The sequence below is a fragment of the Oncorhynchus clarkii genome, chromosome 16 (genome assembly GCF_045791955.1).
Source record: "Oncorhynchus clarkii lewisi isolate Uvic-CL-2024 chromosome 16, UVic_Ocla_1.0, whole genome shotgun sequence".
Classification (NCBI taxonomy): Eukaryota; Metazoa; Chordata; class Actinopteri; order Salmoniformes; family Salmonidae; genus Oncorhynchus; species Oncorhynchus clarkii.
In genome coordinates this window covers 41,173,483-41,245,571 of record NC_092162.1, presented here as the reverse complement: position 1 = coordinate 41,245,571, position 72,089 = coordinate 41,173,483, and the positions used below count along the sequence as shown (strand labels likewise).

General features: G+C 41.1%; 2 protein-coding genes across 2 annotated transcripts; both read left to right on the top strand.

Moving 5' to 3' along the window:
* The first annotated feature begins 17,417 nt into the window (after window positions 1-17,417).
* On the top strand, window positions 17,418-26,390 carry LOC139367612 (sal-like protein 4). Its single transcript, XM_071105877.1, has 4 exons — window positions 17,418-17,580; window positions 22,148-24,667; window positions 24,807-25,117; window positions 25,933-26,390. Exons 1-4 carry the CDS (start codon window positions 17,418-17,420, stop codon window positions 26,365-26,367), a joined length of 3,429 nt encoding a protein of 1,142 aa, XP_070961978.1. The 3' UTR covers window positions 26,368-26,390.
* Window positions 26,391-29,078: 2,688 nt separating this feature from the next.
* LOC139368483 (probable phospholipid-transporting ATPase IIA) lies at window positions 29,079-69,433 on the top strand. Its single transcript, XM_071107419.1, has 28 exons — window positions 29,079-29,210; window positions 32,746-32,890; window positions 35,629-35,742; window positions 35,856-35,964; window positions 37,352-37,410; window positions 38,324-38,375; window positions 39,522-39,616; window positions 39,789-39,869; window positions 40,036-40,111; window positions 40,570-40,646; window positions 40,924-41,084; window positions 41,395-41,537; window positions 44,622-44,734; window positions 48,341-48,550; window positions 51,255-51,416; window positions 52,079-52,171; window positions 52,377-52,460; window positions 54,052-54,222; window positions 54,424-54,522; window positions 55,829-55,918; window positions 56,260-56,404; window positions 56,720-56,784; window positions 57,377-57,532; window positions 58,268-58,332; window positions 58,713-58,821; window positions 59,031-59,088; window positions 63,230-63,433; window positions 66,526-69,433. The coding sequence occupies exons 1-28, from the start codon at window positions 29,143-29,145 to the stop codon at window positions 66,660-66,662; spliced, it is 3,141 nt and encodes a 1,046-aa protein (XP_070963520.1). The 5' UTR covers window positions 29,079-29,142; the 3' UTR covers window positions 66,663-69,433.
* The last annotated feature ends 2,656 nt before the right edge of the window (window positions 69,434-72,089 follow it).

Sequence of the window (72,089 nt, the reverse complement as noted above, 5' to 3'; positions counted from 1 at the left end):
ATGGCATTATGTTAACTGTTCTTCTCTTTCTTAGAGATTCATGGTCATTTCATACAACCCTGCGTGTTGATTTACAGGCTAATAGCCACAGGTGGATCACTTGTTTTCTACCTTGTTGTTCAACAGGGAAACAATTCAAACGGATTTAAACATATCCGGATGTATTTTAGCACGTGACAGGTTTTGAGTGAATTCCAGGTCACTTGAATGCCCGTAAAACATGATATGATACAACATCCTTACCCAGTTACAGGGACTTTACAGTTGTCGACCTCTGAGGTAAAACCTCTAGAATATAATGAGAAGTGAACCCTTCACACTCTGCAGGCCTATTCTCTGAATGGAAGCGACCAGCTAACCAGGGGGTGGCTGCTAACACAATTGCTTAGCGCCATAAATGTTTTACACGGAGTCATTTGGAGTGAGGATCATTTCGGCCAAGGTGACATTAGCCATAATCTACTGCTACATGTCTCATGGTTGCTAAGCTCTGGTGTCATCTATACACCTTATATGGTAAGGGATGATCTAGGTTGGGGAACCTTGTCTAGGGAATAACACCACCAAATATCAACACTATGTAATTTGCCATGTATAATTTTCATTTTTGAGCAAAAATGATCAAAAATCTAACTGCTAACCTATTTGCACTTCTTCACACAGATGGTGACAGAATTCCTAATTTCATTCAAATTTCTTCAGCCTGTCAATTTTCAAAGGGGAAGCAGGATAGAAAAGAATCAGCAGAACATCCCATATCTTTGAATGGAGAGCAGCAGATGTGGCTGTGAATAACAAGAAAAGGACTATTAGACCTCCCCACGTCTGACCATTGTTCACCTCCGCCAAGGAGGCCATTTATAGGGTTGCTATGACAACAATAAGACACTTTTATCCGTTTTCCCCATGCAGTGCGCATGCAAATTTCAGATCAGAACATAGCTGGTATTGTTGACAGAGGATGGAAACCAAACACAAACAATGCCAAAGTAAGCCTAGTAAAGACGTTTGCATATATCCTACTATGCAATGGCAGAATGGCTAGATATTTACACATATTAACAATTTATCATAACTATTCTAACATTTCAGAGAATGTAGCCTTTGGATAAAGATTCCATGAAATATTAAACCTCAAAGAAATATCAAATAATAAAATGGTTTACTAGTTTCGAAGGTGTGCTTTTATAAAATAACTCCATGATAAAACAAAGGTTAAATGAATATGCCACACAATACAAATGAAATGTATTGTGTGGCAGTTGCCCACATTTGATTTCTATTGAATCCTTTCACGAAGTTGAAGCCCTGGTTCGAATCCAGGCTGTATCACATCCGACTGTGATTGGGAGTCCCATAGAGCGGCGCACTACTGGCCCAGCGTCGTCCAGGTTTGATCGGGATAGGCGTTATTGTAAATAAGAATTTGATCTTAACGTACTTGCCTAGTTAAATAAAGGTTAAATAAAAAAAAGTTTAATAAAAAGGTTGAGGGGTGTCTGTCTGCTTCTAGGAATGTTGTAAATACTCAGTGAAGAGCCCAGAAAAACCCACCGCTCTACCAGTTCCTCCCACTTGAGCCCATCCACCAGGGATAGTTCCCCACCAGCTGTCCTGTCCAGACCACCCCACCTTTGCCAGCGCACCAGCCCATCCCATCCTCTCTCCTGCTAGCCCATCCAGGCCTCTCCGTCGCCAATTCACTACCACCACTAGTGTCTGAGGCTTTGAACACAAGGATAATGGACACACATTGTCAAGTGCCTTATGTTGTGTTTTTGATTCAATTCACTTAAACTGCGAAGGTCACCTAGGAGTTTGTAGTCTTACGTCTTTGTGATTAGGCTAATTTAAGTGTATTGGAATAAGTAACCGTTAGTTATGACTGAAATTTCATATTTTGTTTGTGTTTATATATGTGTTGATCTTCCATGAATTGTAATTTGTGTTATTCTGGTTTGGCCAGTAACCGAAAGGTTGCTGGTTCAAATACCGGAGCCGACAAGGTGGCAAAATGTTGCTGTCGCTTACCTCAAATTGCTCCAGGGGTGCTGGACAATGGCGACCCTGGCCGTGAGACCGCTCCCTGCGGGTGTCTCAGGGGGAGTTGGGATATGCACCAAAAAAATATATATATAATAAGTTTAACAGGACAAATATAAGCACCCTCCAAATTATTATTAGAAGTGAGAGGATGGAAACGTCACTAAATACAACTACGATGCCCTCCACTAATATTGGCACCCTTGGTAAATATGTAAATATGAGCAAAACGGGCTGTGGGGAAAAAAAGTCTTTGCTGTTTATCCTCTTGGTCTTTCATTCAAAAGATTCACAAAAATCTAGCCTTTAATTTAAGTAAAATGATTGTGAAATGTAAACTCAGCAAAAAAATATATCTTCTCTCACTGTCAACTGCGTTTATTTTCAGCAAACTTAATGTGTAAATATTTGTATGAACATAAGTTTCAACAACTGAGACAAACTGAACAAGTCCTCACAGACATGTGACTAACAGAAATGTAATAATGTGTCCCTGAACAAAGGGGGGGTCAAAATCAAAAGTAACAGTCAGTATCTGGTGTGTCCACCAGCTGCATTAAGTACTGCAGTGCATCTCCTCCTCATGGACTGCACCAGATTTGCCAGTTCTTGCTGTGAGATGTTACCCCACTCTTCCACCAAGGCACCTGCAAGTTCCTGGACATTTCTGGGGGGCATGGTCCTAGCCCTCACCCTCTGATCCAACAGGTCCCAGACGTGCTCAATGGGATTGAGATCAGGTCTCTTCGCTGGCCATGGCAGAACACTGACATTCCTGTCTTGCAGGAAATCACGCACAGAGCAAGCAGTATGGCTGGTGGCATTGTCATGCTGGAGGGTCATGTCGGGATGAGCCTGCAGGAACGGTACCACATGAGGGAGGAGGATGTCTTCCCTGTAACACACAGTGTTGAGATTGCCAGCAATGACAACAAGCTCAGTCTGATGATGCTGTGACGCACCGCACCAGACCATGACGGACCCTCCACCTCCAAATCGATCCCACTCCAGAGTACAGGCCTCGGTGTAACGCTCCTTCCTTCACCGATAAACGCGAATCAGACCATCACCCCTGGTGAGACAAAACCGCGACTCATCAGTGAAGAGCAGCAACGGTGGGTTTGTGCCCATAGGCGACGTTGTTGCCGGTGATGTCTGGTGAGGACCTGCCTTACAACAGGCTTACAAGCCCTCAGTCCAGCCTCTCTCAGCCTATTGCGGACAGTCTGAGCACTGATGGAGGGATTGTGCCTTCCTGCTGTAACTCGGGCAGCTGTTGTTGCCATCCTGTACCTGTCCCGCAGGTGTGATGTTTGGATGTACCGAGCCTGTGCAGGTGTTGTTACACATGGTCTGCCACTGCGAGGACGATCAGCTGTCCGTCCTGTCTCCCTGTAGGGCTGTCTTAGGCATCTCACAGTGTAGACATTGCAATTTATTGCCCTTACCATATCTGCAGTCCTCATTCCTCCTTCACGTTCCCGCAGATGAGCAGGGATCTTGGGCATCTTTCTTTTGGTGTTTTTCAGTCAGTAGAAAGGCCTCTTTAGTGTCCTAAGTTTTCATAACTGTTGCCTTAATTGCCCAACGTCTGTAAGCTGTTAGTGTCTTAACGACCGTCCCACAGGTGCATGTTCATTAATTGTTTATGGTTCATTGAACAAGCATGGGAAACAGGGTTTAAACCCTTTACAATGAAGATCAGTGAAGTTATTTTGATTTTCACAAGTTATCTTTGAAAGACAGGGTCCTGAAAAAGGAACGTTTGTGAAATAAATATTTTTCTCAGAAATGTGTGCCACAATTATTGGCACCCCTAGAAATTATGAGTAAATTCTAACTGAAGTATATGAAGTAACTGAAGTTTACGTTAAGTTCACCTGAGTGATTAAGTGGTAAGCCATGACTTCTTGTTTGACTGGGGTATAAATAAGAGGTTACATACAGGCCAAGTTCCCATCATCATCCATCATCCAAGGTTGTTGAGATGCACAAATAAGGACATGTCTGTAAGGAAATAGCTCAATAGTTGAAAATGCCCATTTCCACTATCAGGGCGATAATTAAGAAGTTTAAAGCAACTGGAGATGTTAACAATCGGCCTAGAACGGGACGTGTGTCTATATTGACCCTACGCACAGTGAGGAGGATGGTTTGTGTGGCCCAAAAAATCTCAAAGTTTTACAGCTGAAGAATTACAGACGATAGTTGGATCTTGGGGTCAGAAAGTTCCCAGCTCTGACCAGACGCCACATACATAACCACAAGTTGCTTAGGGGGGTTGCATTAAAAAAGCCTTCGCTGTCATCAAACAACAAACTCAAGCGCCTACAGTTTGCCAAACATTAATGGAACGGGTTCTATGGTCAGATGAGACCAAAATAGAGCTTTTTGGAAACAAACACCAGAAGTGGGTTTGGCGTAGACAGAACGATAGCCACGCAGAAAAGTACCTCATCCCCACTGTGAAGTATGGTGGTGAATCTTTGATGTTGTGGGGCTGTTTTTCTTCCAAAGGCCCTGGACAACTTGTTAAGGGACATGGTATCATGAACTCCATCAAGTACCAGCAGATATTAAATCAGAACCTGATTGCCTTTGCTAGGAAGCTTAAATTGGGCCGTGGTTGGATCATCCAGAAAGACAATGATCCAAAGCACACCTCAAAATCAACACAAAAATGGTTCACTAACCACAGTATCAAGGTTTTGCCATGGCCATCCCAGTCCCGACCTAAACCCTTTAGAAAACCTGTGGGATGAGCTGAAGAGCTGAAGGATCTGGAGATATTCTGTATGGAAGAATGGTCTCAGCTCCCTTGCTGTGTGTTCTCCAACCTCAGTGCACATTATAGGAGAAGACTCCAAGCTGTTATCTTGGCAAGGGGAGGTTACACAATGTATTGAATGAAGGGGTGCCAATAATTGTTTTATGGTCAGAATTTGTTTTTACTTTCAATTATTTTACTTTATTTAAAAGGTTAGATTTTTGTGAATATTTTGAATGAAAGACCAAGAGGATAAACAATAAAGCATTTCTTTTCACAGCCGTTTTGCTCATATTTACCAAGGGTGTCAATATTAGTGGAGGGCATTATACATTCAGATGTGAAACGTTTTTGTTATTAGATGTGTACATTTGTCTCATACTTCTTTGTTACAACCAGGCGTTGGAACCGGAATTATTTTCCTATCGCTTCTTGCTGAACAGAACCATCATTTTTTTTGTTTCCGTTAACTGTTCCAACCAGCAAAATAAGGTTCTGAACCGGTTCAAACCCCCTCAAAAATAACAGTTTAAATCGTTCCTTCCTGTTCCTTTTTAAACCTCTGAAATCATTACATTTAGTTCGATATTAAATTACTTCACCAATCAGTGCGGATAGAGCAGCTTGCTATGGAGCAGGCAAGCTATAGTCGTTTACAAGCATTGGACAGACAAGTGTAGGGCACGAAGCGCTGGACATCTTGTTATTGCATGTATTATCTGAATTAGGCCCACAGAATTATACCTACAGAGGAGGGGCTTCTATGAAGGAACTTTGAATGACTTTGAACTTCCGAGACTTGGCTTAGCATTTCACTAGCGCTAGCTAGCTAATGTTAGCTAGATAGCAAGTTTGTGTGTGAAGAGTGGCAACAGAATTAAAATAAAAACACGTCTTACCTTTTTGCAGTTAATACATCCAATGTGAAACGTGATAACTATAGTATCCTTAACTAGCTTGAAAAAGTTACTCTAATTTTAAAAAATCTCTCTCCCTAATTTCTGAATCACGCTTGTAATGTCAGTAGGCTGCAGGAGCATATGCTTCGGAGGGGCAGGTTCAGGTAGCCTACACATGTACAGACATTGGCAAATATTTTTTGCTGGAAGGCAGACACTGGAATAAGTTTCTGTGTGAAAGAGTGAGGGCTTTGCATGGGCGCTTTGTTTTTTTTGTTTTTGTGGGACTGAAAAAAAAATGCCTGGAATGTAAAATAGCGCTATTAACCAGTTCCCATGCTTTTAAAATAACGACTCTGTTCCAGAACATTATAAGATCACTTTTGATCCAGGTTTTGATTCTGTTCCTCGAAAATGTTTGTTATTTTCTGGTTTACAAAAGCACAAAATCTGGTGTAGCAGGTATGAAATAGGGCATGTACCTAAAAGTGCTTTGTAGCTAAAAACGATTCTGTAAAGAGTCATACAGAAAGAAAACACTGACACAATTGTAACTATAGATACTATAGGTTCTATGAGAGAAGCACAGGTGGATTTGGGGTTAGTCCAAATCAATTTGGGCAATGGACCATTCCTTTTCACAATAGAATTTGGTGCCTTATGGTGCTGTAACATAATGCTGTTAGAATGATTGGTTAGGAATTATAAAGGCCTATCAGTCTGACTCTGAAATTTGCTGGGATACAGTGCTTTCGGGAAAAGTATTCAGACCCCTTGAATTTTTCAACATTTTGTTACGTTGCAGAATAATTCTAAAATTGATTAAAAAAATGTTTTACTCCGCAATCTACACACAATGTCCCATAATGACAAAGCGAAAACAGGTTTAGAAATTTGCTAATTTATTAAAAAAACAAACAGATACCTTATTTACATAAGTATTCAGACCCTTTGCTATGAGACTCGAAATTGAGCTCCGGTGCAGCCTGTTTCCATTGATCATCCTTGAGATGTTTCTACAACTTGATTGGAGTTCACCGGTGGTAAATTCAATTGATTGGACATGATTTGGAAAGGCACACACCTGTCTATATAAGGTCCCACAGTTGATAGTGCATGTCAGAGCAAAAACCAACCATGAGCTCAAAGGAATTGTCCGCAGAGCCCTTGAGACAGGCACAGATCTTGGAACGGGTACCAAAATAATTCTACAGCATTAAAGATTCCCAATAACCCAGTGGCCTCCATCATTCTTAAATGTAAAAAGTTTGGAACCAACAAGACTCTTCCTAGAGCTGGCCGTCCAGCCAAACAGAGCAAATCAGGGGAGAAGGGCCATGGTCAGGGAGGTGACCAAAAACCTGATGGTCACTGTGACAGAAACATTATGAGGTATTGTGAGTTGATTGAGGGATAAAATTACATTTAATACATTTTGGATTAAGGCTGTCAAGGGGTCTGAATACCTTCCAAAGGCACTATGTCTACTAACCTACTAAAATGGTAATTTCAAGCCAAACAAGCATGATATTTCCCCTCTATCGGTAACCTTGCAACTGAAAGACACAAACAGAGTCACCGCATGTTGCGTGCTCAAAAGTGAAGTAAAATAAATGGAGGCATAATTGAATAACCCTATTTATTTACATAACTCTATTTTTAAAATGAGACATTTACTGCATGGCTAGAAAACAGATGAAAGAGACGATAGTTTTGTAATTTGTAGCCTGTTTACCTCATAATAAATTTTAGCCACTAAAAAGGAATATTCCCAATTTGTTTGGAGGGACTACTGAACAATGTTGACAGGTTGATTGTATTTCTTGGGGGATTGTGCATGTAAATCATTGAATCCTGCTATGAATGTGGTCCACAAGTAATCTAGTTCTTGTATGAACAGCTGACATTTAAATAACACTTTAAAAGTCCTATTTTTTATTTGCCTGATGTAAGAAAACCACCAAAGTTGACAGACACCATGTAAATAAGTATGTAAATTTCAGGGGTTGGTTCTGTAGCAACAGATGAAGGAGAGGTTTGCCTGTGCTGTAAACAATATCTGTGGTACCAAACAGTGCATCCATATTTCATCACCACACTTTCCAAAACATTGTGTTGGCGTGCCTGTGTTCAATGTTTAGTCAGCATAACACTTTACCAGAAACTAGTCACTTTACCATCTGGCTGCAATTTCTACATATTAGCTAATCAATCAATGTGAGTGCATATACCATGTGGGAGCACTTGTGCTCATATGATTCACCTCTTATGCACCAACCAGGAAAGGCACACAAATCCATCCTCGCTAAGAACTAACTAGGAGATGCTTGATATGCTACTTTACTGATGGTCATGATAGTCTATCAGACCTGGGTTCAAGTAGTATTTGTTTTCTCTCAAATGCATTGAGCGTTAGATTGAGCCTACCTGGGAGTTACATATGGATGAGGTTTGCTTTGCACGTTTGGGACTATTCCATTGTGCCAGGCAATCTCAATCTAGCACAGCTCAAGTATTTGAAAGAAAACCAATACTATTTGAACACCATAGGTTAACTAAAGAAGGGACTCATCTCCTGCAGCCCCTCTTCCTATCCAGCAGCACCTCCCACCCAGTAAACGTTTATAGCTCTCCGGCCCCAGATTGCATCTCAGATTTGAAGGATTGGCCCCCTGTTGACTCACAGCTTGATGGTGACTGCCTGGCCCTGTGTGTTTGCCGTGTCTCAATTTCTCTAGCACTTTTTTTTCTCTCAGTATCCGACACCACATCAACCAATGCCATGATAGCTACTTAGTGACACAGCAAAGGACACTGGCTGCATTTCAGTGATCACTATATCAGTGATACATTTCCAAGAGCAATTAACATGTACTCTATTCTGTTTTCAAGACGAATTAAATCAGTATGCCGTTTTCAATTTCTGAATGGAAAAATGGAAAATGGATCCCATGCAGCCAGTCCATTCATGTTTTACTATTGGCTTGTAAATATAGACTCATAAATAATCTCTGGTCAATGATCGACTGGTGGTGAGAAGTGGGCACAGCAGGGTCCCTCCATACATACAGTGACTCCTTGTTCCCTCAACACTTTATTGTTTGTTGATAGAAGCAGTTGTCATAGTCGTGCAATAACAAAAGCCTGACTATTAGTGTGCACAGGAACCCGGTGGGCAATTCTCCATTAAATTACAGCCATGTGTGGGATCCTGAGCTGATCAACCACTAAGAGAATGAATATGTATTGGGTCGTTCCACTAAAAGAGTGCCTTTTGCCCTTTCACATTTTAAAAGCCTGTTTTATTAAATGAATTGCCTTTTAATATAGACCACACGGAGAATGAAATAAATCTGTTTTCTTTTATGTAAATAAAGACATATAAATAAATAAATAAAATAATGTTCCTCCGTGCATTCCTGGTGGCTTCAAGGAAGATTTTACCCCATTTAACCCAAAATTAAGTTAAGTTTTCACCATCATTGTAAAGCCCTAGTTATTTTGTTGCTTTGACAAAAGTCATTTCTGAATATTAGTGTTTATTTCATGTGATTAGTGAAACATTTTACGTCTGTCCCTCATTTTAAGGTCAAGTCTGTTACGTGAACTGAACTTTCGTTTTAATATGGTGAAACGAATTCCTTAAAAAAAAAGAACAAATCTAAAAGAAACATTGAACATCTATTAGTGAAAACAGTGTAAAAGCAGGTGAGCCGGTTCTACTCTTTGGCCACTTCCTGGTGTTGTGTGGTGGAAAACTGAGCAGGTCAAGCCTAACACGTCAACCCTGTTACCCATAGATAGACAGGCTAGAAATATTTAAACAAAAGTTTTTGTGTAGCTGGCATTCAACTGCCACTCCCTATGGCACACAACAAGCTTCCATTCCCCATGTCACAAGGGGATTCATGGCTAATTTAAAATGAAATCGTCAACCCGGTTACGGTCAACCCTGTTACTTTATTTGGCACTTTATAGGTACTTACTATATTCGTCTTTTTATTTGACCTCTTGAGATGGGAAAACGTGTTTTTATGAAGTGGCAGGCCCTTTGACGTTGAACATGTGCTCTTTATGAAAGAATGTAAAAAAATAGGTGAAATCGAAGTTACACTTCACAAAAGGCACTGAATTGGTGGAGCGACCCTACAGTCAATTATGTCATAAAATGTGTAGTTTTGCACTGTCCACACCTACTTACAATACTCAGACAGACAACTAAAAAAGACAGAAGCCCAAGAGGTTACTGCTGAGTTGTTTCTGGAATTCCGTGGCACACAATTTCCTCCTGCAGCCCAACCCCCACCTCCCATTCAGTGGTGTGAGACAAATAAGAAGTAATCTTGTTATCTTTGAAGACTCACATCTCTATCTGAAGGCTTGTGTAAATTCCACTTCCTGTGTGGGACTCAGTTCACGTCATGTTTCACCCAGGTGTTACAACCATTTCTGCATCTATTAAGCACTTAGCTCTCTGAAACTATCCTTCCTGAGAGATGGAATGCACTTCGTGTAAATGTAGAACTTTAGTCTTCAATAGTTTGAAGAAAAATACTCTTCCACTGAGAAATAATGTGGTTCTATATAACAAATTCATACTTGATACAATTTGGAAATAATTGATGGTCACCATTGTGACAAAGCACTGGTTGTTCAAACAATACATCAACTCTGAGCTTCAACTTGTGAAACCCTCTCAAACGCCTTTACGCCTCAATGCTCTCAATCTCTATTCTAGCCTTGCCCAACAAAATATGTTAATACATGTGTTCATGAAAAGGGAAATGTTTCAAAGGGTGTTTTCCGATCGATATTGAAAACCACCTAACACTATAGATCGGTCGATGAAAGCCTTTGGATTGGCTGGTTGTCACTGCGTGTATAGATGGTTGCACAATCATAGAGAACAAAAGCAAATAACCAAACAGAAACTAAAGCTATGGTGCTTTAGAAAATAACAACGCTGATGTTATGGCCTCCACTACTCAAAGTTCCACACTTCCTGTCATGGTAAAACCTTCATCTGACCCCTGTATATAAAATAAAACATAATTTAGAAGACTATCATAAAAGAAGTGCCACCAAACTGTTTTCTTTTTCACTCTCATTCGTTCTTCAACATTGCTCATTTATTTTTATTTAACCTTTATTTAACTAGTCAGTTAAGAACAAGTCAGTTAAGAACAAATTCTTATTTAAAATGACGGCCTAGGAACAGTGGGTTAACTGCCTTGTTCGGGGGCAGAAATAACTATTTTTACCTTGTCAGCTCGGGGATTCGATCTAGCAACTTTTCGGTTACTGGCCCAACACTCTAACCACTAGGCTACCTCATCAGTTTTATTGGAAATCAATTATTGCATGTAAACTGTTGCTCTCTTTTGTGTGGACTTAATGGTGTTATTTATGGTTTCTAGTGAGGATGAAGCATTTCAGAGACAGCCAAAGAAAAGACAAAAAGAGAGGAGAAAATAATACAAATTAGATCTGGGGAAACACAGAAAATCTGAAGTCGGTGATTGAGTACCTGAGTAACCGTTAAAAGCTCCCAAGGAAGACTGCCTATGTAGTTTCCGGCTCAGCTCAAGGAAATAAATAATAACTCTTGTGAAATGGTCAGAGGACCCTGGTAACTATGGATGTCTTAGTATTTCATACAGGGTCAGTCCTCAAGAGGATGCCCTTTTCTTCATGTTTCTGCACAATAATACGTTGCCATTTGTCTGGTAACTTTCTGCAATCAATCACTCATCAAAGTATGTGATTGGAGTGCAGGAACTATGGACACAAAGAGACAACTCATTTAAAGCAACTCATAAAGAAGGCTCCTAGATGGACATTTTGATTATAAAATGGGATTTCTGAAATACCACAGATTCCACCACCATTGTGACTCTTGTTAGAATTCTATGTCGTTTAAAAAGTATTGGGCAGAAGTATTGTGCTTCAAGTAAACACGTTTCATTGTAAAACAAAATGAAGATAAATTCCAAGCCATGCGTTGTTTCGGACACATTATTTGCTTGGTTCACCTCTTAATGAAACAGTTTACAGTAACACAAATATAATGTGGTCTTAGAATGATCGGTAAAGTCATTTCAGTACATGTATTTATTTTTTACTCATTATTTTGTATATCCTAATCCAGTGTTTCCGAAATGGGGGAGACCCCTAAGGGCACGTTCTGGTTTAGCCCATTGCACTAAACAACTGATTCAAATAATGAACTCATCATCAAGATTTGATTATTTGAATCAGCTGTGTAGTGCTTGGGCAAAAAACAAAAAAAACACCCCATGGGGTCACCACGACCAAGTTTGGGAAATGCTCTCCTAATCAAATAAGTACATCAAATATTGAGCTAAAGAGATCATTACTTTTCTCTCGTGGTGTTGATTCTTCTGGGTCCTACAGTTGATTGCGAAACAATTCAAGACTATCATTAGAGAGAAATGTAAATGTCATTCCTCAGCGATGCATTGATATTGACAAGGTCATGCTGGCACTGATCAAATGTTAGATTTCTTTGTTCCCTGCAGCGTATGTATTCTTTCTGCTTGGCACATTAACCAGGGTTCAACAAAGTTTTTTACACCTACAGTATGATTACCACTAGGCTTTGAATTTTTTTTAGAAATCCACCATAACAAAAATATATAAATTAAAATGTAAAGTTATACATCCTGTCTTTCCTTACTTTTCCTATAGGTCAACCCACCTGGGAAGCTTGTATTCAATTGCTAACCATCTACCATCTGTTTTAACCCGAACTGCTTTCATCTGTTTTCGGTCTTTTCCTCTTTATGTCTCTTCATCAGTCTATATGAGAGTTTAAGGTTGCCTTCATTCAAATGAAAGCCTACCCGCCATCCTGGTTGTGGGGAGTATCATGCTGATGTGAAATATCTCAACCTTTCCAGACTGCTCCACCGCCTTTCTTGTTTTACTAAGAGTCCTAAAAAAAAAGTCATGTTCAATTTACAATTCCTTTCCAAGTGTTAGACCGTTATCGTTTGTCCACTATGAGCCAGTATAGCTGTTGCCATTGTCAATGGTTGCTTAGTTGCTGAATGCCTGGTTAAAAGTACAAGGATATTTTAGAAACCTCACAAATATCTCTCCATCACTCACATGTAAGAAGAGTAGCATTCAAAGCTTTTGACTAATGTATGATTTAAAAAACAACAACATTTAGACAATTTATTTTACTAGGCAAGTCAGTTAAGAACAAATTCTTATTTTCAATGATGATGAGGGGCAGAACAACAGATTTGTACCTTATCAGCTCGGGGATTTGAACTTGCAACCTTTTGGTTACTAGTCCAATGCTCTAACCACTAGGCTACCCTGCCACCCCAACAATGCTACCTGAAGTCACTGTTGTATGTTTTATATGACCCTTAACAACATGTTTAAATATGAAAATGATCAGGATTTAGAAATGTGATGGAATGGCTACTTTTGCCACTTCACAGATGTTATACAGTGCCAACTCTTGACACTGTCTTTCAGAGTTTCCCTATGTACAAACATGAACAATTGATAGATATTTGACCCGGTTAAGGCTTTCTATGCCACTGTCATCATGCTACCTTCTACACATTATTTTAAGAAATAACACTGCTGACATTGGCCAATTCAAATTTAGCAATAAAACAGCAAGCAACAATCTTCTTCTCGCAAAATGCAGGAAACGGCCAAGGGCTAATTTGTTCATGTAATGCTGACTTTTTAACACATGCCAAACCTAGATGTGCTTTCTTTTCATAAACATATTGTGTGATAGCTCTTCATGTGGGATCATTTTTGCATTCAGTTAAAAGCTTGTGCGAATAGGCGTATATTGTAATATTCTAACGTAATTATTATATTCAGTTTCCTACTGTTCGGTCGTGTGGTCAGGTGCCACAAAGAGGGACTTGGGAAAATAGCAGTTGGCTCAGAACAGGGCAGCATGGCTGGCCCTTAAAAGTACACAGGGAGCTAACGTCAATGACATGCATGTCAATCTCTCATGGCTCAAAGTGGAAGAGAGATTTACAAAAACAGGTAATGAGGAAGTCAGAGGTGTTGATAAGCTGAAGGTACCGAGCTGTTTTGTTTAAAATACTAGCACACAGCTCAGACACCCATGTATACCCCACAAGACATGCCACCAGGGGTCTCTTCACAGTCCCCAAGTCCAGAACTGACTAGTCCACATCAGGTAACTGATGCAAGCAGTAGAATCAGATTTAAAAAGCAGGTAAGAAAACACCTTATGGAACAGCGGGACTGTGAAGTAACACAAATGTAGACAAGTGCATACACACACACACACACGATAACATTCACACTATACACACGTACACATGGATTTTGCGTTGTAGATATGTGGCAGGGGAGTATGGGCCTGAGGGCACACAGTGTGTTTTGAATTCTGTAATTAACGTATTGTAATGCTTTTAAAAGGTATAAATGCCTTAATATTGCCAGACCCCAGGAAGAGTAGCCGCTGCCTTGGCAGCAGGTAATGGGGATCCATAATAAATACAACATTTAATGGTGGAAATTGATAATTACTCTTGAAACGTTTGCCCCAGTTTCATGTACTTTCTAGGGTGTACAGTAGACTATAAAGCGATTTCAATGCTACCATTTGAGTCACCTCATATAAGTCATGACATCTGTCCATTTTCCAAAAGAAGGGACATCCTTTTGGTTCCCACCATTTCAGATTTATGACACAACAGCCTGCAGTTCGAATTGTTAGTTTGAACACAGCAGAAACATTGTGTTCAATTATAGTTTCTTATTGGGGCTATAAAGCGTCTAGACAACCCTCCCCTCTTTTTCACCTTCAGTCAGTCTCTAAGTAAAAAGCATTTGCTTTTCTGGATATATGGACTTGTCTTTGTCTCACAGCTATCAACCTTTTTTTTTCAACTCCCCTTTATTCGACAGTTGCTGAAGCTTACCTTGGCTAAAATGTGTGTAGCCTTTTAGCTGCTTGATATGATTGTCATCTCTATACAGAATGGACTGAATTCCACATCCTCACTGCATGGAAAACTTGAACACCTTCCAGCACATGCACACAACAACAGAGAGGACAATGGGGTGGTCTGTAATCTGGAGTTAGCCATGTCCTTACTTAGTTTTCCATTTTTGCTTTGAATGCCTTCTTTTACAATCTGGATGTCCTCTCATTGTATAGCGGATCTGTATGTTACACATAAAGTATATACAGCTTAAAGACATCCCCCACAAATACAGTATATTATAGCATTTAAATGATTATTACAGTATGGTTCACCACAAAGTTTCTACAGTTTCGGGCCAGTAGGGCTCTTGATTGGAGTGATTGGAGTGATTGGAAGTCTGGGCCAAAGTTGTCTCTCTTGAGGAAGAGTCTTGTCTGTCTGTACTTCTCTTGCATGTGATTTAAACCAACCTTGAAATATACATGTGATATGTCTTTTTTTTTTTTTTACAATTTTAATAAGAATAATTATATTTTCAGTTAACAGAAACACCTTCACATAAGTTATTGGTAACTAAATCAATGACAAAACTGATAATGTACAGTGCCTTAAGAAAGTATGCATACCCCTTAACTTATTCCACATTTTGTTGTGTTACAGCTTGAATTCAAATGGATTAAGTAAAAAATAAATAAAATCTACACACAATACATGACAAAGTGGAAACATATCTAATTTACAAAAGTATTCACAACCGTAAGTCAATACATGTTAGAATCACCTTTGGTAGCGATTACAGCTGTGAGTCTGTAAGAGCTTTGCACACCTGGATTGTACAATATTTGCACATTATTATTTTAATTATTCATGCTCTGTCAAGTTGGTTGTTGATCCTTGCTAGATAGCTATTTTCAAGTTTTGCCATAGATGTTCAAGTCAATTTAAGTCAAAACTGTGACTAAGCAACATTCAATGTCGTCTTGGTAAGAAATTCCAGTGTATATTTGGCCTTGTGTTTTAGGTTATTGTCCTGCTGAAAGGTGAATTTGTCTCCCGTGTCTGTTTGAAAGGAGATTGAAACAGGTTTTCTTCTAGGATTTTGCCTGTGATTAGCTCCATTCATTTCTTTTTTATCCTGAAAAACTCCCCAGTCCTTAAGGATTACAAGCATAACCATAACATGATGCAGCCACCACTATGCTTGAAAAGCAGTATTACTGTACAGGCTTCCTTTTCTCTCTGTCAATATGTTAGTATTGTGAAGTAACTACAATGTTGTTGATCCATCCTCAGTTGTATCCTCATCACAGCCATTAAACTTACTGTTTTAAAGTTAGCATTGGTCTCATGGTGAAATCCCTGAGCGGTTTCCTTCCTCTCCGGCAACTTAGGAGTTAGGAAGGGCGCCTGTTTCTTTGTATTGACTGGGTGTATTGATGCAGCCTCCAAAGTGTAAATGATAATGTCACCATGCTCAAAGGGATATTCAACTTCTGCTTTTTACTCATATACCAATAGACAGGTTGGTTGTTTAGCAACTAAAACAGACAGGGTTGCATTAAATTGTTGACAACATGTTAACTATTTAGTCTCCAATGATTATAGAAAACATAAATACATTTGCACAATGAACTCGTCTCTCAAATACATTTTTTTGCCATATTAGCATTGGCATGAAATCAGTCAAAACACCTCAAAGCAAGACATGGTATCAAGAACAAGATTAAATTAGCTGAAGCGAGTCACATACGATTCCCCATATGGCAGTTTTTTGTCATTGTCGGTAGCTATCTGGCCATCCAGAATCACAACTTTTTTGTGACATTGTCATCTAACCCATCTATTGGTGCCCTTCTTTGCGAGGCATTGAAAATTCTCCCTGGTGTTTGTGGTTGAATCTGTGTTTGAAATGCACTGCTCGACTGAGGGATTTTACAGATAATTGTATGTGTGGGGTACAGAGACGGTAGTCATTCAAAAATCATGTTAAGCACTATTATTGCTCACAGGCTTGCCATAACAAAGGGGTTGAATACTTATTGACTCGAGACATTTCAGCTTTTAATTTTTAATTCATTTGTAAAAATGTCTAAAAACATACTTCCACGTGATGTGGTATTTTGTGTAGGTCAGTTACTCAATTTAATAAATTTTAAATTCAGCCTGTAACACAACAAAATGTGGAAAAAGTCAATGGGTGTGAATACTTTCTGAAGGCACTGTAAATAATTTTATGAATGATCTTAATTATTTTTTGTAACTTTTACAATTTCACAATACTTTTTCATTCAGCTCACCTAGATCACAATGCAAAGGATAGAGTGCAGGGTTTATGGATCATAAACAACATATTTGACTGGACATTGGAAGAAAATGACAGATTAATATGAACTAAAATCTCTGCAAGGGATTATTAATTTCTCAAAAAGGTTTTTCAAAATGTTCTACATGATGAAATACACTTTAATGTGTACCCTAAACAAACTAAATTGAATGAAATGATTATCGAAGTTACAATATTTCCATATATACAGTATAGCAGATTTTGTATTTCTGTAACTCCTTTACCTCCCTCCCCATCGTTGCCCATCCACTAGTATCGCATCTCCCGCCCCCTTGGCATTCTGCTATTCTCATCAATGGGCCCTATTTGAATAAAGTGTAAGCACTTGGAGTGGAGCCAATCAGCTGTCAGAGGACCATGATACATCGCAATGCATTATTGATAATAATAATTCCTTTGACATGCGCATTTCTACTTCAGGGGCTAATTTTACAACCCGAAGAATTTGTAAAGAAGGGACGAAAATTGCGTTACTATTTGCTCCCGATGGTTGCACCATGTCCAGGCGCAAGCAAGCTAAGCCACAGCAAATCAATTCCGATGAGCCCGGTTCGTCAGAAAATGGTGAGTTTTTGGACTGTTAAACTACTTTTGGAAAGAGTCGCGCAGGGTTACATTTATCCAATGTTGCAAGGTAGCAACCTTTTTATTTGGAAAGTTATTCATTGTTTCTCCTCGCACTTTGACCTGGCTGGATCATGACCCTTGGAACTGACCATGCATTTAAAAAAAAAAAATTATAAGCCTGCGAGTTTGAAGTTACCATTTTTGCCAATATACAGTTGACTTTTTGAAATTGTGTAAGCGGGTTTCTTGTTTGGAAACCTTTTGCGTTTATTCGTGAATATTCGTATGAATAAAATACGGTTTAATCTGTTTGAACATCAATTGATCAATCGATTGCGTTTTGTTGAATAGAGTCAAAGCCCACTGTAAACGACATGATGGCTTAACTTTGAGTTAAGTTTCTCGAAAATGTTACCAATGGAATACGAAACTGGAATAGCTGGGTGACTACTAACGTTATTGCTATAGGCTATTTAGAATGTTAATGTTTGGCTGTATTTTAGATGATTAAAAAGGTAATTGTAGAGAAATCCGTTGCACGTCTTTTGATATTTTTACATAGGCCTAATTGAAGAACTATCCATGTTCCGCATCAGAATTTGATTGCATGTGGTGTTTCTCCTACTTTGGACTGTAGAAGTTTTTATTTGTGCTCAAATACATGGCATAACGTTGCACTTTTGTCAGTGTTTGATGCAATGTATTTTGGGGGCAAGTTTATAAAAGGTTCCAAACAGTGTGGTATGAAATGTGACTCAGAAGTAAGCTGATTTAAAGGGGGAAAGGGGGGGGGCAGTGGTAGGTTTGTAGGCAAGCAAGGGTTGGCGGTGCGGCTTGTGTTGCCATGTAGGCATGCCATAGTAATTAACTTTATGAATGATTCTATTGATTCTACTTACATGTAGGGTACGCTGCTTGATTGGGAGTGTGCATATGTTCGATAACTTCTTGTTGGTGTTTCTTTGATCTGAGAATAGTTACGTTCCATTTAATACAGGTTATCAATGTACTCTCATTAAGTGGCATCCTTGTGTAGTTTCACCTCGTGCCATATTGCATTTTAGGTGATCTGATACAATTTATGCGCCACCAAGTGGTCATGTGATTTTTATTTTATTTTACTTGACACAAGTGGGAAAGTCAGTCTTGTTATTTAGAAATGGTTTATTTGTTTTCTACTTGCTTTCCCTTAATTTTGCGGGTTCTTGATTAGTTTCGTCTGAAAATCGCCCACTTTTTTGCATAGTAAATCTTAAAGGTAACGTTCTCCTCCCTCTGCCTACTGCGTTATGCACTGCAACAGCATTGCAAATTTGTTTGACAATGAACGGATTCGGAATACAATGCCATTTGCCATTTTTTTCCACCCGATTCCAGTTGCCTGGTGAGCGATTAACAAGGGCAGCAACAGTTTCGTTGGAAGGATGCAGACAGTCTACCCCACAGAGAGTACATTAGCTTTTGACAATGCGACTGGTTGTGAAATGGACTCAGTCGGCAGACATAAAAAATCATCACTTATTTATTCCAGTCACATTTTGCTAGAATTTACTTTTCATGTAAATGAGAAGTTGATGTGCGAGACGATTGCCCCGGATCATTTCTGGGTTTTAAAGGCAAATCGATGGATGTCTTTTTATATGAAGCCACTGTTCTGACTGATTATTGTGAGCATAGGTACACAGTCGTTTTGTTTTATATTGACATGGGTTTTAAGTTCAATTCTAGTACAGGTCGTATAGATCTTTGTTTATAGTTGAATAGTCGCAGACTTGAATTATTGTGGCAAATTCAGGCATATTACAGGCCCACACAATGAATATTGGTTTACATGTCCTTATAATAAAGTGTGCTTGTTATCGGGAGTCATTTACGTTTCTAAAATGAAATGAGTGTCAGGAAAGACAGGCTGGTCTTATTTTTTTTTAATCCAGGGGCGGCAGGTAGCCAAGTGATTAGCGCGTTGGGCTGGTAACAGAAGTTGTTAGATCGAATCCCCGCGCTGACAATGTAAAAATAGGTCGTTCTGCCCCTGAACAAGGCAGGTAACCCACTGTTCCCAGGGCGTCATTGTAAATAAGAATTTGTTCTTAACTGACTTGCCTTTTTAAGTAAAGGTTAAATAACTAAAATAAATAAATAGACATTGGTTGCTTGCCCCTGGTGTTTTTGTCAGATGTTGCCCTCTGCTGGCAGTAGTGCACTGAGCCCAAATTGCACGAAATCAATGCATTGACTGGAAATGTGATTGAGAGAGGTTTTTCATGAATGTAAATGACTGATTCAAGTTTTGCCCACCAAGCAATATTAATTTATAATATATATTAACCTCATTATTTATTGAAGTATTTGAATACCACCTTGAATGTGTGTATATAGTAGCAGTCAAAAGTTTGGACACACCACAACATATGGAATCATGTGCTAACAAAAAGTGTTATTTTAGATTCTTCAAAGAAGCCACACTTTGCCTTCTCTCAACCAGCTTCATGAGGTAGTCACCAGGAATGCATTTCAAAAGGTGTGCCTTGTTAAATGTTAATTTGTGGCATTTATTTCCTTAATGCATTTGAGCCAATCAGTTGTGTTATGACAAGGTAGCGGTGGTATTTTAACAAAATAGCCCTATTTGGTAAAAGAACAAGTCCATATTGTGGCAAGAACAGATCAAGTAAGCAAAGAGAAAGTACAGTCCATTATTACTTGAAGACATGAAGGTCAGTCAATCTGAAAAATTAAGAACTTTGAGAGGTTCTTCAAGTGCAGTTGCAAAAACCATCAAACACTAAGATGAAACTGTCTCATGAGGACCGCCGCAGGAAAGGAAGACCCAGAGTTACCTCTGCTGCAGAGGATAAGTTCATTAGTTTACCAGCCTCAGAAATTGCAGCCCAAATAAATGCTTCACAGAATTCAAGTAACACACATCTCAACATCAACTGTTCAGAGGAGACTGTGAATCAGGCATTCATGGTTGAATTGCTGTAAATAAACCACTTCTAAAGGACACCAATAAGAATACTTGCTTAGGCCAAGAACCACGAGCAATGGGCATTAGACTGGTGGAAATCTGTCCTTTGATCTGAGTCTAAATTTGAGATATTTGGTTCTAACTACCGTGTATTTGTGAGACGCAAAGTACGTGACTGGATGATCTCCGCATGTGTGGTTCCCACTGTGAAGCATGGAGTTGTGGGGGTGCTTTGCTGGTGACACTGTCAGTGATTTTATTTAGAATTCAAGGCACACTTAACCAGCATTCTGCAGTGATACGCCATCCCATCTGGTTTGCGCTTAGTCCCAATATCATTTGTTTTTCAACAGGACAATGACCCAACACGCATCCAGGCTGTGTAAGGGCTATTTGACCAAGAAGGAGAGTGACGGAGTGCTGCATCAGAAGACCTGGCCTTCACAATCACCTTACCGCAACCCAATATAGATGGTTTGGGATGAGTTGGACCGCAAAGTGAAGGAAAAGCAGCCAACAAGTACTCAGCATAAATGGGAACTGCTTCAAGACTGTTGGAGAAGCATTCCAGATGAAGCTGGTTGAGAGAATGCCAAGTGTGTGCAAAGGGTGGAGAATTTGGAGAATCTCAAATAAAAAATATATTTGGTTTTATTTAACTTCTACGGGATCGGTATCCCCCACGGGACGTTTAATGTAGGCTAATGTGATTAGCATGAGGTTGTAAGTAACAAGAGAATTTCCCAGGACATAGACATGTTTTATATGGGCAGAAAGCTTAAATTATTGTTAATCTAACTGCACTCTCCAATTTACAGTGAAAGAATACCATGCTATTATTTGAGTGTGCACAATTGTGAACTTGAAAGTTATTAAACCTATTAGGCACATTTGGGCAGTCTTAATACAACATTTTGAACAGATATGCAATGATACGCATTGGATCAGTCTAAAACTTTGCACATACACTGCTGCCATTTAGTGGACAAAATCTAAATTGTGCCTGGGCTGGAATAATACGTTATGGCATTTCTCTTATATTTCAAAGATGATGGTACAAAAAAACGCATGTTTTTTCCCTTTGAATTATCTTTTACGAGATCTATGTTCTCCTAAATTAATTTTACATTTCCACAAACTTCAGTGTTTCCTTTCAAATGGTATCAAGAATATGCATATCCTTGCTTCAGGTCCTGAGCTACAGGCAGTTAGATTTGGCTATGTCATTTTAGGTGAAAATTGGGGGGGGGGGGGTGAACAATCCTTTTAACACTTTTTTGGTTACTACATGATTCCATATGTGTTATTTCATAGTTTTGATGTCTTCACTATTATTCTACAATGTAGAAAATAGTAAAGTAAAGAAAAACCCTTGTAGATGTTTCCAAACTTTTGTGTGTGTAAAAAATATATACACACATACACTACCACTATCTTGTTTGACTGAAATTGAAAAATAACTCTAAATGATAGAATTGAAATTCAACATAGAGATGTACTTATACTGCCTATTTTAATTATATCCAGGCTGTAATTAATTTGCATTCGTTGGTTTATTGTTTTTAACCTGACATTTCCCTATTATCATTACAGGCGTTCTACAAGACGGTCAAACTGAAGAGAATGGGAATGAGGTGAAGAGGTTTAGAATGGACGAGATGAAGGTCTGCAACAAATGTTGTGCTGAATTCATCGATGAGGCTGAGTTTTTAAAACATCAGAATAATTGCACTAAAAGTCATGAGATGGTCATCATGAAAGATGGAGAGGGGAGAGAAGTACCAGATGACTTCTCACAGAGTGACTTTCAGAAAGACCACAGTGACTGCCAGTCCAGCAGTAAAACTCTGTCAAAGTCCAATGCAGTGTCTATGGAAAGGATGGAGGAAGAACCAAAATCAAACAGTGAGGAACAACCATCCAAACAAGACCAGGTGGAGATGTCTGACAGTCCCAGGCCTGAGATGAGTTGCCATCAGCACCAAGCCTCATCCAAACCCCAAGATTCAAATGTCACCTTGGAGTCCATGCCTGGCACCAAAGTGGCTGTCACTCAGCACTCATCGAACAGTGGTTTGAACAACTGCAAGTCTCCACAGGCCTCCCAGGAGGCCTTGCAAGCCATCCCTGTGATCCTGGAACAGCTAGTGGCCCTCCAGCAGCAGCAGCTCCAGCAGATCCAACTGACTGAGCAGATCCGTATCCAAGTGTCAATGATGGCTCCACAGAGCCTCCACTCGGCCCTAGGGGCAGCAGTCGACCCCCTCAAAGCCTTAGGAGTTCATCTCTCCCAGCAGCTCTCTGCTGCAGCAGCCCTGATCGGCAAGAGGACTGGCAACCAGAGCCTCTCGCTAGAGTCCCTCAAACAGGGTAAACTACCTCTGTCCAATGGCATTCCCACCTCACTGGCTCGAGGCATGGGGCCGATGCCCTTCAAAGCCGATATGTTGAAGGGGCTCCCAGACATGGCCAACCACCTACCAGCGATACTGCCTCATTCAACAGGCTCCGTGGTCTACCAAAGTCCCCTCACTAGCCTCTCATCAGGGATGGATCCCTCTAAGAAAGTAAAGAGCAAGATCCCAAATATGCCTGAGTCTAAAAATGGGTCTGGTGGCGACAGCATGTACAAGCACAAATGTAAATACTGTGGGAAAACGTTTGGGAATGACAGCGCACTCCAGATCCATTTGCGCTCGCACACTGGAGAAAGACCATTTAAATGTAACATATGTGGAAACCGTTTCACAACCAAAGGAAACCTCAAAGTGCATTTCCAAAGACACAAGGAAAAGTACCCTTACATCAGGATGAACCCACATCCTGTGCCGGAACACCTTGACAACATTCCCACCAGCAGCGGCATCCCCTACGGCATGTCAATGCCCATTGAAGAATCCAACATGGTGGACATGAAGCCAATGCTCAGCCTCCCATCTCCAGGTTTCCACCCATCAGCACTGCAGGGGTTCAAGCCTTCATTTGATTGTTTCAGGAGTGACCCGTTCTCCCAAAGAGCGTCATCGGGAGGTGACTGCGTGTCAATTTCCTCAAACATGTTCAATCACGAAATGGGCTCTGATCAGGACCACCAGGTATCTAAAGAGCTAATGGGAGCGCTGCATCACATGAATGGCAAAGGCCTTCCTGGCGACCACAACAGCTCTGAAACTGCCAAGCTACAGCAAATGGTGGATGGACTGGAAAAGAGGACCAATGACCCAAACGAGTGCTACATCTGCCACCGAGTGCTCAGCTGCCAGAGCTCCTTGAAGATGCATTACCGTACACATACGGGCGAGCGGCCCTACAAGTGTAAGATCTGTGGACGTGCCTTCTCCACCAATGGCAACCTCAAAGCTCATTACGGTGTTCATCGGGCCAACACGCCCCTCAAGATGCAGCACTCTTGCCCCATTTGCCAGAAGAAGTTCACCAATGCGGTGGTTCTTCAGCAGCACATCCGCATGCACATGGGAGGCCAGATCCCTAACACCCCCATGCCAGAGACCCAGCTCGATGCCTTGGAAGAAATTGACTCCTCTCTGCCTGACGAGAAGTCCATGGACACCAACGGCTTTGAGTGCATGGTAGACCAAGACGCAGAGCTTGACTCTCAAGAAAAGCCAAGCGACACCTCCGATTCTCTCGCACCATCTTTCTCTGAGGAACCACACCAACCTAATCAGGACCCTCAATCCTCTATGTTCTCCAGCATAGCTGCTCAGGAGAACCACATGAAGAACCTCACCTTGCCTCTCAACCTGCAACGCCAAAGCGGCACTGCCTCGGAGTGTGATGGAGTGCCCCCCAAAGAGTCCCCATCAGCCGCCGAGTGCATCCGGGAGCATGAGTACCGGAATGGCCGCAGCCCTGACATCTCAGACTCTGTCTCCTTCCACTCCTCATCACCAGTCAACGGACTGGCTGCTGCCTACATGGCTAAGTCCCCCGAGTCAGCCGTCCCTGAGGATTACACCCGGAATGAGCATAGAACGGACTCTGACAGCAGCTCTCAGGATGCCAATGGAGCTCTGGACCTAACGGCACCCAGCTTTACCCAAAAAAACATCAAAAAAGAGCCTGGCCTACCCTTCACTAATAGAGAGTATGGTAAGTGTATAAGCCCCTTTGATTAGAATGTGCTTTATTGTAAATCAATCACATTCCCTGTAGGGTTTTAAAAATAGGTTGACTGGGAGTAATCTTGATTATTGTTTATTAACTGGATTTATTTTTCTTCTCTTAACAGCTCCCAGCCATTTGCCTCCTTTTATGAGGGTGCCTCCCAGTCTGGTCAAACTGGAGAGGCAGATTCCCCCAGAGAGCTCCATGGGCATGGGCCCTCTATTTGTCTCCCAGATGCCTCAGGGAGTGGGAGGGCAGCCACGGGATGGCTCCAGTGCTCACCGTAGATCCAGCAAGCAGCATCTGTGTAACTCCTGTGGCAAAAACTTCTCCTCTGCCAGCGCCCTTCAGATCCATGAAAGGACCCACACTGGCGAGAAGCCCTTTGGCTGCACCATTTGTGGCAGGGCCTTCACCACTAAAGGCAACCTCAAGGTAAGGCTTTTTTTATAGAAATGAAATGCTATTAAAGCCTTTGTCTTTCATGGACTCTGTGGCCTGGTATGAAACAGCTAACTTCCTGCAATTCTAAACATTTTGCCATGGGGCAAAGAGTAAAATGTGCAGTTTTTTTTATATAGCTAATCTCATGCTATTTTGCCATGAGGCTGAGAATGTTTTGCTGTGTTGACTGTAATAAATGCACTGAATTATGAGCTTGAGGCCTGATGAGCTGTCTTTGCTAAATGAACAAATTAAGTAGGCGTTGGCATGGTGCATATAGCCATAGAAGCACAGTGACATATGCCTCAATGCAGTCATAGTCATGGATTATTGGGGGTGTGGCTTTTAGTTATTTTTGTCCACCATCCCATCAGAGTGAATGTCATTCCAGTGCACTGCTTGGTATGAATTCTATCTGATAGTGTTTGTATGTTTAGGTAAATATACAAATGTCCTATTTGGAACATGAGTAGAAAGCATCATTTTTGTTGTTGCTTTATCTGATTGGGTTGGCCTGGCTCGCCAGTGGCTGGGTCTGGGCCCACACGTGCCTACGTGGCTGGATTGTCCCAAGTGGATGTTAAGTAATTGTCAACATTTTGATTAACTAGCCCTAACCTTAACCCTTATCCTAACCCTAAACTTAACCCTTACCTCAATCCTGGCCCTAACCTAAAACATTACCCTAACCTTAGCAAGCATTTGCTTATCAACAGGTGGTTTAATAGTATGACCACCTAAATGGAACTATACAAATAAGTTTGACCTCATTTTCTGTAGTAATATCTATTCCATGCTTGTTTTAGGTGCACGTTGGAACTCACATGTGGAACAGCTCTGCGAGGCGCGGCCAGCGCCTCTCTCTGGACAACCCCATGGCCCTGATGGCGATAAGCTCAGAGTCTGGCAACATGATGCCAGAGATGATGCCATCTCCCAGGGAACTGGGTCCTCCTCCGCCGATGAACTTCGACCAGTCTCTGTGGAACCAGTACACTGCAGCTTTCACCAATGGCCTGTCCATGAAGACTAACGAGATCTCTGTGATCCAAAATGGCGGAATGCCTGGTAGCCTAGCCGGTGGTCCTACGGTCTGCTCTACTGGAGGCCTGATGGAAATGGATGGGTCCCACTCTGGCCTGCCTGCCACCATGGCAGAGATGGAAAGGAATGGCTCAGAGTGTGTGGCTAGATCTCAGTTCCAACATTTCATGGAGGAAGGGAAAATTGCAGTGAACTAGTTGTAAAATGGAAGAACAAAACAGTTTTATCTGTTTTTGTTTTGCTTATAGTTTCTTTGTCGATTGTGTACGGATTTTGAATATTCATAGTAGCAGTGTTAGCTAACATCGCCACTTGGTCCTTGACTGGTACAATCAACACGTGCTATTCCAACACTTTCAAGAGATAGTCCATAACCCTTGCTGAACATATTGCTGTTTTTTTGCAAAGCCTAGTTGGAACTCTCAGTAACTTAAATGATGCAGCTCTTCCCTTTTCATTTGAACAATTCACCCCTTAAGTGTTATTTTTAGTTGAAGTTGCTCAAACTACTGTAGGTGTATTTACGGTTATATTTTTCTCCATAATATATGCGGGTATTTCTGTGACACTTTTTAGTCTTGTATCCTGAAGTTGAATGTATGGCTTACTTGAAACCGCTTTGATTCAGAATGTCTCTCTCCTTGACGGAAGAACCTGTAGGATTTTGTCTAGCATTATGAAAGCTTCAGTGTATGACCGATTGTGGACACCATTGTTTTAGTGCAGATAAACAAGTGGTTGTCCTGATTCCTCTACAGTACATAACTACTTGGCTCTCGACCTATTGTGTGCCATACATTTTCTGAAATGTGTGTAGTTTCAAAATGGCCAACCGTCTTGCAACGATATTTCATAGGAAAGTGTTTGATATTTCAAGTTGTCTGCAGCAGCTCGGAGGTGGTCTGCTGAGAGTTATCCGTCAGGTGTCATATACTTTTGTTTGATCCAGACAGACTGATTTGCTCAGTCATCTGTTTTGGATGTTGATTATGTTTCCAGGTAGTTTACAGATGCTGAGACAATAGTTTCTTTGCCTTTCTCTCTAAAACTGAAAAACCTCATGCCAAGTGCCTAGCTTGAATTTGAATTGTTGCTATATTGTCTATTTTTTTCTTTTTTTAAAGCACCACAAGATTGTAATGACGGTTATATTTGTCTGTGTGTTTTGACTGGTACTATATTTTTCCATATTGCATTGTTCCCGGAAATGTTTTCTTTTCACTAATTTACAAGATGACCTTTTCCATATTTTTGCTCCCAATATTCCTTTTTGTAGAGCTTCTGCGTCTTTTGGTGGGTTGTGTTCTGAAGGCTATGGTTTGCGTCCCAAATGGTACCATATTCTCTACATACACAGGCCCTGGTCAAAAGTAGTGCAGCGTACAGGGAATAGGAATACCATTTGGGACACAACCCATAAAATGCTGAATGCTCTCAATCATGCCTGCACTTTATATTTCTTCAAACTTTTGGTAAAGCTTGTCATTTTAATGGTTACGTGTCAAAACCCTCATTTACATTTACCTTGATCTTCATATAGGAGTGCACATCAGCGATTGTCATCTTTTCTTAGTTTGAGGACTTGGAAACATTGACTTCAGAATTTTACTCTATTTAACTCAATTCCCAGTCCTATTAAGTTTGACATACTTCAATAATTCTCTCCATTGACTGGGACTCTACATTATTTTTATCCATTGTGGAATCTTAAACTTCTTGTTTTGTTATTTATATTGTGTACGATGCCAGAGCTTTGGGGGCTACACTCTACCTCATTTAGATATTAGTTTGTCCTCCACCTACCCTCAAAGTTAACACAATGGGTACATTCACTCTGATACATTTTGAGTAAGCAATGATATGCTTTCATTCTTCGCACAACCTACTGAGTTGTGTAAGTAATGAATGTATCACTGGACTCTTTGCACAACTCAGAATGCACAGATTAACTCTATAATCCTGCTGTACATCCCCCATTGAAATGCATTTACCAAATTGTGCCTTGTTTTAAAAGTAAAACCATGCATCAGAACTGCTTTGAGGTTGTCTATACAATTCAAGAAATTGAGCCTGTGTAGGCTTGTTTACAATGTAAATGTCCTTTTCCTTATCACGTAAAATGTTACTTTCTGGTCTTTCTGAAAATAGAAATCAGGGTGACCTTTCCAACTTTGGTTTGCATTCCTTTGTCAGTTCCCAGCATGCCATGAATTACTCTAAAAATCGTGTGTTTTATTTAATTGTTTGTATGAATTTGATTTATTTAGTTCAGTCTATGGAAGAGTTAGCGTTTCAGTTACAGGATTAACTTTGCTCTGTCTCCTCAGAGCATGGATTTTGGATGAATTACCTCATGGGTTTGTTCTTGCTACTTTTCTTTAATTTGCATTGTGCACATCCCTGATTTCCATCTTGTCTCCTTCAGATGACTTTCTTGGAGTTGTTGGTTTGGTTGTTGATCTCACATGTGTCCCAGAAATAAATGTTTGGTCCCAGATTTTGCATCAACTAAATTAATTTGCATCTCCAACTAGCCGTATGTTGTCTGTTCTCATTTTCTTCCCACAATCAAAGCTAACTATCTGTTTTGTGACCTCTGATCAAGGCCTAGAGTGGTCTTCAAATGGATAAGTAGCCTAATTAGTTTATCCAACCATAAAAATTAAAAAAAAAAAAAAAAGTTTTTAAAGATAAAAGCCCCATGGCCATCTGTAGGTGTAGACCTATTCCAATTTGAATCTCTTGACATGTGCAGGGTTAAGATACACTATCTTGAAATGGTCAAGACTCAAGCATTGGCTACTGGGTTCAAGTTATCTGATTCAGTGCAGTCTCTCAACAAGCCTAGGCCAATATTTGTGGACCTTGGAATGACAGTCACTTCCGTCCATAGCTGTACTCCATCTAGTCACAACCCGCAGAGACTGCTAAGGGGAGTTTGCCTGGCGTCACCGTCAACTGGGGCTGCAGGAATGACGGACAATATTCCTTTACAACCAGTAAGACACAAAAAAAGACACGACAATAAAAACAGGAATGGGTAAGAACAAAAAAATGTACACTAAGTAGAAATGAGAACATCGATATTAGGAGGATGTTAGGCTGTTATTTAGCTCGTTGGCTAATAACATAATGAATTGTTTACCAAACCGCGGACGAATATATTCGCTACATTGTAACCGTCCTAAACGTTCAAGATAAATGCTATTTTTCATTTTAAAAAATAACACAATGACGGGATTTGCCTTGGTTGAGGAAATGTGTAATCGAAATGAGTATTTCATTGTAGCGAAAGGGATGACACAACCTTGTTCCGGTTGCTGAATGCCCTGTCGGTGCTAGTGGGCCTACACTATTAATCGTCTATTGTTTGTTTATCTTGACTAGATAGGCCTATAGAACGGAAAAACAACACTATCATTATGCCTAAAACACAAGGTGGGGTAAAGTAGCGTGGCTGACTGGCATTCTTTGTGTCATTGCGTTGAACCAGCCCCAGACAGGGCAGGCCTTATGAGAATTGGGAGACAGCCAGTGATTGACTTGGGCAGGAGCTCACCGGAGTGGATTACCTGCACCTCAGAATATTAGTTAAGTATTGTGGAGCTCCACCTAAATATAAACAGTGTACCTGCACATATTTCAGTCAAAGTAAGGCACTGGGCACAGCAAACCACCATGATTGACTATGGACACAATACGGATGATGATGCGACTTCTATGAAGTTTATGATATTTCCTGATATATGCAATGATAATATTGCGTCATAGAGTTGCACCAATTGTAAAGTAAAGCCTAACGTCTCATGTCCACCAGTTGCATCAAACTCTTTGTGTTCCGGCGGAAGTTATTCATTGTCAATGGAGCAGTCTGCAATGCTACGTTGGGGGTGCCACACTAGGTTGTGGTGCGTTCTGTGTACCGCGTGCGTTCAATATTTTCAACTCGTGCGTTGTTTTACCGTGCGATGGTACAAACGGAAGTACACACAGAATCCAACTAGGTTGCTTCTAGCTACTTGAAAAGCGAAGCACATGTGATGCAAGTACTGAAAATGCGGTGTAGACACCCGGCAAAACAAAACACGTATTCATCTGGTGGACATCTGGCAAAATACAGGCCACACAAGACTAGCCTGCACACCTGTCCGGGCATCCCCTTTGCACCTCATGTCCCCATCATCCGATCAGACAGGAAAGGGCAATCTCAGAGATGGCGCTTGTCAGAGCATTTCAATTTTAGATTTGAAATAAATTACAAATTAGTAGGTTTAAGATGTACAATAAAATATATACAGTCAGGTCCCAAATTGTTGGCGCCCTTAAAGATGAGCAAAAAATACTGTATAAAATAATTCATATACTGAGCTATATTGTATGTTCCAAAAGATTGGACAATTATATTTCATACTAATTGAATTGCTAAGAGAAAGATATTTTGTTAAACATTTTTTTTTCAAGATAGGGGTCAAAATGATTGGCGCCCCTGTTTTCAAAACCTTTCAATACCTCACATTGCAAGGATAACAGCACTGAGCCTTTTTCTGAAATGTTTTATGAGATTGGAGAACACATTGGGAGGGATCTTAGACCGTTCCTCCGTACAAATGCTTGATATCCTTCGTCTGCGCTTATAGACTGGCCTCTTCAATTCAAACCAAAGTTTTTCAACTGGGTTCAAGTCCGGAGATTGAGATGGCCATTGCAAAATTAGATTTTGTGGTCAATTAACAATTTCTTTGTGGATTTTGATGTGTGCTTGGGGTTATTGTCTCGCTGGTAGAAGCATCAGCATCCTAGCAGAGGCATCCAGGTTTTTGGCGAAAATGTCTTTCTACTGGTAAAGTTCATGGTGCCGTTGACCTTAACAATGGCCCCAGGACCAGTGGAAGCAAAATAGCCCCATATCTTCAAAGCGCCATATTTTACAGTAGGTTTGGGGTTATTTTCTGCTCATGCATCCTTATACTGAAAAACCGGAATAATACAAATATATTCATATTTTATTTTTTTGCAAAACATTTGTAGTGCACTGGGCCTTTACTAGTCCTTTATTAGTGGACCGATATAGCCATCCGTAGCGCAGATAAATTAAAAAAAAATCAGCATTACCCAAAATACTTCCCGCAGCTATGTCCACAGTCAATGATTCATTAACCAGGTATTCAGTCCCTAGATATGTGTAGAATATGTGATCTGTAAAAATCATAGAACATTATGACACATGGCAGCCATAAGATTAGGTCACGTGCTGCCCTGCTTGCCTAGATGAAGTGGAATGCTTTGTTTGAGAAAGGTGTATGGAACTAAGACCTTGCTGCCTAACACATGAAGCCAATATTTACTGAGTTGGGGCCCACCTCTGTGGTCCTATTGACTGACTGAAGCCTTGCTCACCACCATAGGAAAGAAACATATTATTTGCATGTTTTTGTAGTGGCATTTCAGTGAGAGGGAAACACTAAAAGGGCCAGTTTCCCAGACACAGATTAGGCCTAGTTCTGGACTGAAAAAATACTTTTATGGCATTTCTTCATTGAGCATGCTTTTTAGTCCAGGGTCTGTGTTCAAAAGCGTCTATGAGTAGGATGTTGATTCAGGATCAGATCCCTCCCAAGTCCATATAATCATTATGATTTTAAATGCAAAACTGATCCTATATCAGCGCTGTTCTGAGACTTTTTGTGAATAGAGGTCCTGGAGCAAGCTTAAAGCTGATATAGGGGGCTGGAATAGGGTGCCATTAGACACACCAGCTATTTAAATTTTCATGTTGAAAGACAATATCCCAATTACGGCCCCAAAAAAGTGCATGTGCATTTAACTTTTTGGGCAACCTGACCAAATTCACATTGACATATCTATAACTGACATTTCTTTCTCATTGAAAGCCAGTCTAAGAAGCGGTAGATGTGTTCTATGTGCACTATTTCTATGCTTTCCATTCATACGTTTCGTTTTTGCATTTTTTACTTTCGGTTTTGTACACCATCTGAAAAGAAATATATATATATATATATATATATATATATATATATGGTTATGGAAAATATATTTCACAGCGGTTTAAATTGTACAATGATTCTCTACACTGTACTTGCTTGTTTTGTCAAATAAACAGAAATTAGGGGACTATTAGAATTTGAGCAACCAGGAAATGGTGGAGCGATTTCTGCAAAGTGTATCTTTAAAGGGAAACTTCGGGATTTTGACAATGAAGCCCTTTATCTGCTTCGCAGGAGTCAGATGAACTCATGGAAACAATTTGTATATCTCTGCATCCTGTATGAAGGAAGTTAGAGGTACTTTTGTGAGCCGATGCTAACTATCGGTAGTGCAATTAGTGGAAGTCTATGGTATCTACCAGCATGTTAGGAGTTACCAAAGACTTCCAATCATTGTGCTAACGCTAGTTAGCAATTGAGCTAACACTAGTTAACTTCTTTCTAACTGCCTGCAGACTCTCTGACTCTGGGGAAGTAGATAAAGGGTTTTATTGGCAAAATCCTGATGTATCCATTTAACCTGGGTCAAGGAAACCATCCCTAATGATGTACTACACTGGTGTTCCTCAGGTGCTGCCCGTGGTCGAGGTGCTGCGGCATGGGGGACTTCCGGCCGCGGACAGTGTGGCTGGGCCACCCAGAGAAGAGGGAGCAGAGGTACCCCCGGAATGTCATTAACAACCAGAAGTACAACTTCTTCACCTTCCTCCCAGGGGTGAGTGTCAGGGACTCGGGGTCAACCAAGCAACTGTAATTTGCTCCTCATTCACAACACAACAAGCCTGAAAGAGTTTAGTGGCAAAGTGGGGTAAGTATTTAGTGAGTAGTAGGGCTGACCCCGTAGATTCAGATATAACAAATATTTTAATCAAATGAGCAGTCTTGTTAGCCTGTGTTGTTTAGCCTATGTGCCTCTAGTTCACAGGGGGTTGGTGGTACCTTAATTGGGGAGGACGGGCTCGTGGTAATGGCTGGAGCGGAATAAATGTAATGGTATCGAGCACTTGGTTTCTATGTGTTTGATGCCTTTCCATTCACTTAGTTCCAGCCATTATTATGAGCCGTCCTCCCCTCAGCAGCCTCCACTGCTCTAGTTGCTTAGTCTCTTTATTGTTTTGTCATGACAAGTGAAGCGAAACCACGGCAAAAATACTAAGGAGTGTTTTTGTTTCCCTTTCAGATTTTTCAAGCCTAATTTTACTATGAATTAGGTTTTCAGACATTTGCTAGTCTTAAAACATAGCCTTTTTTTGGATATGAGGTCGGACATTAAAAGTAGTCCAGATTTGTTTGGAAAAACAAAAGCAAAGAGCAGTCCTTTTTTGCATTGCAAATTATGATGATTTTTATTTACTTTAGATAATGTCAAGGAATTATTTTCGGGTCAAAGTCTCAAACACATTATTGTTGTTGTATGCTGTCACAGTAGCAATGAGAGAACACAAGATTTCCCTTTGTACTAATCTTGCACATTGGTGGTAATAAAATTCAGCCAAAGTTTAGTGTGACTGTTAAATCTATACTTGACTGTGGGTGGCACTGGAATGTTGTTGAGACATACACTGTATATACAAAAGTACGTGGACACCCCTTCAAATTAGTGAATTCGGCTATTTCAGCCACACCCGTTGCTGACAGGTGTATAAAATCGAGCACACAGCCATGCAATCTCCATAGACAAACATTGGTAGTAGAATGGCCCGTACTGAAGAGCTCAGTGACTTTCAACGTGGCACCGTCATAGGCCACCTTTCCAACAAGTCATTTTGTCAAATTTCTGCCCTGCTAGAGCTTCCCCGGTCAACTGTAAGTGCTGTTATTGTGAAATGGAAACATCTAGGAGCAACAACGGCTCAGCCACGAAGTGGTAGGCCACACAAGCTCACAGAATGGGACCACCGAGTGCTGAAGCATGAAGCGCAGGAAAATTGTCTGTCCTCGGTTGCAACAGTCACTACTGAGTTCCAAACTGCCTCTGGAAGCAACGTCAGCACAGTAACTGTTTGTCGGGAGCTTCATGAAATGGATTTCCATGACCAAGCAGCCGTGCACAAGCCTAAGATCACCATGCTCAATGCCAAGTGACGGCTGGAGTGGTGTAAAGCTCGCCACCATTGGCCCAATCAGTGGAAACACGTTCTCTGGAGTGCTGAATCACGCTTCACCATCTGGCAGTCTGACGGACCAATCAGAGTTTGGCGGTGCCAGGAAAACGCTACCTGCCTTAATGTAAAGTTTGGTCTAGGGCTGTTTTCTATGGTTCGGCTAGGCTCCTTAGTTCCAGTGAAGGGAAATCTTAACGCTACAGCATATAATGACATTCTAGCCGATTCTGTGCTTCCAACATTGTGGCAACAGTTTGGGGAAGGCACTTCCCTGTTTGAGTATGACAATGCCCCGTGCACAAAGCGAGGTCCATTCAGAAATGGTTTGTCGCCTCCCGGGTGGCGCAGTGGTTAAGGGCGCTGTACTGCAGCGCCAGCTGTGCCATCAGAGTCCCTGGGTTCGCGCCCAGGCTCTGTCGTAACCGGCCGCGACCGGGAGGTCCGTGGGGCGACCAGGTTAGGGAGGGATTGGTCGGTAGGGATCTCCTTGTCTCATCGCGCACCAGCGACTCCTGTGGCGGGCCGGGCGCAGTGCGTGCTAGCCAAGGTTGCCAGGGGCACGGTGTAGCCTCCGACACATTGGTGCGGCTGGCTTCCGGGTTGGATGCGCACTGTGTTAAGAAGCAGTACGGCTGGTTGGGTTGTGTATCGGAGGGACGCATGACATTCAGCCTTCGTCTCTCCCGAGCCCGTACGGGAGTTGTAGCAATGAGACAAGATAGTAGCTACTACAACAATTGGATACCACGAAATTGGGGAGAAAAAAAGGGGTAAAAATCAACAAAAAAAATAAAAATAAATGGTTTGTCGAGATCAGTGTGGAAGAACTTGACTGGCCTGCACAGAGCCCTGACTTCAATCCCATCAAACACCATTTGGATGAATTGGAACTGCGAGCCAGGCCTAATCACCCAACATCAGTACCCGACCTCACTAATGCTCTTGTGGCTGAATGGAAGCAACAGCAATGTTAGTGGAAAGCCTTCACAGAAGAGTGGAGGCTGTTATAGCAGCAAAGGGGGGGACCAACTCCATATTAATGTCCATTATTTTGGAATGAGATGTTCGACAAGCATGTGTCCACATACTTGTGGTCATGTAGTGTATCATATAGAATGTATGTGGATTGTGTGTGGATGTCTGTTGAACCATATGGCAAGCAACAAAATAACAATAACAGCTTATTTTCGTCTTCGGTTTCAAGATGTTTTCTGTTTTTGTGCCTACTGAACATGACCCTGATTTAACATCACAGGCATATATTACTGTACTCCTATGGTGTAAAGACACATCGATGATTGGTTCTTGTGTTCATGTGAAATCATATTGTTCTGTTGTGTGTTTTCAGGTGCTGTTTAATCAGTTCAAGTACTTCTTCAACTTGTACTTTCTGCTCCTGGCGTGTTCTCAGTTTGTCAATGAGCTCAGGCTAGGTGCTCTGTACACCTACTGGGTTCCTTTGGTAAGCAGCATTTTTTTTCAAGTAATGTAGCATTAAGTATATACGTGATCCACTACTCACTTGCTAATAATACAATAATGTTTAACTGGGTTTGTCTTATTTTTGATTTTCAGGGATTTGTTTTGATCATAACCATCGCGAGAGAAGCAGTTGAGGAGATCCGATGTTATTGTCGAGACAAAGAAGTGAATTCACAGATCTACAGCAAGCTCTCAACAAGAGGTAAGGATTTATTTTCAGTCATTGCACACAATCTGCCGACTGAACAATAACATAAATACCATCAACAAAACATAACCACTCATACAAATCAAAATCCACCAAATTTCCTGACGCAACCATTGAGATGAATATAAATGCCTATTTGAATAGTGGGTGTCTCCAGTTAACTGTATGAAGGTTGGTCGTGTCCTGTTTAAACTGGGAGGGGAGTGATGCCTTAATTCAAAGCAGAGATGTAAAAGTGTACACATAAGAGGGCTTGGAATAAAATGCTACCAGCAATAAAATCCCAGAGACCTCTTGTGGTTTCCATCACTTTTCCCCTTTGATCTGGCAGCTTGTTTTACTCATAAACAAAATGAATGGTTGCTTCCATGATAGTGCCCCCAGTGACTTGCTGCATGGGGTCTGGGGTATGAGAGCCAATTGCATGAGATCCCTGTAGATTGTTGTTCTACTCTAACTGAGCAAGTACTTTGTCAAAGGCAAAAACAAACAGTTGTTTACCCAGGATGTTTGTCTAATCCTGTATACTTGCAGGATTCATCATTTTAAAGTAGACCATTCTTAATTTATGTTTATTTCCTTGAAGGAATTTGATTTCAGATGGATTATTACTGAAATGTATTAGGACGTTTTTGTTTATTGATAAGCTGCCCTCCATCAGATGTTGTAAAAAGCAAGCTCGACTACATTTGAATTATCTTTGTGAAACAGAACAGTTTTTAGACTCCCATACACCTAAATGCATAGCAATATTAATGTCCTTTAATGTCTTACATATGCAAAAGCCTGAGGTCACAGCAAAGGTCATGGGTCAGTGACCCCCTCTAACAATTTTTGCCTGTTCATTCCAAATGGAATGGAAGAAAAGGCTCAACTTCCCCCGCCCTTCTAACATTCTTTCAGGTCTAGGCCTACATGGAAAATTACTTTCCCCAAATTTAGTAAAAGGAAATCTATAACAACAGTTGTCCACATTTGCTAGGCAACCGGGAGGAGACAGTTGGACATAAACAGTCATATTTAAAAGTGTTTCTGTATAGGGCCATGGGAAGAGAAGTATGAAGAGCAGGGTTTTAACTGTGTCTTTGAATGACATTAATGACACCAGGATGTCTCACTACCATAAATCCTGTTTAGCTATGTGAACGTTTACATGGTCGTTTTAGATTTTTACTTGTTTGGGTCATTTTTCTCTAGTCTTCCCCTCTGAAGAGGAATGGAATGTCCATAAAACAACATACTGTTGTATCTGTTCGTCCTTTGTTTGGTCTAACCACAATACGTATTATGATTATCAAAAAGAATTTGGTCACCTCAACTCAACGTTCTGCAATCCAAAAATGCTGATTGAATATTAATTTTACGTTTGTTTTTATTTCAGGCACTGTGAAGGTGAAAAGTAGTGGCATTCAAGTTGGAGACCTTATAATCGTGGAAAAGGTTTGTATCACTTCATAGATTTCGCCCTCAACTGCACCAAAAAAATCGTAGGCTAAACTTGTAGGATATAGTTTTACCAGATAGTTGCACTTAAAAATACTTTAAGTTAATTTGTCATATCCATGTAGGAAAGTTAAAACAAGGCAATCAATTGGGGTTACTATTGTTGTCATTTGTGAGGCTAATTTGAATGTCACAACACTGGTAGCATGCTGTCGCTGTTAAAAGTATCTTAAGTAATTCTAACAGATTTTCCAATCTGTTTGGCCAGTTGCCTCTTGTCATCTTTTTTTGCTGGCTATTGTAGAAAGAGTAGATTCTGGGAGTCTTTGTATGTGAAATATGAGAAGGGAGTCCTCAGTTACCAAATGGCCACTTCTTTCAGAAAGGTTCAGTTAAACACTGCTGAAGGATAGGTCACAAATGTTGCTCTCTATACATTTGATCTATTTTATCCATGACTGAGAGACATTCAAAGTAAATCGAACTCTGAATTGTTACGATCTTCAGATATGAAATTTGTTAAAATATCTAAATATACAACTTTGTACTGCCACATGGATCTGAAGTGCCACAGTAAATCTTAATTTAAACCATCGACCACTTAAAATACACCATGCCCCAGCTCAATGTTTTGAAGTCTGTCAACTTAAATAGCGTTGAAAATGAATCTTCCAATAACTCTGACCAGGACTCAGTCACAGTGAAGTCTGGGTCAAACAGAGTGTAAAGCCCGGTCAGGCTCCCAGTTTGGGTAAGTAAGGCTGGATGATTTGCTGCAGGGCTTATTATTATGACTAGCTGAATGAAGGTAATGTACATTAAAGGCAAAAGTCTGAATGTCTACAGTCAGAGGAGGGGGGTTGTAACAGGATGCAAGTTGAAGTCATGTTTTTCTTCTCTGTCTTTGTAGAACCAGCGAGTTCCTGCTGACATGATCTTCTTAAGGACCTCTGAAAGAAACGGTAAACATCTGCTGGTCATTCATCCAAATCTCCAAAACAAGATAGTTGGGGAAATGGCATGTTTTAAAAGGGTGGTGAGGTGAAGGGATTACTCTAGATCCAGGACAGGAAGTGTAACAATGTCTAAAATTGTAATGAGGTCCATTTAAGTTGAATGTTGATGATGGGTTGTGGTAGAAGAAGCATGGGCCATTTATTTTCCCTAAGATCTCGATTGACCATTTTTGTCTTTCAAATTACAAGTTGCATCCTAAGGAAAATCACCAAGATATGCAAAGTGTAGAATAGAAAGAACATATCAAATGCAAAGAGAAGATGGGGGAACCAAGGTACAAAGATGGAGCCTAATCTGAATAAACAAATGTGGAATTGGATGAGATTTGGAAGAGTGATGACAGAAACACAATGAATTACTCACATGCAAAACAATGCTGTCTCCGACAGGCTTATTGTCTCGTACACAACAAAAACACCACTGCCCCCTCGATAACTTGCAACGGTTGGGATCCATTGAAAATGTGCAATAAAACACCATAACCTTACACTTTTATCATCTTGATTTGGGGTAACACAAACTATATGATGCATGCTTGGTTGCGGTTGTGCTTTTCTATAGGGGGATGAAAAAAACACATGTTTCTTTTACTGGAAAGAGTGTTTGGTTGGTTATCTCTATAACACATGGAGGCCATTAACTCAATAATGAAGAGCCTAACTATGCTCTGTGTTCTCCGCTACAGGCAGGCAGGATGATGCGGGCTAGGGTTTGGGGGCTGGGTTACTGGGGGCTGTGGGGGGATGAGGTCTGGGTTGGCATGGATGCCTCTCCACTTGTTGATCCCCAGATTAATGTGCAGTTGGGCACCATTCATATTTGAACACTATTTTGTAATAAGATGACCTTTGTCATTCGGGAAGATATGTTTATGTTAAAAGATAGAGGGAACAAAGGATGCACCAAATAAAATAACGGCAGAAGTTGAAGCTAGTGACAAAACTGATAGGGTAAGACATATTTTTTTTATTTTTTTGATATACAGAAATAAGTTATTGGTACCACAGAGACCCTAAACCCTTATACCGTAGAGCCCCCTAGAGGTGTTTGTTACTCCATTCTAAATCATCAGTTCTCCTCCCTTATCCCAGGCTCCTGCTTCTTGCGTACTGACCAGCTGGATGGAGAGACAGACTGGAAACTACGCCTCCCAGTGGCCTGTACTCAGAGACTGCCCACTGCTGCTGTGAGTCACCACACCAAATGGCTGCTCCGCTATGTCTATAGTAGAGTGCAATGTTGGCACTTCACTGACTGCAGACATCTTTAGTAAAGTAATGCCACATCTCATGTTTTTTGGGGATGTTCTTAGAAGTGTTGTCGGTTATCAAGTGACCATGTTGTGATTGCTCCTCCAGGACCTTCTCCAGATCAGATCCTATGTGTATGCGGAGGAACCAAACATTGACATCCACAACTTTATTGGCACTTTTACCAGGGTGAGTGTTTTACCTGGACAAATCTATTTGACTTTTCTTGAATAAGACCTGCTAAAGACTCACATCAAGATAATTGCCACCATATCTAGTCAACTTGGAAGAAAGGCTGTTTTCGTAGGGTAATGCCACTCACTCTGTGTTTTGTGTCCTATGTGCTGTGCTTTAGGAGGATGGAGACCCTCCAGTCAACGAGAGTCTCAGTATTGAGAATACCCTGTGGGCCAGCACTGTCATCGCCTCTGGTAAATACCAACTCCTCCAGTGGTGTAACTAGTACCAGCCCGCCCGCCCCCCATCTCTCTCCCTCCATCTCTAGAGCTGTGATGAGGCAATACTTCCTCCACGATTGATGTGCTGATGATTTGTCCTCCGAAACACACACACACACACACACACCGGCGCAATCAGACATTTGGTCACTTAGAAACAGTTCAGGGGTAGTTAACTATTAGACAACATTTTCCTATAAGGGAAAAAACCCTGCATAAAGATTCCAGAGTCTAACCTATATAACATATGGTAGTAATTTGGCAAATTGGCATTCTGTCTCACGTATTCCTACTGTCGTTATACATTTCAAAACACCCTTTCACAACCAGGGAAGTCGCTGAAATTGCTGCTATATGCTGTATTACATGTTATGGTTCATGATTCCAGACTTAAAGTCTCAGCCAATTACTATAATGTTCTTTCTCTGTAGGCACTGTGGTGGGAGTTGTTATCTACACAGGCAAGGAGCTCCGGAGTGTGATGAACACCTCAAACCCAAGGCACAAGGTATATTCATGTTAGTCACAGTAAAACACCCTGCACATGACGCTTTCCTTTAGTAGACAAAGACATGTATATTATCTGTAGGTTTATTAGGTTATCATTTTATCATGTCATTTCTTAGAAAATACCCTAGTAAACGCTGTACCATAAAATAAAGTGCTACTAGTATTAGTATAATTTCTGCCAATTTTATTTTCTGTAATATTGTATTGAGACTGTTCTGAGAGTGTTTCAAAAATATTTGTACTGCCTGATGATATTCTCCTTGTGGTTCTTCTAGGTTGGCCTCTTTGACCTGGAAGTGAACTGTTTGACCAAGATTCTGTTTGGGGCTCTGGTGGTGGTGTCTCTGGTCATGGTGGCCCTCCAACACTTTGCCGGCCGTTGGTATCTGCAGATCTTCCGCTTCCTGCTGCTTTTCTCCAACATCGTCCCAATCAGGTAGATGTTTTAACACACTTTCTGTCTCCATTTCAATGAGATAATGTTAAAGCATTCAAAAGTAATTTGTAACAATGTAGTTACACTTGTAATAACTGGGTTATTACACAGGTTTGAGAGCAAAGTAAGTGTTACCAAAAGGTGTTATTTTCAATTGGAGCTTCATGTACATCAACATCTATCCTTGCTTATTTGTTTCTACATATGCTTATGAACATGTTTGATGGAGAACCTAAAAACCATTGATATCCAAAATGTGTATCTGGGAGTCTTGTTTTTAAATGAATAAAATGTGAACCTTTGTGTCCAGCTTGCGTGTGAACCTGGACATGGGCAAGATGGTGTTCAGCTGGATGATCAGAAGAGACTCTAAGATCCCAGGTACGGTGGTCCGGGCCAGCACTATACCTGAACAACTGGGACGCATCTCCTATCTGCTCACTGACAAAACAGGTGAGTCTGCTACTTTTGTGGTTTATAGACATAAATGTGTCATTGCGGGCCGCCGGACTATCACGGCTATGTGTCTGTGTACTCTGTGTATTGATCTGAAGCGAGAGTGCTTCCATTAACTTCCATCCGTTTAGTCAATGTGTACAATTACACGCACACTAATAGTTTGATATTAAACTGATTATGGCAGAAGGGGGAGTATGGCATTAGTCATGTAAACATCTTACCCTGTTTTATCTTAATAAGATCATAATCAAAGTAAGCATATTCAGGTTAAAACAACTGTTTTTCTGAGAAATGTTTCAAATTATTAGGACGTGTAAACGGCTTAATCGGCTTTCCAGCGGTGTATTTGATCTACCGTATGCCACCGCTGATGGCGCAAGCCTGCCACTTGTGCGTGAGTGAAGTGAGTTTGGAAAAAACGAAAGTATGCATCTTAGAAATCGTTTTCACATACAAACTTTATATGTTCCAACTCAGAATTAAATAGTCTTCGCCAGGGTTGGGGAGTAACGGATGACATAAACCTGTAACTGTTTTCTCAATGATGTTCAAATAAGCATAAAAAAAGGCCCAATTTTAAGTTTGTTGTGCCTGAGCGAGTCTGACCACAAGTCAGAGAACACTATGCAGGCACACCAAATGTGTTTGATGGATCGTGGAAAAAGAGCAGGAATAGGCTTTTGTAGGCTACAGTCCAACCTATGTCTTCCAATGGTACGACTGCTGTCGGCATCCAAAGATTATCTAACTTGTGTTACGAACCAGCTCGAAGCCCATAACAAAGAGGAAGGCAACGCGGAGATGAAGAAATAACAAACATATTTATTAAATAAAGTCAACTATTATACATGTAACAATGGTGTGTGTAGTCAGTAGCGTAAGTGAGTGGATGAGGTCATAGATGGTGATAATGATGGGTGTTGAGAGGTGCCAAAACAAATGAACACAAAGAAGCCCCAAATTGCCACAACCAAAAACAACACTGTGTCTGCGTTGAGAGAGTCTCCTCGATGTATGGGGGAAAGGTATATTTATCCCCGGGACACACCCGACCGCAGGTGTGTCCCATTTAGCTAACGACCTTCCCGGCTCCTTCCGCCGACATCCTATTAAGGAAAACAAGAGCAAAGAGAAAGAATTCGGCAGACAGAGTGGGAGGGTCGTCACACTTGATTAAACGCTTGGAGGTAAGGATGACAGCAGTGGTGTAGCCTACCGGCAACACGGATATCACTTAGGCCTATTATAGGCTACATAGCGCATTGATGTGAATCACACTGCTGCACTCTCATTTAGCTATTTGTGCCTTATGGTTTGTGGTTGTTGTGGATGGCTGTTCACAAATGTGTATGTGTATTTTAACCCAATAATGGTTGAATTTAAGAAGTTTAAGGTGCCTATCAATCATTGTTTTTGAGACCAGAAGTGTATTCATTACAGAAACCGTTTAAGAACCAAATGGAAGCAAACAGCAAAACAAGAGTTTCTATTTGACAAATTCTGGTAGGTCCCTCCCTGTTTTGTTCCATTTGCTACCGTTTAAGAAATGTTTTGCAACAGAATCGGTGTAGTGAATAGGATTTATCCAATAGAAACTCTGATAATAATTATTTTACCGTAGGCCTAACGGACACATGCACTTTGCAGATATGCAGATATCAAAGTGTCACCAACAAAAACTTTGACAATAGGCCTATAACAAATGCAGCATATGAAAAACATATTTCATATGCAAATAGTACTTTTTCGGTAGTGTTCAAAGCATGCCATTCCGAGAGCAGCATTTATTTTTCAACTCAAAGCAAGATTGATGTTTATTGGTCCTTGAGGCAGAACTGAGGGATTTCCTCTAGATGGGCCAGCTTCAAAGTCAAAATGCGCTATATTGTAAAAATGTATGAAAACAAAAATGTCTTAATTTAATGTTAGGCATTAGGGTTAGCAGTGTAGTTAAGGTTAGGTTTAAAATCTGATTTTATGACTTTGTGTATGTGCCAGCTACCAACCTAAAGGTAACTGAAAGTAATCAGATTACATTACTGAGTGTGGGGAAATGCAAATGTTATGTTACTGATAACAATTTTGGACTTGCAACTAGTAACTGTAAGGAATTACATTTAGAATCTAAACTTACCCAACCCTGGTCTTCGCAAAAATAACATGGTCACTGTGGTAGAACATGTATTTTGATTGGCAATTTTCTGCATTTAACAAAAGGCCCATCAGTTGCCTAATTTCAGATGTGTCCATGAAAACAGGCCTATTAAATAATTTAAAACTATCATATTAATCTGACTATCCACATTAATCATTGTTGTGTGCATGTAACTGTGCTCAATATCGCATCGGACGTAACTGTGGTATAAAACGTGTAGTATTTAATGTTGGCATAAAACAGCTTAACGCTGTAGTGCACAGGAAGAGTTGAGTGGCTACGTAATAAGAATGCATGTATCTTTGCTTCAGTGGTCAGGAGAGGAAATTGACACAACGGACTGACATGTTGGATGTGAGATGATAGTGTTGAAGATGTGCTAAGGTTGTGTCCAGTATGACATTGCTAGGGCTGACCCATCCCTAGGGCTTTGGGCTGTGTGCGACTCTCAGAGACATGCTACTTATTGGAGCTTTAAATCAAAACGGGCCTGAAGTCTCCTGTCTCTGCACACACACACACCCTCAGGAACTGGCTTGTACCCCTCTTAAATTTACGACCCTAACGGCCAATAAAAGTATACTGGATTTTCCCACATAGTGATAAGGTCGATAGGGGTCAAAGGTCAGTCTAATGTATGTGCTGTAGGGGGCTCTCAGGTCATCCTGAAATACTACATACAGAGAGAGAGGCTTTTAAAGTGAGTGTGAGGACAACCAGGACACTGACATCATGGAAATGGTTTCAGGAACAGCTACTTGATCATAGTGTGAGTTCTGTAGACTGTTTAAAAATCACTTTTTAAATGATGATCATAATTGTAACACCAACATTACCGTGTGTTCCCACTTTCAGTAGAAATGTTTCAAATAATATATAATAAGATACAAATAATATACATTGTGCTTGTGTGTTTGATGCAGGAACTCTCACCCAGAATGAGATGGTGTTTCGTCGCCTCCATCTTGGAACGGTGGCCTATGGAATGGACTCCATGGACGAGGTGCAGAGCCACGTGTTCAGTGCCTACACACAGGTAAAACAATAACCATCATCACCAACCGTATAGAGTAGGGCTATCCCTGACAACAACAAAAACTTGGGCGACCGAAAGTCATCTGTTCTTTCAATCAATCGATTTGTGGATTTCTTTTTACGTGTATTTTTCAATATATAGACACAGCCTATGTGTTTTAATAAAAACAAGTATATGCATTGAGCTTGTCTGATGCTTTAAGCTCATTGTTTGATGAAATAGCACACAAATGACTCAAGAGGGAGCCAGAGATCTAGAGGAAGAAAAAAAACTTGACCGACCATCCTCCTTCTACTGGCTTTCACAGATTCTGCCATTACTCTTGCCAGTAATAGGCTACACGAGGAGTCGACAACCTTTCTCATTTATAATGCCAATTTATCTTAGCGTTTCTACAGATCTGATTTCCAGTTATGGTTTTCATATATTTTTGTGGAACTGTTTCAATTAATTGTTTCATATCTGAAAATCATTGTCATGTGGTTAATCAAAAATTATATTCAAATCTAAATGAAAATGATACAAAGCTAAAAAAAAGTAACTTCTATTGCCAACTATGTAAAAATAGCCTAAATAAAGCCAACAAATAAAAACATTGCAGCATGCAGGTGGAAAATATCCTCATTTAAAACAACTATAAATCACATTGCTATGCATGGCCTGTCTGCAACAAACTTGAAACACAGTATCAGCTATTAACTTGGATCCAGCCAAAATCTTGCCCTAGCGACATTGTATAAAATATTCTGGGCCAGTGAGCAAGGGACACAGCTGTAGGCTATTTGCGCAAGGGATAAGACGCAGTGCTTGACTTGAGCAGGAGCTCATTGGAGCTGAGTACCGGCACCTGTTTCTTTTAAAGAATGTTAACCTATTTCAGTCCAAGTCCAGCACTGATAGGAAGCAATACGGTAGCCCTATTTCAGGACGTTTCCACTAGATCCGAGTATGACATTTTTCCCTTTCATGCTGAGTGGTTATCGATAAGGCAGACAGCTGGAAAGATTTTTCAAATAGCCTACATTGAGGAACTGTTGTCATTCTCAATGGATGTAGAAACAGACTTAATTTGCTTGCTGTTTGAGGTGGGGAAAAAAACACTACTTTGAGAAGCTCCACAGATCATCAGTGGTGACAGAAGTCAGGGCATTCATACTTGTTGTGCTTTGCGGAGCAGTGCAGAGCTTTTGTGAAGGAAGTTGTCAAGGAAGTGAGTATGTGTTTATACAGGATGTACCGCCCCCACCTACCATCAACCAATCGTGTCAATGTGGAGCCTTACAGAGCCCTCCGAATTGTTACAACATTTTGGAGACGCATGGTGATTTGGTACAGAGCTTGATATGGCCTCTGCATGCCTCCGGAGGCTCCGGAAAAGCATGGGCTTTTAGTCTAGGCCTCCCCAATGGATTAGTTCACTGAGATGGGCGCAAATATATACACTACCGTTCAAAAGTTTGGGGTCACTTAGAACTTTCTTCTGAAACTCGTCAGTTTATTCTTGTTCTGAGAAATGAAGGCAATTCCATGCAAGACATTTCCAAGAAACTGAAGATCTCGTACAAAGCTGTGTACTACTCCCTTCACAGAACAGAGCAAACTGACTCTAACCAGAATAGAAAGTGAAGTGGGAGGCCCCGGTGCACAACTGAGCAAGAGAACAAGTATATTAGAGTGTCTAGTTTGAGAAACAGACGCCTCACAATTCCTCACTGGCAGCTTCATTAAATAGTACCAGCAAAACACCAGTCTCAACGTCAACAGTGAAGAAGCTACTCCGGGATGCTGGCCTTCTAGACAGAGTTGCAAAGAAAAAGCCATATCTCAGACTGGCCGATAAAAATAAAAGATTAAGATGGGGAAAAGAACACAGGCCAGCTGCATCAGATGAGCTGGCCTCTACAATCACCTGACCTCAACCCAATTGAGATGGTTTGGGATAAGTTGGACCGCAGAGTGAAGAAAAAGCAGCCAACAAGTGCTCAGCACCTGTGGGAACTCTTTCAAGACTGTTGGAAAAGCATTCCAGGTGAAGCTGGTTGAGAGAATGCGAAGAGTGTGCAAAGCTGTCATCAAGGCAAAGGGTGGCTATTTTGAAGAATCTCAAATATAAAATATATTTTGTTTTGTTTAGCTCTTTTTTTTGGTTACTACATGATTCCATGTGTTATTTCACAGTTTTGATGTCTTTACTATTATTCTACAATGTAGAAAATAGTAAAAGTTTAAAAAAAACTCTTGAATGAGTAGGTGTGTCCAACCATTTGACTGGTACTGTATATATATTTATATTTGCTACTGCTCAACTAAAAAAATGTTGGTCGACCAACAGCCTATCGACCAAACAATCAACCAGTCGAATAATTGGGGTCAGCCCTAATATAGAGATCGATGTGGCGCACATAGAACGTCATTGACAGAAACGTAGATGTAGAACTATGGCTCTGCATCAGTCCATATGGGCTGTGTTCAACAAATGTATCACTAATCGGTGAGACAGCCGATGTTTGAAATTCTGTGTTAAAACAAGTAACAAAAACCTTGTCTTTGTAGCTTATTGTTTTAGCACATATCAGCTGTGTGATTATTGTTTGACCCATAATGACTTTTTGTCCCTTTGACACCAGAGGTTAGTGGAGCAGGAAACCGGATTAGCCACTAGCCCCAGAGCCCACGAACACTGGCCGGCCCTAGTTTAATGGCACCATCATTGACCCCTGTGGAAACACAACGCCTGGCCTAAAAATAGATAGTAAAGCTGATTGTTCATTTTTTTTCTTTCTTCACACATCTGGTTGTGTTTACTTGCCGTGGGTCTCTGTGGATGGTTAGGCCTCCCGAGTGGCGCAGCGGTCTAGAGGCGTCACTACACAACCGGCCGTGATCGGGAATCCCATAGGGCGGTGCACAATTGGGCCAGCGTCGTCCCGGGTTAAGCCGTCATTGTAAATAAGAATTTGTTCTTAACTTTTATTTTACCTTTAAAAGCTGACGGCCTAGGAACAGTGGGTTAACTGCCTTGATCAGGGGCAGAACGACAGATTTGTACCTTGTCAGCTCATGGATTAGAACTTGCAACCTTTCGATTACTAGTTCAACGCTCTAACCACTAGGCTACCCTGCCGCCTCTGACTTGCCCAGTTAAATGAAGGTTAAATAGTCAAATGGCTTTGTGTGTTAGTCATTTTAGAACTGAGTCAGTTCAGAGAAGTGTTATTTTTTTAGCACTACAAAACACATATTTCTTATACTTTGACATAGTGATAAGGAGGCTCACAGGTACAAGTAGATCCATGTTTTTCCCACAAATAATGTATTTATCTGATGACTGTATGCAGTGGTGTAAATTAGGTTAAGTATATTTAGAACCAAATACTTTGAGACTTTTACTCAAGTTGTATTTTACTGGGTGACTTTTACTTGAGTCATTTTCTTTTAAGGTACCTTTTACTCAATTGGGTACTGTTTGTCAATCAATGAATAGCTGAGAAAAAAGTTAGGTGTAAAAAAACGCTCTACCAATCATTGAAAACCTTGCAGGTAGACCGATGCTTATAATCCAACTCAGTGGGCTAACTTTTCTTTTGTACACCTTCCTCCCCACAGCCCTCTCACGACGTCCCAGCATCCAGAGCTCCGGCGGCTACTAAGGTTCGTAAGACCATCAGCAGCCGTGTGCATGAGGCGGTGAAGGCCATCGCCCTGGTGCACTGTGTGACGCCCGTGTACGAGGCCAACGGCGTGACGGACCAGGCCGAGGCAGAGCAGCACTATGAGGACACCTGTAGGGTTTACCAGGCCGCCAGCCCAGACGAGGTACATAATGGCTCACCCTCAATACTAGACATCGCTGTCCATAAACACAGCAACCGGAGGATGTTAGTATTTGCCTCGGCGCAGTTATAATATACTCCTTCGTTAACGATAGACCAACATATACCAAAATAGCCTGTGAGAAATGTGTTGTCTACTCAACAGCCTCAAAGGTTAAAGGGAATTGTCACTACGCCAATTACAGTAGGTACGGTGACAGTAGAAGAATGGAATCCAGATTAAAATATGGAGAGAGTCACTTCAAATGGTTTTGCAGCTTGAACCCTTATCAGTCCCTGCAGTTGACTACCTGCTGCCCTTGAAGGAAACCTTGAGGAGACAAATTACATTCCACATGTACCTAGCTGTGACCTGGATCACTGTGAATCGTTTGAACTTCAGGAAGAAGGCTGAGGGGGAATTCAGCTTGATCCTTTTCCTGCGGTGTAAATACGGATTTCCTTAATGTGCTCCCCAGTCCATTGGGCTTAGCCTATCCACCCTTTGAGTCTCCTACCTTCATAGTATATACTTTGATATGGCCCACAGAAGTTGCTTTGTGGTGAGTTGTGGCTTAGTGTATGCTGAACTTCATGCAATACAAGCATTGTTTTTCCAGAAAATGAATTGTGGGATAACAACATTTCTCACAGATTACAAAATCAGTCAATGTGTAGATATTTCCTTTCTTGATTTTTTTTTGTTGTTGCTGTTGTTACTATAGGTATATTCTATTCGCTTGATATGATCTGGACTCAAATTCAGTTTGCTTTCCAATGGCTTCTCAGGAAGTCCATAGATATATATAGTTTTGGCTGCCGGTTGTCGTGGTCACAATGCCAGTGACAGTTGGATGTGTGGTTTTTGGTAGGAATCCATTCACAAGCCATTTATCTAACTTGTTTTGTTCTGTTGGATGTGATACCGGTTTGGCAGACTCATTTTTGTTGTTAATAAAATCTAAATGAAGGGTCCTGGTTGTAGTGTGGAGTAATTTTTCCACAGCTTATGCTTTTACATCTGCTTATTTAGTATATCTTATATATTATGTCTAAAATATTGTGGTATCTACTCAAGAGAAGTGTGTTCCTATAACAAAGCGCCGGAAGAGTATCAAGTATTTCTTGACGGTTCCATTTCCAAGCAGGACCAATAAGAACTTTCGCTTATGCCAAGCTGTGGTTTTAACTCCAGCCATTTGCCAGTAGCAGACCCAGCTCAATTAAACTCTAGACATTCCCATTACCAAGTGCCGCTGTTGTGGTGGAGGCCGATTCACTGCATGCCTTCACAGTGAATATAGCCTTACTAATGTTACCATGACTAAGTCAAGTTCCTCATTCTCCCCAACTTGTATGACCAACACACAAGCCAAGCATAGCCTCAGACCAAATATTATCATGGAATAAGTATTATTTGTTAGCAGGAGGAGAGGAGCCATGGTTTAGGACTGGACTTTAGGTGTTTAGGGTCCAACCGATGCCTCGTTCTATCCATCTGAGATCTACACTGAGTCTACCAAACATTAGGAACACCTTTCTAATATTGAGTTGAACCCCCCCCCCCCCTTCAGCCCTACAAGGTGGTGAAAGCGTTCCACAGCGATGCTGGCCCATGTTGACTCCGATGCTTGGCTAGGTGTCTTCCAGGTGGTAGACCATTCTTGATACACACAGGAAACTGTTGAGCGTGAAAAACCCAGCAGCATTGCAGTTCTTGACATAAACCGGTGTGCCCGGCATCTACTACCATACCCTGTTCAAATGCACTTAAATATTTTGTCTTACCCATTCGCCCTTTGAACGGCACACACACAATCCATGTCTCAATTGTCTCGATGCTTAAAAAATCCTCCCCTTCATCTACACTGACTGGAAGTGGATTTAACAAGTGACATCAATAAGGGATCATATCTTTCACCTGGATTCACCTGGTCAGTCTTTGTCATTAGAAGGAGCAGGTGTTCTTAATGTTTTGTACACTCGGTGTATATTAGAGAGCGGTCAGTGTTGGCATGAGGGATGAATTGTTTTTGATCTTGTGCTAATATCTGGAAGTTTTGAGAAATGTATAACTTCTGACCCCCCCAGAAATGATTCCTTCAATGATTTCAAATGTCATTACCATGTTTTTGTGCTGCTCCCATGTTGTCATGTTGTGTTGCTACCATGCTGTGTTGTCATGTGTTGCTGCCTTGTTATGTTGTTGTCTTAGGTCTCTCTTTATGTAGTGTTGTGGCTCACCTATTGTGATGTGTGTTTTGTCCTATATTTATATTGTTTTTTACATTTTTATCCCAGGCCCCTGTCCCCGCAGGAGGCCTTTTTCCTTATGGTAGGCCGTCATTGTAAATAAGAATTTGTACTTAACTGACTAGTTAAATAAAAAATAAAAATCATTTATCCTCATGTGCCATTCAAAAGAAACCAGAAAAAACATGCAGCAAGCGTCTTTTAAAAGGATTTTCTTCCTAGTTTGTTCAATCAATTTGTCAATCAATTTTCTTTGAGTGCAGAAATGCTTTTATTATTGATTTGCGCTGAAGTAGAACTGTGTTCTTTGCTCACTTTGATATTTCCTGCTTATTGCTATTTCCTGTGAAAAGGTACATCATGTTAAAATGGTGCATTCTCCATTTACCTCACCAAACTGATCTATTTTGATAACCACCATTCACCAAACTGTCTCCTCTGCCTTGCCTTGCTAGGTGTCGCTGGTGCAGTGGACTGAGAGTGTTGGACTGACCCTGGTCGGGCGGGACCACAACTCCATGCAGCTGAGGACTCCTAGTGGACAGATCTTGAACTTCACCATCCTGCAGATATTCCCCTTCACCTATGAGAGCAAGCGGATGGGAATCATAGTTCGAGTAAGTGTAGCTGACTGGGATATGAATCTGGGTTGAAAATGCAAATTCCAGTCATCCATTTACAATTGCCAGCGGTGTTTGCCTTCCGGAGCTGAACTAATGTATTGTGGAAGATGATTTGTATTTTGCTTGATTGCCTGCCAACTGTTAGTATTCGGATGTAACTGCTCTTTTGAAAGATACATTCTATAGCTGACACCAGTGGGGCCAACTGCTCTTTTGAATGATACGTTTTCTGGCTTTTGAACCTGGGCATTGGTCCAGTGATCCATCAAGACGGAGACTGATCTGAAAAAGACTTTACCCGGCTATGAACCCTATGACTAAGTCTCTGTGCTGTCTGCATGACTAACTATTGTTGTTGGCTTGGATAGACCTGGTATAACTCTACTTCAGGAAGCCTGGGGTTGAACTTGGGTTCCTCAAGAAAATATTTTGAAGCATGTTTGAGACCAAACTTAAGTTTCCCTTTCTACGCAACCAACTGACAATAATAAACTCTTATTTGTATGTGCATCCCTACACATGTGCATCTTTATGTGCATCCCTGCTGAGAGTCAGGGGGAAACCCCAGAATATACCTTGATGATTGATGTGAATGTTTTTCTTCTATTTGTTTGTCAAGCATGGAGTTTAGGTAGTGACAGTGGTCTGTTTTGCAGGATGAGTCTACAGGAGAGATTAGCTTCTACATGAAGGGTGCAGATGTGGTGATGGCTGGCATCGTCCAGTATAACGACTGGCTGGAAGAAGAGGTAGATTTTCCTTCCTCGAGTCGAGAACAAGTCATTTTTAGTTTGAATAGAAGACCACCCTGATTTGAATATATCATGTTGAGGTCACCTTTAGAGGTTGCTGTCAATTTAACCTTTTGGGGGGGGGGGTTCAGAGTCATTGTGAATGTTTGAACATTCTGTTCTGATATTAATATTTTAGTGTTACTTTTGCTCTTTCTTCCAGTGTGGGAATATGGCCAGGGAAGGTCTGAGGGTCTTGGTCGTTTCCAAGAAGTCTCTAACAGAGGAACAGTACCAAGACTTTGAGGTTAGTAGCATTCCCTCTCTGTCTTTGAATGAGCTTAAATGTTTCTGTCATCACGTTGATACTTAGCGGTCGGGACTGTGCCATAACCAAAGCCAACAGGAGGAGGATGTTGTTTAATGGAGAATTAATTGACTGTCCTGAGCAACCAAGCCCGCTGTCGGTGACCTTGACATTTCAGTGTTTCATATCCATTTGGCAAACTCATTAGTGAGACTGAAGCCCAGGGTATCCATCTTGGTTTGAGTTGGCTTCTGCGAGCACATCCACATAGCAGGTCATAAAGACTCAGTAGGTTCAAACCAACACCACGCAGGAAGTGTTATGACGGCGTCGTAAAGAGAATGCCAATTCATTTTGATGTCTGAGAATGAAAGATGATACCGAGTGTGTTATAGCAGTTATAACAACATTAGTTATTCATTTCTACTAGTTGACGCACCTCCCTCTTCTTGTGTTGCTGTGCCCCAGTTAATCATTGTGTTGGTTACCACTCCTCACAATCCCAAGGAGATTTCAGTGAAATATTGTTTGTTGTTGTAGGATGACAATATACACTGAGTATACGAAACATTAGACTGGCCAGGTGAATCCAGATGAAACTATGACCCCTTATTGATGTCACTTGTTAAATCCACTTCAATCAGTGTAGATGAAGGGGAGGATTTTTAAGCCTTGAGACAGTTGAGACATGCCTTGTGTATATCTGCCATTCAGAGGGTGAAGGGGCAAGACAAAATATTTAAGTGCCTTTGAACGGGGTATGGCAGTAGGTGCCAGGCGCACGCACTGGTTTGAGTGTGCAAAGAACTGCAACGCTGTTGGGTTTTTCATGCTAAACAGTTTCCCGTGTGTGTCAAGAATGGTCCACCACCCAAAGGACATCCAGCCAACTTGACACAACTGTGGGAAGCATTGGAGTCAACATGGGCCAGCATCCCTGTTCTGAGGGCAAAAGGGGGTGCAACTCTATATTATGAAGGTGTTCCTAATGTTTTGTACACTATATGTGTAACTAATTAGTTTATATTCCTCAACATTAGCACGCACTGTACAGGTTTTTGGTATGTCCTGTATATCAACCTAGTACCTGCCAACAACAACAAATACAAAAACGAAATAGTTTCCACAGATACTTTCACCATTGTTCTTTAAATGTCAAAGCCTGTTGTTTGATGCTCAGATCACACACACACCCATTCTCAGGGCGAGCGAGGCAGGCAGTGTCTCCCCTGCAGCCCCAGCCCCATTGCTGGAGTGTATAATTTTGTGAGCTGGCTGGTGGGCGGCGGTGACTCACTCGCTTAGTGACTCACTCACTCACAGAGTTTGTGTTCCTGAGTGAGTCACTCAGTTTTTGCTTTATCTCACACTGAAAATTGCCCTCTGAGCTGGAAACTACTGGGTGTTTACTTGCTGATCGATGTTGTTATTCCTTTGACCATCCAGAACGTGTTACATTTGAAGAATTTGTACGTCTGACAGTTGATAAATCAATCTAGTTCAACTCCAACATGCTATATTCCAATATTGTAGGCATCCAATCGAAATCTTTTCTTCATATTTTCTCCTCTGCTACTTTCTCCACCCACAGGCCCGATACATCCAGGCCAAGCTGAGTGTGCATGATCGGTCTCTGAAGGTTGCCACGGTGATCGAGAGCCTGGAGATGGAGATGGAGCTGCTGTGTCTGACGGGGGTAGAAGACCAGCTTCAGGCTGATGTACGGCCCACCCTGGAGATCCTACGCAATGCAGGCATCAAGGTCAGGGGAGGTCACCGGGGCAGAGGGAGACTGCCGCATAGCAACAACATTTAGCAGTTCACTTCAATACACTTTGTTTATCCCTGGGCTTTGTGCCCTCTGTAACTGTTGTTATGTCATTGTTTGAATGTGGATAAGAAAAGTACAAAAAAAAGTTAATCACCCAGAAATTGTATTTTAAAACTGTTATTACATGTGTAGGTGTGGATGTTAACTGGAGATAAGCTGGAAACAGCCACGTGCACAGCTAAGAACGCCCATCTGGTGACCCGCAACCAGGACATCCACATCTTTAGATCGGTGAGTGGAGAAGCAGTAGAGGGCATTTTTCTGTTTTACCACTGCTATTTCAATATCATATTTATTGTGGATTAGAATAAATAGCTTTAGCATAAGGAGTCATTCTTAGTTCACAGGGGCATCCACAGTTTCCTGTCTGCCCTGACCTTATTGGGACATCCACCCTCTGTGTGGTGAAGGCCCATAGCGATGGTTATGTAGTCCCCCAGCCTAGCCAAGATCCACTGGATAGCTAGCAACCCCATCAATAAATATCTCACACAGGAATGAGCATCCAAGCCAGTGTAAAACAGACCTGAACTCTCAAAATCTGGTTTCAAATACTATTTGAAATAATTTCAAATACTTTAGATGTGTTTGAATGATCTTCCCTGTTGCAATATAACCAATGGATAAGTCCCAAAAGTACAAACCCCGCCAACCCGACACTCCAGGCAGGCTAAAGAAAACGCTCAAAGTATTTGAAAGATTTCAAATAGCTTTTGAACCCAGGTCTGGAAACAGGCTGGTAAGGACCAGCTGAACCACTCCCTTGGGTAACACAGTGACAGAGAACCTAACTTCCTAATTTGTTTTGCAGGTTTAGCTCTCAAACTGCACTGCTGCTTTGATAGTCCTTTGAGTTCCCTTTTGGCTGATCTCCAGTTGCAGAAAGGGAGAGCTTGCCTGCCATAGGAATGTTAGGAGTTGTGTACAACAATTGTTACTGGAAGAGGATAACAATGGCTGGCACAGCATGAAAAACAGTCCCCTTGCTTCTCCCAGCGGAGCAGGGCAGGGGCTGTGACTTTTGATTGGACCAATAGCCAGGGCATCTGCTATTGGCTTCCTGGTTCGACACAAATGGCACCTGGGTTGACGACTTGACGTATGAACAGGCAATACGAGAGGAATATAGCCATACCAGTGCAGAACATTGGTTGACAGATTGATGTCTTGCGGTCATTTCCAGTTCCACATTTTCAAAAATGTTGAGTCCACATGAGTTTGATAGAGTTGCAGAAACTATGGGATGTTTACAATCAACCTCCATATTTGATAATAAATAGTAGTCTATAGAAACCCACAAAATGATCCATGGTTGAGCTGGTCCTCCTTTTATAACTATCTTTGGCATTTCAAATCACATGTTCTGGTTCTGGTTTGCATGCTCAGTTGACAGTTGATCAGTTCACCCTGATGCTAATCTAGCGTGTGGATGACAGTTGCAGTAAGGAGAGCAGCTACTCCTGTGGGTTAGATAGCTATCTGTGTGTCTGTATGTCTGTGACCATGATGGTAAGCCCTATACTGTCTGTGGTCCTAGGTGACGACGCGAGGAGAGGCCCACCTGGAGCTCAACGCTTTCCGGAGGAAACACGACTGTGCCCTGGTCATATCAGGGGACTCACTGGAGGTAAGCTGAGCACCGTCCTCACTCTGAACAATTTACCTTATCTGTGTAAGACGTACCAAAGCAATGTTACTGAAGAGGCCTTTAGTGGTGGTTGTGGCATTGGTAAGAGTCAGTCTAACATGGGAAAAAGTCTGAGACACCTTGAGAACCCTCAGCTTGTTTTGAGTTTTATCCTATCACACTGCTGCATTGTATTGGGTCTCAATTGACAACTTCCTAGATAAATGTAACAGACGTTGAGGAAGGAGTCTACATCATTGATAGAAATACAGACGTAAACCACAGTCGGTTGTTGGCCCCTGGCTTGTTGTTCAAGCCTCGTCTGTCATACTGTCATACAGGTGTGTCTGAAGTTCTATGAGTACGAGTTTATGGAGCTGGCGTGTCAGTGTCCTGCTGTGGTGTGTTGCCGCTGCGCTCCAACCCAGAAGGCCCAGATAGTCCGGCTGCTGCAGGAGCGCACAGGCAAACTCACCTGTGCTGTAGGTGAGTCTCCCCAGTGTCAGCCCCCAAGCTATTCTCTATTGGGACATTACAGTGTTAACAATTCAGCTCACTTAAACTCTCCAATGGCATGGCATTTCACTGCAGGGTTACTGATCTGTATGTTAAAGATGTTGAAGGGTATTTTTGATAAAGATAAAAAGATAAACTCTTGATAAAGAGTTTGCAGAGGTCAGATCACGCACACACACGCACGCACGCACACACAAACACACACACAGCCGTCTCTCGTGTGAGTCACATTAACAGACGTATTTCTCCTGACACTTCCACTGATATCTGTTTGTTTTCTCTTAGGGGACGGAGGAAACGATGTCAGCATGATCCAGGAAGCCGACTGTGGCGTGGGAGTGGAGGGCAAAGTAAGAATCTTTCTGTCCCTGTCGCCTTGACGCTCTGCTTTCACACAAACACACACACTCTCTGCCATCGGTATGTGTTGTGTGTTTCCTGAGAGTCGGCTTCCATCTGGCCAGAGCGTCTTTTTAACATACATTTGTCACTTGTTTATGTCATATCATGCACAGATGATTCCTTTTTGACTGTGTGAAAGCATGTCATGGGTGTAGAGGAAATGAATGTGACAGAGTGGTATTGTCTTTCTGTTCTGATTGTGACTGCTTGAACTGTAGTGCTGACGGGTCAACCATGCAGAGTTCCTACCTCATTGACAGATTGCTCTTTCTGACCCATTCAGCAAATATGGACAAGAGCTCCACATAAACTCAATAGTTGGTAATTATTGGCAGAAATGGGGAACTATACAGTATTTACTCAGTGGCAGTTTGGCCTTTCCAATTTTCAGTTGATCACTTAGTTTCAACTTTTCCTCAACTTTTGGACCTACTATTCTTTATATACACTCGTAAAAAGTGTTTTTCTGGTTAAAGAAGACCTTTGCTAACCTTTTTGTAAATGTCTCTTATTTTCCACCACCACGTTGTTTGTTAACAGGAAGGGAAGCAGGCATCGCTGGCTGCCGACTTCTCTGTGACTCAGTTCAAGCACTTGGGCCGACTCCTCATGGTCCACGGGCGGAACAGCTACAAAAGGTCTGCCGGCCTCTCCCAGTTCGTCATCCACCGGAGCCTGTGCATCAGCACCATGCAGGTAGGCAGGACCAGGGTACCAAAGGGTGGAGCGGGGTGTGGAGTGAGTCAGGACAGGCAGTGCCAGAAGCTTCTTTGGGAGCCTGCAGAACCAGCCCCAGAGCCCCAATTTCAGTGGGTAGTGAGGGTACCTAGGGACAGGCATAGTGAGTTGGAGCAGGGTGGGGAGTGAGTCAGAGCAAGGGACCCCAGGAGCTCTTCTAGGAGGCCACAGTTTTCAGTGTCAAAACCAAGCCTCAGCCCTTGTGAGTACCACAGCCCATGCATCCAGCTCTTCAGCCTGCTAGTCTCCCAGACCAAGGAAAAAGGGAAAGCCATGTGAGTCACCAGGCTATAGACTCATTCGATAGGGAGGCCCCCATGTGTCTCAAATTAACGCTGCCCACAGCCACAGCTGTTAAGTGTTTGATATAGGGCATGAGCTGGCCCAGCTCTGTCTGGCTGCTGCTCAAACCATGTAGCATCATACTAGTAGTCAGTGTTAGTCAGTTTTCTAAACTACGTAGGTGAAGTAGTACCTCGCCATAGTGATAATAATAGGTTTATAATCTATTCTTAGAGCTATTACTTCAATCAGTTGACTCATTTTTAGATGAAAGTAACGTGTAGATAGTTTTGGCAAATTGTGTCAATGGTGTTTTGTCGTTGTGTATTACAGTTGTCAATGCAACGTTAAGCACACGAGTTCTACATCCGGCAATGATGACTCATCCGTGATCTCTTCTTCCTCCCCCAGGCTGTGTTCTCCTCTGTCTTCTACTTTGCCTCTGTCCCCCTCTACCAAGGATTCCTCATTATTGGGTGAGATGATCTTTTCTGTATAGCGGGGGCTTATCACAATGGCATTTCAGCTATGTGTTAGCTCCATGTTTTGTTGATATTTAGATTGTGTTGACGCAGTGTTGCTAAGACACTACTATGAGATGACTTGAACCCTTACTGACTCATCAAAACCCCCTCTATCCAGCCTTCGAATGGAGGTCAGAGAACTGTACTGAAATCTGCGAGAATTAATATTAGTAGCCACATAACCACACGTGACTACATGTTCTCTGGCAGTTAATGTCTGGTAATGACGTGCCTGAGAAATGACGTGGGTTTTTTTTGTAACTAAAATGATAGTATTCTCTTACTATCGTCTGCAATCTGCTAATTCTATATGTGAATGTTCTTTGTTTTAGCTACTCCACCATCTACACCATGTTCCCTGTGTTCTCCCTCGTGTTGGATAAAGATGTGAAGTCAGAAGTAGCCATGCTCTATCCCGAGTTATATAAGGATCTCCTGAAGGTAATACATGTCTTTGTTGGCCGCTATGATTTGCATGGTGTTATCAACAGGTAAACATTGTTTTAATACATACTGCATAGACTTCTCTCCGCCCTCGATAACACTTTACACGCAGATATTTGCACATATCTGTTTCCCATTAAACGTTTAGTACTTATTATGCGTGGATTCATTGTTCAAATCCTTCTGAATATTCCTCTTTTTTTCAGGGTCGACCTCTGTCCTTTAAGACATTTCTGATATGGGTCCTAATAAGTATTTATCAAGGTAAGTCGGTTGTGGAAACAATGATACATTCGGTAGCTTGAGTATCTATTGATATGCATTCCTATAGATAGGAATGTTATGTTTTGTTGTTGGAAAACAACTAATCCCTTAGGCCTTTCACACACAGGTACTACTTTAGAAACTGCCCTGCCCTATGGTGTAGGATCCATGATGCTCCTCACCAGCCCACACACTTTCTTTTTAATTGCTAGTAGTAGAGTTTATTTATGTCTGTGCTTTTTGTAAATGTTAAATAACCTAAGGGGGTTTTACCACGGCCCATTTGTGTTGCAAAGGCGTTGCCAGAAGCATCCAAACTACACCCCTAAACCTTTTGTCTATCGCTCGGTGCTCAATCCTTACCTCCCACCTTTCCCTCTCCAAATAGTTTGTTTAGTAGAGTATCCCAGTTGATGGAAGATCCTTAGCCATGATCCTTTTTTTCCTTCTTCTTTGCTATTGAGTGGGCCTGGTTTCTGTGTTTAAGGCCGTTGGTGGGTTGTGTGGTTTTTATTCCGTTACAGTTTTCCACAGAGGCAATGTTTTGTATGCTTTTAAAAATAATAATAATAAGAAGAAGAAGAAGGTTACTTTATTGTCAAATGTATATGAATGTCTAACAGGAAAATTACTTCTGTCTGACCCTGACCCTTCCACAATTTTTACTCAATGTGATGAGAATGTCGTTGTATTCGATACAGAACTAGGATACATCCCATGTTAGATCTGTTGGTATTAATTACATTTTCAATCGCAGGAAGTGTGTTTTTACGTCCCTTTTTAGAGGTCACATTAACAATCAGAGAGGTTATGGAAGCGTTTTTTTTTTTTAAAAGATGGAAAAGTGAAAAAGTTCCTTTTCCTCTTCCTGACATGGGAAACTGTGAGAAATCTTGACACCGATTCCCTTTTTTTAATGCAAAATATATAGATCTGGTTGTACTGTGTTGAAAACTTTCTTAGTTGTATTTCAATTGTCCATTTCTCTTCATGATAGTAAAGTGTTGTATAACAGAATAAGCAGAGCCACGGTTCAGGTTGAGCATTACAGTTACAGGTGTTGTGTCTTAATTTTGTCACTCTATTGTCGCAGAGAGTTTCCCTGTGCCACATGAATTGAAATGACCCTTGTGATTTACAGTACCAGTCAAAAGTTTGGACACACCTGCTCATTCCAGGGTTTTTCTTTATTTTTTACGTTTTTCTATGTTGTAGAATAATAGTGAAGACATCAAAACTATGAAATAACACACATGGCATCATGTAGTAACCAAAAAAGTGTTAAACAAATTATAAACATTTTAGATTCTTCAAAGTAGCCACCCTTTGTCTTGATGACAGCTTTGCACACTCTTGGCATTGTCTCAACCAGCTTCATGAGGCATGCTTTTCCAACCGTCTTGAAGGAGTTCCCACGTATGCTGAGCACTTGGATGCTTCTCCTTCACTCGACGGTCCAACTCATCCCAAACGGATGATTGTGGAGGCCAGGTCATCTGATGCAGCACCCATCACTCTCCTTGGTCAAATAACCCATACACAGCCTGGAGGTGTGTTTTGGGTCATTGTCTTGTTGAAAAACAAATTATAGTCCCATTAAGCGTAAACCAGATGGGATATTGCTGCAAAATGCTGTGGTAGCCATACTGTTTTATATTTTTTAAATATATATTTTTTACCTTTTATATAAATAGGCAAGTCAGTTAAGAACAAATTCTTATTTACAATGACGATGCTGGGCCAATTGTACGCTGCCCTATGGGATTCCCAATCACTGCCGGTTGTGATACAGCCTGGGATCGAACCAGGGTCTCTAGTGACGCCTCTAGCACTCCGCTACAGTGCCTTAGATCGCTACGCCACTCGGGAGCCCAAAGTTTGCCTTGAATTCTAAATAAATCATAGACAGTGTCACCAGCAAAGCACCCCCACACCATCACACCTCCATGCTTCACGGTGGGAACCACACATGCGGAGATCGTCCGCTCACCTACTCTACGTCTCACAAAGACACGGCGGTTGGAACCAAAAATCGCAAAGTACAGCTGTCTATTGCTCGTGTTTCTTGGCCCAAGCAAGTCTCTTCTTATTGGTGTCCTTTAGTAGTGGTTTCTTTTCAGCAATTCGACCATGAAGGCCTGATTCACGCAGTCTCCTCTGAACAGTTGATGTTGAGATGTTTGTTACTTGAACTCTGAAGCTTTTATTTGGGCTTCAGTCTGAGGTGCAGTTAACTCTAATGAACGTATCCTCTGCAGCAGAGGAAACTCTGGGTCTTCCTTTCCTGTGGCGGTCCTCTTGAGAGCCAGTTTCATCATAGCGCTTGATGGTTTTTGCGACAGCACTTGAAGAAACTTTCAAAGTTCTTGACATTTTCCGAAATGACTGACCTTCATATCTTAAAGTAAGGATGGACTGTCATTTCTCTTTGCTTATTTGAGTTGTTCTTGCCATAATATGGACTTTTACCAAATAGGGCTATCTTCTGTATACAACCCCTACGCAACTGATTGGCTCAAACGAAGGAAATTAACTTTTACCAAGGCACACACCTAATTGAAATACATTCGAAGTGACTACCTCATGAAACTGGTTAAGAGAATGCCAAGCGTGTGCAAAGCTGTCAAGGCGAAGTGTGGTTATTTTGGAGAATCTCAAATATATATTTAGACTTTTGTTTACTACATGATTCCATATGTGTTCTTTCATAGTTTTGATGTCTTCACTATTATTCTACAACATAGAAAATAGTACAAAATAAAGAAAAACCCTGGAATAAGTAGGTGTGTCCAAACGTTTGACTGGTTCTGTACATAGTTCATTCGGGAAGTATTCAGACCCCTTGACTTTTTCCACATTTTGTTACGTTAATGTCTTATTCTAAAATGTATTCAATAGTTTTCCCCCCTCAATCTACACACAATATCCCATAATGACGACAAAGCAAAATGTATTAAAAATAAAAAATGGTAATATCACATTTACATAACTATTCAGACCATTTACTCAGTACTTTGTTTAAGCACCTTTGGCAGTGATTACAGCCTTGAGTCTTCTTGGGTATGACGCTACAAGCTTGGCACACCTATATGTGGGGAGCTTCTCCCATTCTTCTCTGCAGATCCTCTCAAGCTCTGTCAGGTTGGATGGGGAGTGTCGCTGCACAGCTCTAGTCTCTAGTCTGGGCTCTGGCTGGGCCCCTCAAGGACATTCAAAGACTTGTCACGAAGCCACTCCTGCGTTGTTTTGCTGTGTGCTTAGGGTCATTGTCCTGTTGGAAGGTGAACCTTCTCCCCAGTCTGAGGTCCTGAGTGCTCTGGAGCAGGTTTTCATCAAGGATCTCTCTGTACTTTGCACCGTTCATCTTTCTCTCGATCCTGACTCGTCTCCCAGTCCCTGCCGCTGAAAAACATCCCCACGGCATGATGTTGCCGCCACCATGCTTCACAGTAGGGATGGTGCCAGGTTTCCTCCAGATGTGACGCTTGGCATTCAGGCCAAAGAGTTCAATCTTGGTTTCATCAGACCAGAAAATCTTGTTTCTCATGGTCTGAGTCCTTTAGGTGCCTTTTGGCAAACTTCAAGCGGGCTGTCATGCCTTTTACAGAGGAGTGGCTATCGTCTGGCCACTACCATAAACACCTGATTGGAGGTTCCAAATTTCTAACATTTAAGAATGATGGAGGCCGCTGTGTTCTTGGGGACCTTCAATGCTGCAGGAATGTTTTTTTTACCTTTCCCCAGATCTGTGTCTCAGATCTGTCTCGGAGCTCTATAGATAATTCCTTCGACCTCATGGCTTGTTTGCAAAAAATTCAAAAATCCTGTTTCACTTTGTCATTATGGGGTATTGTGTGTAGATTGGTGAGGATTTATTTTATTTAATCCATTTTAGAATAAGGTTGTAACGTAAGAAAATTTGGAAACATTTGGAATAATTTCCGAAGGCACTGTATGTAGCCACTCAATCATGCTTTTTAATGGCACCAAAGTGTCTACCGGGTTGGTTTAATTCATTTAGTGATTAATTGAATAATTAAAAAAACTTCAACAATAAACAACAACAAAAACATACACAGCTACACACCAATGCAATGGCAGTGCTCTTGACGTTGTGCTGCCTGTTCTCTGTGCTCCTAAGGCAGTATCATTATGTATGGGGCGTTGCTGCTGTTTGAGTCAGAGTTTGTCCACATCGTGGCCATCTCCTTCACCTCGCTGATCCTCACGGAGCTGCTGATGGTGGCGCTCACCATCCAGACATGGCACTGGCTCATGATCGTAGCCGAGCTGCTCAGTCTGGCCTGCTACATCGCCTCGCTCGTCTTCCTGCACGAGTTCATAGGTGCGTAAACATGCATACTGTACTCAAACACGCACACAGACACGCCATCACACACAAATTTCTCAGCCTAGTCAGTAACATTGCCTCGCTCGTCTTCCTGCACAAGTTCATAGGTGGGTAAACACATACGTATAATGGCCAAATAATTCCTATGTCAGGAGTTTTGATACTGATTGAAGCAAAAATAATGCAGCTACAATTTGATTTACAAGTACACAGTGATAGATTTGATAGTGATGGACTTTCCCATTTTTACTGCCGCTGCATTTGTACGTCAGTGTTCAGTGATGACAGGCTCTTCTCCATTCATATAGCCTCTGGTGTCCAGTTAGCCCTGGGCTGGCTGAGACCTGGAATGTACTGCCTGTAGGAAGTCCTGCTAAAGGTGAATAAAGTAACAAATAGTACCAGAGGAGTGCAGCCAGCTAGCCTCCATGTTAGTTTCCTGCTCCTGCTACCACACACACACTGGCCAAGGTCTTTGTGTTTATGACCAAACAGAGGCTGTATCTCAGAAACTACTGTACCACATGTCGAACATCACATTTTACATTTTTTTTTATAGAAACTGGTTTGTCACTTAAAAAGCATAAGGCTTCGTTTACACAGGTAGCTTAATTCATGATTATTAGTTGATACCTTTCTGATCATTTCCCTAATGTGTGAACAGAAAAACCACATGGAATCTGATATTTTGACTTCCTATTTACACCACCTCCATATGTGGATCTGAATCCTGATACAAACTCGATCCTCCATATGTGACCTCTGACGGAACCCTCAGATAAGATATTTTTGCTCAAATGTTGTTTTTTGGACATGACCTTTACCATGACAACCGCCCCAAAATGTAAAGGAACAGTGACAGGAAATGAGCATTGCATTTGTGTGCTACTTCAGAGGCTACATCTGTGTGAATGAGCAAATCTTATATGGGTCACATATAAAACTGTGGACAGTCAGAAAAAAGTATTTGTATATACAGTTGAAGTCGGATGTTTTAAATACACCTTAGCCAAATACATTTAAACTCAGTTTTTCACAATTCCTGACATTTAATCCTAGTAAAAATGCCCTGTCTTAGGTCAGTTAGGGTCACCACTTTATTTTAAGAATGTGAAATGTCAGAATAATAGTATAGAGAATGATTTATTTCAGCTTTTAATTCTTTCATCACATACCCAGTGGGTCAGAAGTTTACATACACTCAGTTAGAATTTGGTAGCATTGCCTTTAAATTGTTTAACTTAGGTCAAATGTTTCGGGTAGCCTTCCACAAGCTTCCCACAATAAGTTGGGTGAGTTTTGGCCCATTCCCCCTGACAGAGCAGGTGTAACTGAGTCAGGTTTGTAGACCTCCTTGCTTGCACACACTTTTTCAGTTCTGCCCACACATTTTCTATAGGATTGAGGTCAGGGCTTTGATGCCCACTCCAATACCTTGACTTTGTTTTCCTTAAGCCATTTTGCCACAACTTTGGAAGTATGCTGGGGTCAATGTCCATTTGGAAGACCCATTTGCGAACAAGCTTTAACTTTCTGACTGATGTCTTGAGATGTTGCTTCAATATATCCTCCTAATTGTCCTACCTCATGATGCCATCTACTTGGTGAAGTGCACCAGTCCCTCCTGCAGCAAAGCACCCCCACAACATGATGCTGCCACCCCTGTGCTTCACGGTTGGGATGGTGTTCTTTGGCTTGCAAGCCTCCCCCTTTTTCCTCCAAACATAACGATGGTCATTATGGCCAAACAGTTCTATTTTTGTTTCATGAGACCAGAGGACATTTCTCCAAAAAGTACAATCTTTGTCCCCGTGTGCAGTTGCAAACCGTAGTCTGGCTTTTTTTATGGTGGTTTTGGAGCCGTGGCTTCTTCCTTGCTGAGCGGCCTTTCAGGTTATGTTGATATAGGACTCGTTTTACTGTGGATATAGATACTTTTGTACCTGTTTCCTCCATCTTCGCAAGGTCCTTTGCTATTGTTCTGGGATTGATTTGCACTTTTCACACCAAAGTACGTTCATCTTTAGGAGACAGAACGCGTCTCCTTCCTGAGCGGTATGATGACTGCGTAGTCCCATGGTGATTATACTTCGTACTATTGTTTGTACAGATTAACATGGTACCTTCAGGCGTTTGGAAATTGCTCCCAAGGATGAACCAGACTTGTGGAGGTCTACAATTTTTTTTCTGAGGTCTTTGCTGATTTCGTTGGATTTTCCCATGATGTCAAGCAAAGTTTGAAGGTAGGCCTTGAAATGCATCCACAGGTACACCTCCAATTGACTCAAATGATGTCAATTAGCCTATCAGATGCTTCCATGACATCATTTTCTGGAATTTTCCAAGCTGTTTAAAGGCACAGTCAATTTAGTATATGTAAAGTTCTGACCCATTGGAATTGTGATGCAGTGAATTATAAGTGAAATAATCTTTCTGTAAACAATTATTGGAAAGATTACTTGTCATGCACAAAGTAGATGTCCTAACCGACTTGCCAAAATGATATTTTGTTAACAAGAAATTTGTGGAGTGGTTGAAAAACTATTTTTAATGACTCCAACCTAAGCGTATGTAAACATCCAAATTCAACTGTAGAAAGAAAATCAAATTGGGTTTCTTAGGCTGGCTGTGTACAAATACAGTAGTTGTGTAGATTCTGATCATTTACTCGCTTTTTCCAAACGCTATTTTAAGCCTTTATGTGGGGTGTGAAGGTCAGTTTCAGACCACTGAGCATTATGACTTGAACATGGTCAAAAGTGCCCTTCTCGTCTTCCTCTTTCGTAAAAGAGAGGCCATTTTAACTTTTTAAAGTCACAAGTGACACCAAAGGTACATAATTTCCCTGAATGGAACAGCTTGAATATAAGTCAATTACATGACAAGCCATTTCCCCCATCTGCCATATATTTAGATGCTAGGTCTCCCCCTAATCACTAAATGAACTGAGTAGTGGCAACTGAATCAAAAACAGTAGTCATACTAACCTGATTACATTAAGACATACTTACTCAATTCCTCATATACAAAACATATTTGTTTAAATGACCCACCATCCTGCCCTCTGTTTCCTTGGCTGTATCTAGATGTATATTTCATCGCCACGCTGTCGTTCCTGTGGAAGGTGACGGTCATCACCCTGGTGAGCTGTCTGCCCCTCTACATCCTCAAGTATCTGCGCAGACGCTTCTCACCGCCCAACTACTCAAAGCTCACCTCCTAGAGAGCCCTGCTTCTGTGCATAGGGAGGAGAGAGATCTCTGCTCGCACACCTCCCTACATCTCATCTAACAGAGCCGGCGCTTTATAAGAACCTAAAGGGTTCCCTTCCCCTTTAATTTATTCTTAAATGTTCATGTGCAATTGGAAGAGATGGTGTGGGAACGAAAAAACAAGTTTGATTTGAGAAGAGAGAAAGTTGTTGTGTAAGTTTCCACTGTTTAGATGTAAAGACTGACAAGTATGACTGGGTATGTTTCCAGACTGATTGGCTTGGTGGTTACCGTAACTGAAGTTCTGTGTTTTTATCATGGTCACAGGTCTAAAATGTGTGAATACCATCAGGAAATATGTGCCATAATGAACTAACAGAGGGCTGTGTACTTCTTAATCATGGACTCATTAACAATATAGATCAGGTTTGGTATCTAAACATCGGGCCTAGAGAACTAACAAGGAACACTTGATTGGATTTGACTTAACATACAGTACATAAAAGAACAACACAAGCGTGTCAGTCTGAAATGCATTGAATTGGTATTTATGTTTAAATTGTACATTATAAGAGTAACATTGTTCTATTGGAAATATAGTGTGAAATACACTGGAATCAAACTTTTAATATCCCCTTTTTTTTCTTTTTTTTTTACACAACACAATAGTTTTATTACAAATTCAAATGTTTCTTTATGGCACATTCTGTTAATGGAAAACACTGGTATTTAAGTAGCGTTTCTCAAGGACTTGTTGCAATTTTATGTTAACAGTTCTGGGGCTTAGAGATGAACCAGTGCACTGATCAAATTCTGTTTGTGTATGTGCTTGTGCGTCACCGAACGACTATAACCCAGCCAAGTGGAGGTGGCTTGGTTCTTTTAGTATAGCATGCTGACCCCACTGTCTCAGATGTCAAAAGCTGTGTCTTTGTCATTTTGTACGTTTGGTAAAAGAGATTGTGTCTAAACTGAAGAGCATGGTCAATATTCAGCCACTAACTGGATGCTATTTGTAGCCAAGCCGTATGTTCCACTTTGGCCGTCAGACTAGCTGTGTGTCCGCTAGGCCAGGGAGTCTGTAGGCTACCCTGTCACGTGGTCACTGCCCACTCCTGACGCCAGTTCTTGCCACCCTGTATCATTGCATGATTCACTTTAGTTGTGACATGAAGCCAATTCAAGCCATAGCTGAAAATACTCTGACCACTGTCCGTCTGCCCTCTCCCCTCACCCAGAGCTGAGCCCCCACAATTCCCAGTTCTTCTCTTCTCACAGACATGTCTGGAATAGAAGATAACCATTTTCACCTGCACAGAGTGAATGGCCCAGTAGAATGTGTTGATTTTCAATAGGTATTAGTGCACATTTGAAAGAAAAATATGTAATGAATTCCTCACATACTATTCCTCGGGAAGAGGAGGAGAAAGGGAAGAGAGACGACTGGTACAAAAAAGTGTAAATAATGACATTGTGTTGTAGGCTAATGTCCCCATTTTATATTATTTTCGCTAATGTATTATAAAGATGTAAACTAATACCATTGACGGGTTACTGTTAGGATTAGTGAATCATTTGTGTCAGAGTACATACAGGGTGTCATAACTACTAATTCATTGTTTTTCTTGTTCAGTTGGAATTACAGGCATTTTGTATTTTGTGACCTACTCTTCATCTTTCCTTATTTTAGTTGACGTTTCAAACATTATTCAAAGCCTTTGAATTTGACATGCTTTTTTTTGTTGTTGCAAGGAATTTTGTTAAAACTGACAGCTGTACTCTTTTCTTATGTGGACTTTGAAGGTTTCATACCATCAATTGTGGTAGAATGACACTACATTATTTGACTGTTTTGTTTTTTTAAGTATTGTGTCTTGCATAATTGTAAATAACCTGTTTAATTTATTAACCTTGATCATTTTGTGTTGGTATAATTGCACTCTAGATAGCAGAACAAAAAGGGAGGATCGTGTTGAATTGTGAATATTGGTGGTGATAAATAAATCTTGTGTTTTCCTTTCTAGTTACCGAACCCTTGTAATTTCTCTAAAATCCTTTTTGTAGTCATTTTTTCTGATATGTTTAGCTTTGTGTGAGTTAATTTAAGTGCTTGGTTTTGGTACAGAAGGACAACATTTCCTCCAGTAAAACTAGGCCTATAGTATACTCAGACTGGACTGAGGCTGTACTATGTTAGAGCGTTGAGCCATTAACTCTGATTCAGAGGGGTTGTGGGTAAATGCAGAAGACACATTTCAGTTGAAGGCATTCAGCTGTACAACTGACTAGGTAACCCCCTTTCCCTTTGCTTTCCTTTATTGTAGAGGAAATCTTCCTTATTGTAAATCAGCGTGTGTCTCATTTTCACCAGAGGAGGGAGTCCCTGACACTCAATAAAAGCTGCTCTCCTCATACAGTCAGCCACACTTTCTGACAATCACATCCTGAAACCTTCAGTGTGGAAGGGTGAGTCTATGCCCTATCTTTTTGACCATCTAATGTCCAAAAGGGATTGTATCATGATAGGGAGTTATATGGGATTTATTAAATATGATAAAGTATAAAATATATTTTTCAGTTTCTTTTTTACGAAAAATCTGTCTTAGAAAATATTACTTGTATCTCACACCAAATTAGAACATGCACAAGCTAAAATGTAATGAATCTCCCAAGATTTCAAGGAATTGTTTGTTGGAACCAAGCCTCAGTCCAACCAGTAAAATGTGGATTCAAGCCCCACACTACCTGTATGTTCATAATAAAATCCTACTCCTCCGTCCAACTTTTTCTTGTTCCATGGCCCACATGCGTAGGTTATACCATTTAAAATAAACAATTTAAGTTAATCAGCCACATGAAAACTGAAATTTCACCCCAGAATCAATAGCAATGCCCTCTAGAACTATTTCATCTGAGCTTCAAGCAATCAACAGAGCCACTCGTTGGAGCATTGCCAAACCTACAATTCAATCAAAAGAGGAGAGATAGCGAGTCCCCAATATGACTCCTGGTATCAGGGAGTCATCTACAGAGAAAGACAGTTTGTTATGGTGAGTTGTATTTCAATGTCTTTTTAATTACTATATTAAGCTAAGGAACTCCTTTGGCTTAAGTCAATGCATGTAAACAATGATGTGAAGCTAGTTGCATAATAAGAATTTTAATAAATAAACATTTTTTATTAGAAGGACGACCAAGCTCGTTTGAAATATGTCAAACCCTGTTTGCTGTACTGTGGGGATAAATCAAAAGTGGCAGATTCTGACAAACCAGTCAATGCACTTCAATCTACTACATGTTCTATTTTGCCTAGTGTAAACAAAGGATTTTGGTGATGACACACCATAGGAAAGTGTGCTGAGCATTCACACACCATTTTCAACAACTATTTATAGCCTGGGAGGACTGGAATGCTTTGATTGGTCTAAGCACCTACTACTGCTGCGAAGGGTGGGCTGTTGTATTTTCCCTCCTATTGTAATCTTCTATAACACCTGTTTCAATGGAAGTCAATGAATTTAGCAGTCTGCTACCGCATTGGTGTCTATGGAAGAGCCTGAGGGAACTATCTTCATTTATCCACCATCTTTGGTAAAAGTAGTACTGTACTACAAGTAGGAGATGCAGCTATTCCTATAAGGGTCGGAGGTTATTGTTATTGAGGTGCTGGGTGAATAGACAGTTCCAGGTCCCAGGTGTCTCCCGTGGGCCTGAGTGGCACAGGGCACAGCACAGAGGTGCTTATTCTCGATCATGTACCACTGAATAAAGAAGTCTCACCATTGATCAAAAGAACTCCACACCTGGCTACCGTGGAAACAAACAGAGAAACATGTCATCCCTCTGCATTTCTAATGAATGGGTGATAGAAGGATGTCAGAGTTACAGTATGAGTTAGGATTGGAAAATTGGTACTACGGCAGTGAATAGTGTCTTCTGGGGGGATATTGTTTCATGGGATTTCATAACGCTGCCTGTGCTCAGGAGGGGAAAAAAGCTATGTAACTTTATTTTCCAGTGCACTAAAGCAGAGAAATGTGTTAAACAAACAGAGTATCGATCAAACTCCTATTACACAAGTGGATTGTTTCATCTGATGTGGACATGTAGTTTCCATACTGATACGGAATGTATTAGTTCATTGAGTTGGAAAAATAAAAAATGAAATGTTTTCCAGAGTTGACAAGCTGTGGCAGAACAGAAACAGGATTACTTATTACACATGACATAATATACTGCCCGGTTCTACTATCCAAGCATTTTAATTCAGTTCCATTACCTAGTGTTCTGTCAAAGCAGCAACATGAATAACTTGGAATGTTTTTTTTTTTTTTTTAGAGAACTTTAGAATGTTTAAGGAATGAAGTTCTAAGCACTGGCTGAAACAGGGAACAGGAAGTCCAAACAGAAATCTAAATGAATTAGGAATGTGGATTTTTGCCAAGAGCCTTCTCTACTGGTTAGTACAACATCTATATAGTGTAAATTGTAATGTGCTACACACTACAACTATGTAAATAATGAAGCTCAAGACAAGACAGCAGTACCACCATAGAGATATTATTAAATGACTAGTAATTATTAGTATTCTAATTCCTAATTCTATTAAGTAACACATTAAAGGTAGACTCAGCAATATGACATCATCATATTTGGGGCGACTCGCTGCTTACAGAAATCAATAACACAATTCTAATCTGCCAATATTGGAGGGGAAGGGGTGCTGGCAGTCTTGGAAGATTGGAATTTTGTTGTTGTTGATGTTCGTAAGCAAGAAGTCTTGTCGATGACAAAGTCATATTGGCGAGTCTACCTTTAATGAGACAATTTCATTATGGATTTCTTAGGGAGAAACTAAAATGGAGTCAAATGTCTACACATCCCTTTAGCCGTCTGAATTTCCTTCGAAAGCTTTCCATGAGACATGATCATAATGTGCCATCCATTTCCATATCAAAGTTCCACTGCTCCACTAGTTTAAAAACTGAAACACACATGTTGCACTAGGAAAACTAAATGGGGTAATGCTATAACCCAGACAACGCTCCCTAAATGAGCTGGTTTACAGTGATGGAAAATCCTGCATGAACTTGGAAAAAGTGGGTTCTAATGGCAAAAAACGGAAGTGCAAAATCGTCCGTCTGGACAGGCTTAGTCAGTTTTCCCTTCTCAAACATATGCCTTATTAATTTACTCATTCATAACTTGAGTTACATAAGAGTCACGTAACAGTGGAGGAATTTACATCTGGTAGACAAGGGATTTAACTCGGACGGTCGAAGAGTTAGGCTACCCCCAAAATGTATGCTCTGAATTGTGTGGTTTACAGCACAGTCACTGACTGCAGGCACTTAGTTCACCCGATAGTCTGGGTCTACCACCCAAATCCTTTCAGTTACCCCTCTAAACCCATGTCAGAACTGGAACCAGATCCCTGA

What these genes read in the sequence shown, in the direction of transcription:
- LOC139368483 (XM_071107419.1), top strand. Translation starts at nt 29,143, where the DNA reads ATGACGGACAATATTCCTTTACAACCAGTAAGACACAAAAAAAGACAC. An exon ending in AGAGACTGCCCACTGCTGCT is followed by an intron (nt 39,617 to 39,788) that starts GTGAGTCACCAC and finishes TTGCTCCTCCAG; the next exon opens with GACCTTCTCCAGATCAGATC. An exon ending in TGTGCATCAGCACCATGCAG is followed by an intron (nt 57,533 to 58,267) that starts GTAGGCAGGACC and finishes TTCCTCCCCCAG; the next exon opens with GCTGTGTTCTCCTCTGTCTT.
- LOC139367612 (XM_071105877.1), top strand. Translation starts at nt 17,418, where the DNA reads ATGCGCATTTCTACTTCAGGGGCTAATTTTACAACCCGAAGAATTTGT. An exon ending in CTTCACTAATAGAGAGTATG is followed by an intron (nt 24,668 to 24,806) that starts GTAAGTGTATAA and finishes TTCTCTTAACAG; the next exon opens with CTCCCAGCCATTTGCCTCCT. An exon ending in CCACTAAAGGCAACCTCAAG is followed by an intron (nt 25,118 to 25,932) that starts GTAAGGCTTTTT and finishes TGCTTGTTTTAG; the next exon opens with GTGCACGTTGGAACTCACAT.